Source organism: Kogia breviceps, chromosome 11, assembly GCF_026419965.1.
Source record: "Kogia breviceps isolate mKogBre1 chromosome 11, mKogBre1 haplotype 1, whole genome shotgun sequence".
Lineage (NCBI taxonomy): Eukaryota > Metazoa > Chordata > Mammalia > Artiodactyla > Physeteridae > Kogia > Kogia breviceps.
The window spans coordinates 51,108,764-51,180,852 of record NC_081320.1 but is presented as its reverse complement, the minus strand read 5'-3'; the positions used below and the strand labels follow the sequence as shown (position 1 = coordinate 51,180,852).

The 72,089-nt window shown below is 40.3% G+C and overlaps 1 protein-coding gene and 1 pseudogene across 1 annotated transcript; both read right to left on the bottom strand.

Annotated features, from left to right (window-relative positions):
• Nucleotides 1-31,868: 31,868 nt before the first annotated feature.
• TMEM17 (transmembrane protein 17) lies at nucleotides 31,869-38,447 on the bottom strand. The gene is made up of 4 exons (XM_059079237.2): nucleotides 38,101-38,447; nucleotides 34,155-34,258; nucleotides 33,883-33,996; nucleotides 31,869-32,944 (listed from the first exon to the last, which is right to left on the bottom strand). Exons 1-4 carry the CDS (start codon nucleotides 38,198-38,200, stop codon nucleotides 32,666-32,668), a joined length of 597 nt encoding a protein of 198 aa, XP_058935220.1. The 5' UTR covers nucleotides 38,201-38,447; the 3' UTR covers nucleotides 31,869-32,665.
• Nucleotides 38,448-43,359: 4,912 nt separating this feature from the next.
• Nucleotides 43,360-44,005, bottom strand: LOC131765256 (hypoxanthine-guanine phosphoribosyltransferase pseudogene; annotated as a pseudogene).
• Between the last annotated feature and the right edge of the window lie 28,084 nt (nucleotides 44,006-72,089).

The following is a 72,089-nucleotide window of genomic DNA, read 5'->3' as shown; positions in this document are numbered from 1 at the left end:
TGTAGTTTTTTTTTTTTTTTTTTTTTTTTTTTTTTTTTTTTTTTTTTTTTTTTTTTTTTTTGCCGTATGCGGGCCTCTCACTGTTGTGGCCTCTCCCATTGCGGAGCACAGGCTCCGGACGCGCAGGCCCAGCGGCCATGGCTCACGGGCTCAGTCGCTCCGCGGCATGTGGGATCTTCCCGGACCAGGGCACGAACCCGTGTCTCCTGCATCGGCAGGCGGATTCTCAACCGCTGCGCCACCAGGGAAGCCCCCTCACTGTAGTTTTGATTTGCATTTCTCTAATAATTAACAATACTGAGCATCTTTTCATGTGCCTGTTGGCCATTTGTATTTCTTATTTGGAAAATGTCTGTTCTTCTGCCCATTTTTCGATTGAGATTTTTTTGTTGTTGTTGAATTGTATGAGCTTTTTGGAAATTAAGCCCTTGATCATGTCGTTTGCAAATATTTTCTCCCATTCTGTAGGTTATCTTTTCATTTTGTTTATAGTTTCCTTAGTTAATTCTTTTTATCTACCCCCCCCCCCCGTTTTTTGTTTTTTGAATTAAAAATCCAGAGGGGGACTTCCCTGGCAGTCCAGTGGTTAAGACTCCCTGCTTTGACTGCAGGGGGTGCGGGTTCAATCCCTGGTCGGGGAACTAAGATCTTGCATGCCACGCGGCCAAAAATAAATAAATTAAAAATAAAAATTTTATTTTTTTAATTGAAAAAACTAAAATTAAAAATAAAAAATCTATTGATTTGCCCTGAAGAATGGGAACATTCAGTGGTGTTAACAAGTTAGGATTTCTTCTCCTCGCTTTCAGAATTCTTTTTAAGAAATTTTATTTCAAGAAAACAGAAATGAAAATAAGGGTGAGAGTTACTCATTCTGCCTGTTGCCTGATGCCAGGTGATGGCAGGCAAATAGCATCTGGAGAACATCCGGCTGTTTTGCTGAGTATAGTCTGTGAGGTCAGGGAAGGAGGCAGCACATTCCTGGCTCCTGAGCAGGAAAGTGTGCAAGGAGGCCCAGGTGGCTTTTCTGTTGGCTGGAGCTTTGTGGTGTTTGGGAAGAGGTTGTGTCTGGTGCCCCAGAAGCAGGCAGTCTCCTGGCCATCACCTCCCGGCCAGCCTGGGTTCTGCTGACTGGCTGCCAGTTTGTCTTAAGTTGTCCTGTCTCTCTCCCTTCCCCTGCCCTTGAGGAAGCCCATCCCCACCCTAGCCCTAGGACCTCCACCTTCGTATCCTGACGTCTTCCTGGCCTTGAATACTCCTCCAGAGGGTGTCCTCTCCTTTCCCTGGCCCCTGAAAGCAAGGTCACCTCTGAGGCCAGAGAGCTGCTCCTTCCTTCAGGTCTTCAAGCTCTGGGAAGATAGCCCGACAGTTGGCTGGTTTCCCTTTGGCATGGTTAGGCCTCATTAGTCAGCTTCCCCCAGGGCGCTGACCACCTCTGCCTGTCTGTGCGTCTCTGTGTGTGTTGGGGGGGCACCTTTTCTCTCTCTGTTCTGGGCACTTCCCTCCCTGCTCCTCCACCCCCAGGATTTAATTCCAAGGCCCTGAGGCTTCTCTCCCAACTCACCAGATACTGCAGCTGGCTCTGGAGAGAGATTTAAATGGACATTTAAATTGCTGCAAAGACAACAAGCAAATCCTCAATAAGATTCTGACTTGAATCCTGAGATCTAAATGTTCCCATGCAGAGTCCTCACTTCCTGTTTCCTAAATTCCCAGGCCTGGTACATCTGTCCTTACAGAACAAACACCCACAGGTAGACTTTGGACTGTGGCGTTTCAGGTGAGGCTGTGTCTATGGATGAACACTTTCATGGGCACAGCAGCTTTTGGCTGGCTGACAACCAGGCCTGACCTTCTTGGCCAGAGGCCTAGGCACCCAGGGTCCTTGGTGACTTCCCTATAGCCAGCTCACCGTTGCCGGCTGGTTCCACTTGAGCTCCCAGCACAGTTCTACCGGCTCCCCCCTCACACTGCATCCTCCTGACAAGACCATAGTCATTCGTAAGAAGCTGCCTGAGAAGTTTCCTCCGGAGGAAAAGTCGGCTTTCTTTATTATCTCCTGTTCCCCACAAACGGTTCATGGGAAAAAAAGAAATCAGGGTAACTTGATTTTCTTTGAGGAAGAAGATTGCAACCAAGACCCCTATTTAAGTACGGGTCTCCCATCCTAAGGGCTTCTCACCTGGGCCTGTCCTGAGAATAGGGCCTTTGGAGCAAGCAAAGACTGTTTGCCACAGGGAGGAGCATGTCCCCTTCTGGAGGCTGAAAGCTGCTGCTTCTCAACAGGAGGCCACACTGAGGTGAGTGTGAGGGCAGAGCACTGGGGAAGAAACTCAGCCTCTCAAGATGCAGGGATGGCCTGGGGTCCCAAGCGGAGCTACCCCCTGACCTTGGGCCAGCCCAAGAGCAATCAGCAAGTTATCAGCTTTTACTGGGGACTTAATGTCTGCAAAGGAGTGGCTGGAAAGCTGTGGGTAGAGGAGCTGAAGTGTCTGCTCCCCGCCCAGGAAGCTTAGAGATGAGTTGGGGAAATAAGACCAACGTACTGAGCACTGAAGGGCTACCAACTGACTGAGTGACCATGGACAATGCTCTTAACCTCTCAGGGGCTCAGTTACCTCATCTGTAAGTTGGGGATGATATTAACGAAAGCCAAGGCTGGACCAACCAGGTGATGTTCAAAGGAGTTCAAAAGAGGCTTCAGTGGTCAGAGAAGCCTTCCTAGATTGGAAGCTCCTTACAGGTAGGGCCTGTGTTTCATCTTTGTATCCTCATCCCTAGTCCACTCTCTGGGATTCAGCAGGTTCTCAATAAATGCATTCTGAAGGAATAGATACAAGAGAGGAAGGAGCTAGAGCTGAGTGTTGAAAGATAGTAGGATGGACAGGTGCCTAAGAGAATAGAGGGCCTTTTAGGCAAGGGACAGGCTGAGCCCGGCTGCCCAGGCAGGAATATGGTGTGCATGGCAGGTGGGGGCCCGTCTTGCTGTTTGCCGACAATTTCTGCACAGCAAAGCATTTAACGTCTGGACTCTTCTACAAGGGCTGCTAACTGCAGTAAGGCTGTGGTGTTTCAGCCCATCTGGCAGAGGGTCTCTTGGCTCCATTAACATGTCTTTATCCCTACTGGAGCAGAGCAAGAACTCAGACACAGAGTGGAGGACCCTGGCTGGAAGGGAGGACTGGCCTGCAGCCCCAGCAGTGGCAATGCTAAAGCAGAACTTGGGGTTTCATCCTCCGCAGCAGGTAGCTGAGAGTGTGGGTTGGAAAACAGATATTTCGTTCAGAGAAGTAGGAGGAATTTAGAGTTATTTATGGAAAATAGATAGGTTAGCTCACTTATTTCTCAGCCAGTCTTGCAACACAGACCTAATGCTGATCTAAAAGCATTTTCCAGCAAAGGCTTTAAAATGCCAGAAGGACCCTAGAGATGCCACAAACAGCTCCCTTTCCAGTAAAATAAGGGTGGCCGTGGAGAACCACAGCAGAGCCAGGGAACTTTCCCTATAGCCTGGAATTATAGCTCCTTCATTGCCTGTGTCTATTTTATTACTGCCGGCTTTAGGCTCAGCATTATTTCGGTACACTGCTGAGGAAATCAAGCCAAGGGAGAGGGGATATCTGTTTATTGGCTCTGGCTGGCGTCTCCCCTGTCTGCCTCCCAATAAAGCTATTCAAGCTTACTCCAAACCTCAGGAAGTGGACAGAGGCTAGGGCTGTATGTCCTGTGGGTTATCACTCTACAGTCCCAACTTACCAAATCCAAGGCAGGTGTATTTGCCAATCCGCCTGTTCCAGACCCAGATGGCCAAAGTCAAGGGGGTCCCTCCAGTGTTACTTCTGGTATTATGGACATTAGGCAGTGGGGTGTGGAAGATTGCTTTTGGGTTCTCCCAGGTGCTAATGTGTCCCTCAGCCAGTGCCTAGAACTATGTTAGGCATAGTTGGGAGATAAAGAAAATGCACACGATGGAATTGCTTCCCTCAAGAAAGCACACAGTGGTTTAGGAGATAAAGACTAACACATTCTAAACAATTACATAGACTATATCAGGGTGGTATAGTTAAAGACAACCTTTTAGAACTTGGCCCTGGCTGGCCTCTTGGGGAGGCAAAGTACAACACAGAAGGAAACCCAGGAGCAGCTAGGGTAAAAAGTTCCTAGAGAGGTCAGAACTGCCTCTAACAATAAGAGCCAAACCCAGAGATGGGAAAAGTTCAGGGCACAGGACTCATACAAATCAGGTGGCCTCTCTCCCTTCTATTCAAAGAATGTTAAATAATAATAACCAGCATTTCTTATGTCTCAGACACTGTTCTGCTTTAACAAAAGTAGGTCACTTGATCCTCCTAATAATGCAGTGAAGTGGGTACTGTTATTATCCCTATTTTATAGATGAGGAAACTTAAGGCACCAGGAGGAGCTAGCCACACAGCCAGAACGTGGGTAGCTGACTTCAGAGTCTGGCTCTTGATCATGTGCTCCGCTGCTCCCTGTGGGGCTGAGCTGAGGATCTGGCCAAGATTTGGGAGTTGAGAACATAGTGGGACAGCAGCAGAGGTGGTAGATAGCCTGTGGCCCTGGACATTCTGGAGGGATGACCAACACAGAGAACTCACACCCAGGGCCTCACGGCAGCAAAGCCAACACGATGCTCCCCCGCCCTCACCCCCAACTTCTTTCTTACTGATTATACATCATGGCGAACAGGTTGGCACCCCATTGCCACCCAGGTTTTCACATAGTTCCAGGAATACCAGGACTGATGGTCGGGGGTGGGGAGTAGTGGAGGCAGGGCAGAGAATATGTCAGCAAAGAAAATGTTGGTAGAACGAATTACCTGGTTACTTCCAGGAGGGATTACAAAGGGACGCTGGGCAGTGTGATATGACTCTGCTTCCTTTGGAAACTTCCAGAAGAGAGAGAGGCAGGTAGGACTTCCTGGAGGAGCATAGGCTTGAGTTGACCGTTGCAGAAGGAGTAGAAGTAAGGGGGCAGCGTAGGAGCCTCCCAGACAAGTGATGGGCAGGATCCTGGCAGGTCCCCAGGACTGTGCAGGGACCTGGGGTGGCCACACTGAGGATAGGAGGGGGCAGTGTGGGGGGATGGGGAGGCCTTCGCTGTTAGCTTTGGGAGGGCTTGCCTGTCAGGCTTTGAGAGTCCTCCAAGAGCCCAAGTAGAGAGCTGCAGTGCTCTCCACAAATCCTCATTCACTCTCTCCATGTAAAACTGAAGCAGAGAGAGAGAGAGAGAAAATTTTGATTTTCCTTCCATAAGAGACAAAATTTCCAAAATAGCTACTTTTTGCAATCCCGCTCCTTTGATAGGAATTGTGTGCACAGGGATATTTAAATGAGCTCTATATCTGTGGTGAGAATAGCTCCATTCCTCTGTGATGCTTGCAGCCATGGTGTTCTTTATCCACGGGCTTGCAAATGCTCTCCCGAAGCTCAGCCTACAACCTGCTTGCCCACCCACTCTGAAGCTGCTTCCCTCTCTAGAACAAACAACACTATGTCTCTCTCCAGGCTGTGAAAGCATGGTAGCATTTCTACATAAAATATCAGCCGCTAGGGACCTTAGTTGAATTAAACAGGAGGCAGCAAATTTGGGAACTGGATCCTGAGCACCTACTGCATGGCAGATACTGGGAAATACAGGCATGAATAACTCCACTCCTTTCTTCAAGAGGCTCAGGGGCCCAGGGAACCCACATGGTAAAAGACAGCCCATGGCACCCTCAGAGCTAGTGGGGGGGGACTGACTTTTCCAGTTTTAGCACCCAAAGTCCCATATCCCAGGAAAACCCATGCCCCAACCCCACTCGAATAGGGCTGTGGTTCACTCTAGTGGGGGGTCTGTGACTGTTGGAATTCACTTCCTCCTCAACTCATTCCTTACCTCCATCCTCACCTCTACAAACAGCCTTTTGAGATAAGCTAGCATTGCACTTAACATAATAATAATAATTGATAATGAAAACAACAATAATTTATCCTTTACTACTAGTTCTTGAAGGCGATCAGGATATGGCATCCCCAAAGATGCCATTTTGAAATAAGGATTATTTTAAGTTGAAGGCAATTGAGAATCAACAGTTGCAGGAAGAGTTCTCTGCCCTCCCCATATCTACCTAAAAGTGGGGCATAAATTTCTCTTTTGAAGAGATACCCGTTCCCATACCAGGAAAAGGAGAGCAACTCTTATCACCAAGAGTCCCCAGTGAGATGAGTCTGCATAAGCAAACCTTACTAAAATTACCCTTATCTTCCATTGGTTTTCCACATATATTTCCTTGTCACTTCCCCATAATTTATTGTCCCTTGAAGCCCAAACCCTCTTTCCTTTGTTAGGAAGGGCATATAAGCTCCCAAATCTAACCATTTCTTTAAGTGTCACTTCTTTTATGTGAGCTCCCATGCATGCAAAATATTAAGAAGTTTGTATGCCTTTTCTCCCGTTAATCTGTATTTGTCAGTTAAATTTGCAGCCCCTCAATACAGAACCTAGGAGGGTAGAGGAGATGTTTTTCCTCCCTGACATTCTCAATCTTGGCTGCTCATTAGAATCCCTTGAGGAGCTTTTAAAACAGATCAGCACCCAGGTCTCTCCCCAGAATAATAAATCAGACTCTCCCCAGGTGCTTTCAATGTATAGCTAGGGTGAGGAACGCTGTCCAGGATTTAGGATGCCAGAGGCAAGCAGTGGGCAGGGGCCACCAGATCCTGATGTATTTCTTGGACTGGTTTCAGCTTCAGACCCAGATCAGGGGTTATCGTGGATGATGGGGACAGACTCTGCAGGTCCTAATGCAGATGCTCACTCCACAGGGACTTTACAGTTTCTGTCGTGGGCCAGTTTGGTGGGAAATGGAACAGGAGGAGAGGCATGCCGACACGGTGGGGCTCACTGCGTCTTCTTGGAGAGACAGCTAAGCACACCAGGTCCTCTTTGGAAGGCCTGGGAACCCAAGATGGTCCTCCCCCTGACCCACAGCCTCCTGCTTTGATTCAAGAAGTCGTTCTGAGGCTGTTTTCCAGGCTGCTACTCCCTGGCGTTCTGGTTTCCCCATTTGTCACCTACGTGAGAGAAATTAACAGTTTTGCCAGACCCCATGTAAACAGGAAGGCAAGCTGTTAACAAGAGCCTCCTGCCCACTGCCAAGCCCAGCGCGCACGTTCCCGTCCTCAGGGCCTGTCCGTTGTGAGGAGGAGAAAGGCGAAGAACGGCCCCTGTCCGGGCGCTCTGTAGGCTCTCTTGTGGCCACTTGAATGCCAGTGTCGGGGTTCGCTGACAGCTGGGTCTGCAGCTGGCTGGTTTTGTCTGCTTTTTGAGGGACAGCCAGGGACCGCCGCTGATTAAACTGGGAACAAAGCAAGACTGCAGGCCTGGCTGCGTACACCAGCGCCACCGAACAGCAGAGAACAATTACTTGCCGTGTCGGGGAACGTGTGGATGGGGGCAGGGAGGTAGCTGGGAAATATAAGAATGTGCAGGAAAATGTCAAGAGGGGCTCGTGTTCATTCGGAGCCGAGAGAGAGCCAGCTGTCCACGTGTTCTCAGGACCTACCACAGCGTGGGAGCCCTAGTCCCTGCCTGCACGTCCCCCCACCTTCCCAACTGGGGTGGTCTGACATGCTGGGGTGCAGCAAACAGGGACACTCTGCTAAGCAGGATAAGGAGCCTCTTGGCCCTTGGGATGGCAGTTTTAGCTATTTACGTGAGTCTGTGGTACAAAAATGCCTGTTTCTATGTGTGTCGTGACAGGAAAAAGGTCTCCCTGCAGGTTGGCTGTAGCGATTATGCAAGCCAGCCTCTGTGTTTGTGCCCTAGAAGTTTGCAGTCTAACTTTTATCCCAGAACCAAAGGAGGAGGACATTGGGAGGGAGCAGGAGTCCCCCATTCTGTCACCACCAGTGAAAAAGATTGCTGCTGGCTCCTCAGGGAAACTGAGTCAAGAGGACAGCAGAGAGATGGGACTACAGTGTGTGTGTGTGTGTGTGTGTGTGTATGTGTGTGTGTATGTGTGTGAGAGAGAGAGAGAGAGAAAGAGAGAGAGAGAGAGAGAGAGAGAGAGAGAGAGAGAGAGAGAGAGAGAGAGAGAGAGAGAGAGAGAGATTTAAGCCAGAGAAGCTAAATGCATTCATACAATAAAAGAGATGGAAAAGAAGAGCAAGAATGGCATGCAAAGCGGTCTGGAGTAGCTGTGACATGGTTTGGGGCCCCGACAGGGGGAATTTAGAAAGTGCTGACTCCTCTTTGATGTATCTTTATAAATACTAAAGGTTCAAATTCCTTTTTTTGCATGATGCCATTATTGTTTGCTGGACTTCCTGCCAAGTCGGAGCCTCCTGTGGCCTTGGGGTTTGTTGAGATTACACAGAAATGTTACGTTTCCTCTCCTGGGTCCCCCCCTCTAGAAGGCTGAGCCCAAGATAAGAGATTGTGTGTGCAGGTAGTTTATATGGGACGTGATCCCAGGGAGCAGAAGCGAGGCACTGGGGAAGGGGGAAAAAAAGCCAGTATAGGTGTGTTATCAAGGTCATCGCTCTGTAAGTGCAGCTTAATCCCAGCTGGGATTATCGCTCAGGCCCGTTGTCTGAGGGTTCTTTTGGAGGCATTAGCTCCCCTGCGTGTCAGGGCTGTGCCTATATGGCTTCAAGGCGGCTCCCACTAGTGTCTGCAGTGTCACAGAAATCCTCAAGTCGAGGAAGCAAGAGACACGGGCCTGCTCTTGAGACAAGATGCTCTCAGGGTGAGGCCAACACAGACTGTGGTTAGAATCAGAGATGAGGTCAAGGATTGGGGTCAGGAAGCCAGAGGCATCTGACCTACCATCACAGGAGACATGGGCCACGCCCCTGACATAACCCATGAAACGACTGAGATGCAAAGCAGGAAGTATATGTGGCTTTAAGCCACGCTGTGGCAGAGGGAAGCTCAGGGCCCTTCTACATTCCTTAATGTGCCCTCTCCCACCTTGATGGGCCCCCTGACTGACAGCCCCGCACACCACCAGGGCAACGCAAGGCATTTGTGCTGTGGCAGCTCTTGGAACTCCCTCTCATTAACCCCTGTCTCAGAGCTCCCTTGCCCTACTGCCTGGACCCTATACCCTCACCCTGCAAAGCCCCATCAGCTGCCATTAAACCTCCCCACTCCTGGCTGGAAACATCTCTACTTACTGTTACAAGGCAAAAAGATGATTAAGCTCTCTCATATGGTGTGACTTGGGTCCACAATAAATGACACTAGTGGTAAATTTCAGGTGGGCGCATCTAAACAAGAGAGATTTGAAGACAGAGTTGGGAGGAAGGTCGAGAAGCCAATGAGCTTCCCTATCCTGAGAGACGCCTTGATGGAGATCCAAAGTGAAATCACTTTTTCCTAAATCCACCTCAGGGGTTCATGTGACGGGATGGGAATACTTCCTTTCTTAGCCAGTGTTGCCTGTTATGAGTTCCCTACAGAGCAGAGAAGGGAGCAGCATGTACTGCTTTGTTGCTTCCTGTATAGAGAGAGCAGGGATGAGGAAGTCCAGAGAACACTGTCCTGGGCAGCTGCCACTGGGGACCCAGCCAAGTCTCTAAGTGCAGAAAGGTACATGGCAAGAAATTCCCATGGTGCATATACACGGGTGTCATGGATACCCACATTTATTGGTCTTAAGCTTAAATGTAACTGTAGACAGAAGAGAATTCCTGCTTGATTTAAGTAATCGAACTCATTCCCTTGGCCCTACATTCCATTGCCTCTTGCATGGCCTTTGCTACTGACCTCAGGCAAGTACAAGCCAATGCAGGATCAATAACAAAGGGTGCTGGTCCCTTTTATTTCATTTACTGTGCATCTGGCAGGGGGTGGGGGGGTGTCAGAATGTGGTTGGTGCTATGGTATTTATTTTTTTTCTAGCTCTCTCTCTTTTTTTAAATTAGTGTTTTGAAGTTTACCTTAACGGTTAGCTCTAGTTTTATCCTAATTTGTGCTTCTTTTGAAACAATTTCCAAAGATTCTTCTTTCCTTTAAGCCCCAAACGGTCATTATGGGGAGGTTATAAAAAATAGGTTCTGGTATCATCAATCATGGTCCAATGAGAGAGGCAGAACCACTTAGAGATGTGTGTGTGTGTGTGTGTGTGTGTGTGTGTGTGTGTGTGTGTGTGTGTGTGTGTGAGAGAGAGAGAGAGAGAGAGAGAGAGAGAGAGAGAGAGAGAGAGAGAGAGAGAGAATTTGACCTTATACAGTTATGCAGGCTGATTAAAGAGTTTCTGTAAGGCTATTTTCTTTCATGTTTAATGCTTGAGTGTGGTCTTCAGAGAAGATAGTTGGGAAGGGAAGGTGGGTGTGAAGTAGAAAACAATGACAAGCTGAAACCCACAAACATGAGGTGGAGCCCAAGAAGGATTGAAACCCATGTCAGTCCTCACTGCCTCTGACTTGACGGTATGAGTATCTGTAGGAGAAGACGGTGCCCTTTGTCTCAGAACCAAACGCACACCTGGCCCAAGAGTCAAAGAAGCTGACGAAAGTTCCAGGGGAAGGTGGAACTGTTGTAGGCTTGACAAAGTGAGCCAGCAGATTAAGTGACAGTGTGTGTGAGCTACAAAATGGCTGCTACCTCATTTCTACCTTGTGAATCTCTCTTGCAGCTCAATCTAACCAGAGACACACAGGAAAGGGAATTCTGGAAGATGTAGTTCAGACTGGCCAAGCTGACAGATTTTCTATCCCCTTTTCACAGATGAGGAAACCAAGTCTGAGAAGTTGCAGTGAGCACATTTTTATGGACCATACAGGACACAAGACTCTTCTTTCCTGTGAGGAACTCATCCTGTGCAGTTTGGGTTTGGGTTTACAATCCACCCTTAGGCAAAGGGACAAGCATATGACCCAGACCTGACCAATCAGAGAGCCCCATCCTCTTGGGCAGTGACAATGCCATAAATGGGCATTGGCCCAGAATGGACCAATCAGAACCTTTCCTTGGAATTTTCTATAAGGGAAGATGTGATCTTTTTCTCTTGGGGGCTTGTTAGATTAAGTGTGGGGCTTGGCTTCTGGTAGTCATCTTACCATATAGAACAAGCTTATCTGAGGATGGAGAGAAAGATATTATTTGGGTCTCTACATTCAACTGTCTAAAGTTTGCTGTACCCTTGAACCATGAGTTGAGCTTTTCTAATTCACTTTGGAGACAAAGGGAGTCTGTAGGGTGAAACAAAGGCAGTCAGACTTTGAGGTCAAGATCTAAGGCTGTGATTTGGGATTGCAGTCCCCATATATACAAGGGATCAAAACAAAACAAAAGCCTCCTGGGGTCATGCAGCCACCCACCTCTATGCCTGTCACTTGAGTGTTCTATGTCCTGGACTTGAACTGATCAAATTAGTGATTAAGACAAAGTTCATTCTAGTCAATCCAGATGTCATATTGCTACTCTATTTTAAAATCTTTCCCTGGATACAAATTTGACAGTGTTCCTTCCTATTCACTTCCAGGGTCCAGTCACCTCACAATTAGAGGTTCTTTATGACTAATTTACAAGCTTCCTGTTGGAGCTCTTCAAACAAGTGGAAAACATCTGGCCTTTGCTCAGCAGTTAACATAGTTTTAAAGCCCAAAGTCAATCTTCACCTTTTTCCTTTCAAAGTTTAAGAAACTTAATTTAGTCTTAATGCCTCTTTCAATGACCTTGGTGGTACTTGTCCAGACTATTTCTAGGCTCCTCTATCTCTAGGGTAGCAGCATCCAAATAGGACTTTCTGCATTAATGGGAATGTTTTAGATCTGTGTTGTCCAATAAGTAGCCGCTGGCCATGTGTGGCTATTGAGCACTTGAAATGTGGCTAGGCTGACTGAAGAACTGAATTTCAAATTTTATTATTATTATTCAAATTTTATTTTATTATTTATTATATTATTTTATATTATTTATATTTATTATTTAGTTTTAATTTATTTGAATTTAAATAGCCGCATTTAGCTAACTCACCCCATTGTATATAGCACATACATGTTCTGATCTTGTTTCTGGCCTCCCGAGTATAATCCTTGTCCTCGAAAGACCTGCTGACTTTTGTTCAGTTTGTGGTCCACTAGGACCCTCTACTCTGTGTGACCTTTTAGTTTCCAGCTTCCATTTGAGTGCTTTGATATTTTTTTCATGTCACCAAGTCTGTATTTATCTCTACTGAAATCTCTTTCACCTGTTTCTCATATTGTTTGGAATAGTTTGGCTTTGACCAAAAAGGATGGTCATACTGTAAAGTCAGCTGGTGGATAATTATATAAGAATTCCTCAGATGAGCAGAATGAGGGATAGGAGAAGAGCAGTCATGACTTTCCTACCTGATCCGTAATTTCTATTATAGGGGCTTCCTATTGCTGCAGAGTGGGGAAAAGACAATATTGACTTCCATGCTTCCCTGCTTCTTCCCCTGAAAACCTTGCCTGATCTTTTTGCTTTTTATCTGTGTTATTTTACTCTAATGTTTGCAAATATTACATCAGACTGGTCTTTCTGATTCTCAGAGGGGGGAGGTTACAAAACTTCAAGAAAAATATTCATGAAATGGAAGGGTCTCTCAGCTCCAAGGGTCTGATAGTGAATATGTTTGCCACCACTTTCTTCTCTTCATTGCCCTATTATTGTTCCACTGACCTGCGCTTTTGACCTTGCATTATGCAAGAGAAGAGTGGTACAAGGATTTTACATAGGATATGTGTTCTAAGATCCAAGAGATCAGGGAGTGTTTCTTTAATTTGATTAATCCAGTGTGTCCTTTTAGCAATTCTAATGCACAATTCTAATTTTACAGTTAGTAAAGTGTTAAAACCTACTGAAAGCTGATTTTAGGAGATGGCAACAGATGACCAGCTATGTACTGTCATTTTCTGGCACTGCTGAATTACATTTGTCTCTGGGTTCAGCATCTGCCCCAATCAAACAATGATTCTCCTGAGCCGGCCCAGGAACCCCAGGCCCTCCACCCCCTGTACAGAGCCAGTGCCGCTCTGTTCCATTTTAAGTAGACTTGCACAGAATTAACCTTACACGGTTAATGTTTAATTTTAAAAGCTGCTTTTTTTTTTTCTTTTTTTTTTTTGTATTTCTATTTTGGTGAGCAGACCAGATGCTTTGCCAGATTTACTCTCAGCTAATTGTGCAGTTCCATGTCCTGAAATGTGCCCTTGTTTGCTTAAAACCTGCTGATTTGCAAAAGAAATGGTTCCAGGAATGTGGATCAGAGTGGACGCTCCTGTGGAAGCTGAACTGACCAGGAAAGAGCCTCAGAAGCCTGGCTGGGGTACTGGGTGTGTGTTAATCTGCAGGAATAGAGGACTCTTCGGGGCAGGATTGTCATTTTAATGATAAGGCTGCTGGTGGTGGGGTGGGGTGCGGCTGGAGACATGGACAGAAATCAGTTTGGCTCTGATCCGCCTTTGGAACCCCCTCAAGCTTTTCATCTTGAGCAGACTTTGGGGCAAGATTGGAATAAAATATTAATGCAAAGCTGGAGGAAAATAATTTTCAAATCTGGCATTTGCTCTGCCTCTGTCCCTGGAGGCCCTCTGATGAGATGTATGTGAAGCAGGTGTGGTCTTCCAACAAGAATAGAGTAAGCTAGTATTTTGTTGAGGATTTTTGCATCTGTGTTCATCAGTGATATTGGCCTGTAGTTTTCTTTTTTTATGACATCTTTGTCTGGTTTTGGTATCAGGGTGATGGTGGCCTCGTAGAATGAGTTTGGGCATGTTCCTCCCTCTGCTATATTTTGGAAGAGTTTGAGAAGGATAGGTGTTAGCTCTTCTCTGAATGTTTGGTACAATTTGCCTGTGAAGCCATCTGGTCCTGGGCTTTTGTTTGTTGCAAGATTTTTAATCACAGTTTCAATTTCAGTGCTTGAGATTGGTCTGTTCATATTTTCTATTTCTTCCTAGTTCAGTCTTGGAAGGTTGTACTTTTCTAAGAATTTGTCCATTTCTTCCAGGCTGTCCATTTTATTGGCATATAGTTGCTTCTAGTAGTCTCTAATGATCCTTTGTATTTCTGCAGTGTCACTTGTTACTTCTCCTATTTCATGTCTAATTCTGCTGATTTGAGTCTTCTCCCTTTTTTTCTTGATGAGTCTGGCTAATGGTTTATCAATTTTGTTAATCTTCTCAAAGAACCAGCTTTTAGTTTTATTGATCTTTGCTATTGTTTCCTTCATTTCTTGTTCATTTATTTCTGCTCTGATCTTTATGATTTCTTTCCTTCTGCTATCTTAGGGTTTTTTTTGTTGTTGTTGTTGTGCTGTTTTCTCTGATTGCTTTAGATGTAAGGTTAGGTTGTTTATTTGAGATTTTTCTTGTTTCTTGAGGTAGAGGTGGATGGACCTAGACTCTGTCATACAGAGTGAAGTAAGTCAGAAAGAGAAAAACAAATACCGTATGCTAACACATATGTATGGAATCTAAAAAAAAAAAAAAAAAAAAAGATTCTGATGAACCTGGGGCAGGCCAGGAATAAAGATGCAGATGTAGAGAATGGACTTGAGGACATGGTGGGAGGGGGGAAAGGACAGGGAAGCTGGGATGATGTGAGAGAGCAGCATTGACATATATATACTACCAAATGTAAAATAGCTAGCTAGTGGGAAGCAGCCACATAGCACAGGGAGATCAGCTTGGTGCTTTGTGACCACCTAGAGGGGTGGGTTAGGGAGGGTGGGAGGGAGACGCAAGAGGGAGGAGATATTGGGATATATGTATACGTATGGCTGATTCACTTTGTTATACAGCAGAAACTAACATAACATTGTAAAGCAATTATACTCCACTAAAGATGTAAGAAAAAAAAAAAGAATAGAGTAAGGATGAAGCTGCTTAGTTACTCTGCCCCATTCCTAAATCTGGAACCTGATGGCAGAGGTGTCCCTGGGGATTTGGCCCCAGGGAGGATCACAGCGCTCCAACTCCTGCTGCCTGGGAAATGAGCTGAGAGCAGTCTGGAAGGGATTGAAAAGCATAGTGGGGGAACCGAAAGAGAGAGACAAAGTGGATGCAGCTCCAGTGGAGGGACAACAAGCAAGAGGAGATCACCTGCCACACCTTGGTGACAGCAGGGTTGGTAGGAGGGGTGCAGATGGGAAAGGGTGTTCCCACCTAACAGTGGGGAAGGATATCAAACTCTTGTCATTTTTAGCACATGCCCCTACTCAGGGTATCCTGGGGACAGCTCCAGTCAGGGCTTTACCACTCCTGGTTGGCTGTGTGCTCCTGCCAGCCCTGAGATCTTACTAGTGTTTGGGTGACCTACCAGGCAGACACTGAGGAACAACTCACTGTATTTCACTCAGCTCTTATAATCCACTGATAATTTATTTCAGTCCTTGGAAGTTCAAATATTTTAATAATTGCATTAGTTTCCTATGGCTACGTAACAAATTACCACAAATTGAGTGCCTTAAAACAACACAGATGGATCTCACTGGGCTGACACCGAGGTGTGAGCAGGGCTGTGTTCCCTTCTGGAGGCTCTAGGAGAGAATCCGTTTTCTTACCTTTTGCATCTTCTAGAAGCTGCCCGCATTCCTTGGCATATGCCTCCTTCCATCTTCAAAGTCAGCAATGGCCAGGAGAGTCTTTCACACATCCCATCCCTTTGACACTCACTCTTCTGCTTTCCTCTTCCACATTTAAGAACCCTTGTGATCACATTGGACCCACCTGAATAAACCAGGATCTTTTCCCTTCTTCAAAACCAGTTGCCTAGCAACCCAAATTCCATCTGCAAACTTAATTCCCTTTTGCCATGTAACCTAACATGTTCACATGTTCTAGAGATTAGGATGTGGACATCTTTGGGGGACCGTTGTTCTGTTCACCTTAATCATAAACGTTTACCTTTCTCCAAGCCTTTTTTTTTTTTTTTTGTGGTACGCGGGCCTCTCACTGTTTTGGCCTCTCCCGTTGTGGAGCACAGGCTCTGGACGCGCAGGCTCAGTGGCCATGGCTCACGGGCCTAGCCACTCTGCGGCATGTGGGATCTTCTCGGACTGGGGCACGAACCTGTGTCCCCTGCATCGGCAGGAGGACTCTCAACCACTGCGCCACCAGGGAAGCCCTCTCCAAGCCGTTTATAGACCTCATTTGACTCTAAAATGCCTCTGAGATAGGTGAGTGGGTGGGATTAATGTTTTTAATAATAAGAAAACTGAAGTTAAAAAAAAGTAAGCAAACAGAACTTGCACAGATCTCTCCCTGAGTTTACTTTGAAATAGAGAATAGTTAAGATACAGGTCATGGTATTCAGTGCACGTCCAGGCTATAACTCTAGGTAACAATGCATATAAAAGAGAAGGAGTGTAGGGAAAATATGACCTTGTAGGACTGATCTCCATTGGCCTTGGCCTGCAGCAGCTTAAAGCAGGATTTCGGCTCCCTGGCCAGAGATTGAAGTCAGGCTGTGGCAGTGAGAGTGCTGAATCCTACCCACTAGACCACCAGGGACCAGTGGCCAGTGACAAGGCCCTGGCCCATCAGCTGTGTAGAAATGAATTTCCACAGAGAGATGGAAAGTAGTGAAACAAGTAAAGTGTTTATTAGGAGGAAAAGTGTACATGTGGATAGAATCACGGGAGGGCTCAGAGAGAGAGTCATGCCCTCATGTCAGTTTGAATCACTTTAATGGGGCATTTCTTCCGGGTTTCCTTTGGCCAATCATCTTGCTTTGCTTGGTTCTGAGTCTGTATTTGGTTTATCTCAGGGTCCTCCCATGTGTGTGTGCGGATGTCTCAGCTAAGATGGATTCTAGCGAAGAGACCTATGGGTAGGTTGACATCACTTACTGTGAGGTGACGCTCCCTCCCTTTTTGACCTTCAAGGAACCTTTCTCTGTGTGTGTGTAGCTGGGAAGGTCTCCTTGACTTTGAGAATGAGGAATATGTGGTCTCTCTCTTTTATCTGGGCAGGGCTTAGCTTCTCCTCCCTCCTGCTATTTTGGAATCTCTGTTCACAGGGGATGAACTCCAGCTGCTCAGCCTGGGTCCCATCTATCTCCTGCCTCAGGACCAGTGGTCAGACCTGGATCCAAGTTGTGTGCTCACATGAAATTGATCTGAGTATGTCATTTCCTCTTCCAGAGTCTGTGATTCCCTGTTTTTGCCTTCCCAAGTAGCTTTGAAAGTAACCAAAATGATAGCTTAGGGACTTCCCTAGTGGCCCAGTGGTTAAGACTCAGCACTCCCAGTGTAGGGGGCCCGGGTTCGATCCCTGTTCAGGGAACTAGAGCCCGCATGCCACAACTAAGAACCCACGTGCTGCAACTAAAAGATCCTGCAGGCCACAACTAAAGATCTGGCATGTGGCAACAAAGATCCCACATGCCGCAACTAAGACCCAGCACAGTCAAATAGGTAAGTAAATAAATAAATATATATTTTAAAAAAGATGATAGTTTAAACACAGATACTTGCTGTGGAAAGGTATGACCCAAATGCAAAGCTATTTGTATTTATTAAGGTGAATGCCATAGAAAGATGCCACGTGGACAATAAAAGCCACGGCCTTGGTGCTGACCTTGCTGAATTTTACATGAAGGAGGAATAGACTATTTTTATCAATCAATCAAGATATGGACAAACTTTTTCAAAAAAAATAACGAATGAACTTTTTGAAAAAGAATTAGAAAACCTGTGATATTTAGGGCAATCCTAAAAGCAACTAGCAAGGAGCAACTCTGACTGCCATTCCAAGATTGCCATGCAAACACATAGGACTCATTTATGCAGTTCTCCTAAAAGCTAAATTTCCTTTGTAGTTTGACTGAGAAGGTCAGGAATTGAATCCAGAATCTAGGGAAATCAATGAAGAAAGAAACAGAATGTCCCTAACCTACTAAGAGGCTGGATTTAAAAGGCTTATACTGAGCTCCTGCTTGCTGACACTCCTCTGTTTCATTCTATTCTTTTTTGGGTGGAATTAAAGACTTCCCCATCCTTAGCACAATTTCTCTGCTCAGGGACCAGATTTAAAAACAACAAAACCGGGCTTCCCTGGTGGTGCAGTGGTTGAGAATCCGCCTGCCGATGTAGGGGACACAGGTTCGTGCCCCGGTCCGGGAGGATCCCACTTGCTGCGGAGCAGCTGGGCCCATGAGCCATGGCCTCTAAGGCTGCGCGTCCGGAGCCTGTGCTCTGCAACGGGAGAGACCACAACAGTGAGAGGCCCACGTACCGCAAAAAAAACCCCAACAACAAAACCACACAAACATACACTATTGTGTGTGGGTATTTGGCTATGTTTTTGTCAATAATACAGGGGCTTATACTGTTAAGCCAGGAATTAAACTTGAAAACAACATGCCTTCTACAAATGGACGCCTTTACCAGGTGCTCAAGGTTGGCAGCGTACACCACATGGACACCCCGAAGCTTTGGAAAGGGTAACCATATTCTGGAGTGGCCCAGCATCTCAGAAAGCAATTATAGTAAAACACTCCTAGGGTGGGTTTACCCCAAGGGTAAGTGGTGACTGATTCTTCTTCTACTAGCTCTGGAGCTTGGCTGTCTCAGATAGTTAAAATGAAAAGGGAAGGAATGTTTTCATTGGAGAGTCCCAACAGTTTCCAGCGTATTTTCCATTTGCCTGTCTTTACTCTTGACCCTGAATGAAGTAGAAGGTGGAGTTTTCTCTACTGAAATCATGAAAATCTGGCATGTGTGCACTCTTATCTGCTCTTGATATCACTCATGCTATTAACTGCAGCTGTGTTTGCTACAAGCGAATTGCCTTTGTCTTTGGTGAGGATCATGTTGCCTTGCAATTGCCCTGTGATCGATTGGCGTGGGCATTTTTGTGAGGGGCTTGGTTATTCTTGTATTTTTGTTGTGTCTTTTTCACTCTTCAGTCCATGTGCTGATTTGGGCTTGTTTGCAAAGGGGAGAAGTGTTTGGCTCATTCCATTTCATACAGTAAAGGCGGCAGCTTACTGGGGGATGTTTTTATAACCTAGAAGACTGAAGTTTTCAAAAGAAATTTGGCAAGCCATAGGTGTGTTATTAAGATTTTGTGTGATAGGGAGCCACACAATAACACCCCTAGTGCACATGGGCATCACCCTTAACTCTATTTTTTTTTTTTTAAGTTTAAAAAGCAAAGCAAAACAAGATAAAAACCTTCCATTAAAATGTTATTAGGTAAGTTTGGACATTTAAGCTCCACGGTCTTACATCTATGAAATCCAGAATCAGTTCCTTTTTGTTTCTGTAGGATCAAAAATGGATTTCAGAAAATATTTAACTCGATATTAAAAAAAACTTACTATAAATGCTGAGGTATAAATATTGAGAAAGATCTGGCAACTCATATTTTAAAGAATACAGTTTAGAAACATCTGAGTTATAGATTCATAGGACTCAAGAAGTTATGCATTTGTGGAAAGGTTTTCTTATTTTTAAATTTTAATACCAGGCCCTTTACTAAAAGAAACAGAAAAGCATGGTCTCTTAACTGGCACAGAAGCCCCCATAATTTAAATTGCCTCTCAGAATCCTTTTCTGACCACCCCATATGACTGATCGTTTTTCTCCTTTGTCAGCTTCTGTGTGAGCTCTCAGTTTGTATTTCATTAATTTGCATTTGCAGGAATTTTGCTTAATAACATGTGGCTTTGGGTTTTGTTTCAAGAGGAGAAGGAAGTGAGTGTGCATGCCAAACTGCTTTATTTTCTTGTTTTATTATTTTTATTATTAAATATTCTCTAATTATCTATAAAATTGAATGTTAGAAATTACTTGAGTTAGCATTTATAAAATATTTTGAAAATAATATATTCCCATGCAGATGCAAAATATTATCCCTGAAAATGCTATTTAGCTTTGGTAAACACCCTGAATTTCCCAATCACCCTTTCTGCCCTGATTCCCCCCCGCCCCCGGGTATGCGGGCCTCTCACTGTTGCGGCTTCTCCCGTTGCGGAGCACAGGCTCCAGATGCGCAGGCTCAGCGGCCTTGGCCCACGGGCCTAGCTGCTCTGCGGCACATGGGATCTTCCCGGACCGGGGCACTAACCCGCGTCCCCTGCATCGGCAGGCGGACTCCCAACCACTGCGCCACCAGGGAAGCCCTACCCTGATTCTTTTAATTGGTAACTGGTGGATGTTCCTGTCCTAATAAATATATTTTATTTTATTTTTAACATCTTTATGGGAGTGTACTTGCTTTACAGCTGTGTGTTCGTTTCCGCTGTATCACAAAGTGAATAAGCTCTACGTGTCAAACTGCTTTAAAAGCACTGCTGCTTCCTACCTCCAACAGTGGGTTTGTGCTCTGCACGCCTTGGCTATTTGAAATGGGACAGAACCCCATCCAGTAGGGCCCAGAGTCCCCCCACAAGCACCCCTTTATTACTCTCTCTGACACCTCAAGTTTGGAAAGGTGCTACTAGACTGTAAGTCTCTTGAACAGTATCTTGACTCATCCTAGAATCCCATGTGCCCACCAAACAATAGGACTTCCATTAATCTGTAGAGCTGAACTGTGTGGTAAAGCTTTGGATGGACCTCAATTTGAATCCCAGTTCTGCCAGTTACAGGCTATGTGATCTTGATAAACTTACTAGAGCTCTTTGTTGCTCTGTTTTTCTCACTGGCAAAATGGAAAATGGTATTATTATAATGATTACAGATGTCCCTGGCTTATGATAGTTTTACTTGCAACTTTCAGACTTTATGATGGTGCAAACGTCATACGGATTCAGTAGAAACCATACCTCAGATTTTGAATTTGGACCTTTTCCTGGGCTAACAATATGCTGCGTTATGCTCTCTTGTGATGCTGGGCAGGGGCAGCCGTGACTCAGTCAGCCACGTGATCGCAAGGGAAAACAGCGAATACACATACAACCACCCTGCTTTTCACTTTCAGTATAGTATACAATAAATTACATGAGATAGTCAACACTTTATTTTAAAGAGGCTTTGTGTTAGATGATTTTGCCCAACTGCAGGCTAATAGAAGTGTTCTGAGCACGTTTAACATAGGCTAGGCTGAGCTATGATGTTCGTAGGTTAGGTGCATTAAATGCATACTCAATTTATGATATTTTCAACTTATCATGGGTTTATCGGGACATAACCCCATTGTAAGTAGAGGAAGATCTGTATTATACTAATGTAAAATAATAATAATACAATTATTAGAATTCCTTGGAGGAGTAAATAATACAGGAAAAACATTTAGCTTTTTGCAAGGAACTACATCAGAAAATAGCAGTCCTTTTAATTAGTTTATCAAAAGGGTTCCCATTTAAAAAATTAATCAAATACATATCTCTTTAACTGCCAGCCAGCTTGGATGAACCTGAAATGATCAAGGCCAATGCTCTGAGTTAGTATAATTCCAACCAAAAGCAAAACCCCCCAGATTTCTAGTTTGCTAAAAATTGCTCAGCCTTTCCATAGGTAAACATACTATTCTATTAAAAAAAATGATAATAGCTTGTGTACTCCATTTTTACTATTTGTCTTGACCCCTGAAGGTCTGGGGTCCAAAGAGGAGGAATAGCATCATCTTTCCTGCTTTGGCTTCCAAATTGGACAAATCTAAATCAACTCAAAAAAATATTTTTGTAGCATATATTTGGTGACAAGTAACACTGCTTAGTGAAGAAGCATGGTCTTTAGAGCCCAGCAGGCTTAGGTTTATTTATTTTAATTAATTAATTAATTTATTTATTTAGGGCTGCGTTGGGTCTTCATTGCCGTGCACAGGCTTTCTCTAGTTGTGGCAAGCAGGGGCTACTCTTTGTTGCAGCGCGTGGGATTCTCGTTGCGATATTTTCTCTTGTTGCAGAGCACGAGCTCTAGGAACGTGGGCTTCAGTAATTGTGGCACACAGGCTCAGTAGTTGTGGCTCATGGGCTTTGTTGCTCTGTGGCATGTGATATCTTCCCGGACCAGGGCTCGAACCTGTGTCCCCTGCATTGGCAGGCAGATTCTTTTTTTTTTTTTTTTTAATTTTAACATCTTTATTGGTGTATAATTGCTTTACAATGGTGTGTTAGTTTCTAGTTTATAACAAAGTGAATCAGCTATACATATACATGTATCCCCATATCTCCTTCCTCTTGCATCTCCCTCCCACCCTCCCTATCCCACCCCTCTAGGTGGTCACAGAGCACCAAGCTGATCTCCCTGTGCTATGCGGCTGCTTCCCACTAGCTATCTATTTTACATTTGGTAGTGTATATATGTCCATGCCACTCTCTCACTTTGTCACAGCTTACCCTTCCCCCTCCCCATATCCTCAAGTCCATTCTCTAGTAGGTCTGTGTCTTTATTCCTGTCTTGCCCCTAGGTTCTTCATGACCTTTTTTTTTTCTTAGATTCCATATATATATATGTTAGCATACGGTATTTATTTTTCTTTTTCTTAGTTCACTCTGTATGACAGTCTCTAGGTCCATCCACCTCACTACAAATAACTCAGTTTCATTTCATTTTTATGGCTGAGTAATATTCCTTTGTATATATGTGCCACATCTTTACCCATTTGTCTGTCAGTGGACACTTAGGTTGCTTTCATGTCCTGGCTATTGTAAATAGACCTGGCAGGCAGATTCTTAACCACTGCACCACCAGGGAAGTCCCAGGCTTAGGTTTAAATCTTGTCTTCTGTTTACTTGTGTGACTCTGAATAAGTTCTTTAACCTCTCCTGAGTCCCAATTTTAGCTTCTGTAAAATGGGAATAATTCCTGCCTTACAGAGTTGTCATGCAAATCAAATGAGATGAAGTCCTAGCACAGCATCTGGTACGTGGCAGACCTTCAATTAAATGGTGGTGTCTATTACTTGTATTAGTTTTGGGAGTCTCATCAAAAATTTGAAAGCTTACACTTAATTAAGAGTGGTTATTGGTTTTAAAACTAAGATTATTATTTTTTTTATGCCAAAAAGATTTAGGTATGAGTAAATATGGCATTTCTACCCTCTAGGGTAGCAATTATCTATTATCTATTACCTATTAGAGAAATTACTGTATATTAAGAACAGGAGGCAGGAGCTCTGAGTTCTAACATGGCTTGTTTGTTTATTCATCTGTACATTCAGTTAACGTTCTTAAATGCCTACGATGTGCTGAGCATGGTCTTAGGTACTGGGGATACAGTGAATAAGACCTAGTCCCTGTCCTCAAGATGCTCGTTAACTGTAGTGGAGACAGATATTCAAACTTGCTTTCTACCTCATCAGGACCTCTGCCCCATCCTTTTCTGTGGATTATCCTTCATGGTTTCACTTAGTAGAAATCTCAGTGTTCATTCCTCTTGCCACTAAAAACACCTGAAAATCTTCTTACTTTTGTTTTTCCACTGCATTTGCTCCATATACTCCTAACTCTGGATCAACTTAACCATCTACCTTCTGCCCAAGAGTACCCAGAAAGCTCTAGAAAATGACACAATTGCGTAGGTTGGAATAGCTGCACCCATCCATCGTTTCCACGCCCAGGTGAGCTCCCAATACCACTTAATAACTCTTTGCCCTGCCCTGGTCAATCCTTCTACCATTTTCTACATCCCATGATCTGGTCTCTTTAGCCTCATCTTTCTGCTTTCTTCCTCTCAGCTCATGCTTGAACATTACATACACTGAATGGGATTCCCTACACACAACATGAAATGAAATTTTTGCCTTCCCTGACTTTGCTCATGGCTTCCCCCAGGCCTGGGAAGAGGGAGTCCTGATCAGCCTTGATTCAAGTAGTCAGTTCTTTGGCAGACACATCTGTAGAGCAGAGATGAGTGCCTCAAGTTATCATAGCTAGATGACACAAACATCAATTTCCTTGATCTCATGATTACCAAGCAAGTTTAATGATTATAATTTGGCTTTTTAAATAGATTTCCTATAGGAATAAAATATACTGGCAGTTGTATTTTGCATTATAAATGAATAAATTCGTACCCTGGTTTGTACATCAGTCTTTTATAAGTTTAGTTACTGTGGTCGCTCCTTTTGAGTCTGTTTAATTTGGGATATACTAACAAAATCGAGTTTCTGGTTGGAAAAGCCAAGGATCAAACTTCTAAACCCACATGGGCAACACCAAAGTAATCAGCTGGCCGCCTGAGACAATGTATCTATATCACCTCCCTACATCAGCAATGACTTCTAAAGACCTTTACAACTCTAAGATCATACTGCCTCAAGAGAAAGCTGTAACAAAAATCTTAGATGTGCCCTATTGTAGTGGAAATGTCCCCAATGGATATAGACAAGCTTGTTAAAAACATCCTGTAATAATATCTGATTTCCTTCTTTTAAAGCTTTGCTTTCCAAACAGTCTCTGCAGTTATAACTTGATCCCCCAAATGGACCTGGACCCTCAGGGAGGGCAAGCGTTATACCTGCTACCTGTGTTCAGTGTGCAGGGAACTCAGAGCTGATATAGCTCCTATTATACATTATCAGTTTGTGTCTTATCAGTTTAGATTGAGGTAATCAAAACCCCTGCCTGATCAAGCCTGAGGGTCAAGTTGCTGGGCCTATAAAGCAATAAAGTGAGTTTAAAGACCTAGAAGGAATTAAAGTGCCCAGGAAATTCAGAATATAAAATTATAAGAATATTTTCCATATGTGAATGCTTATTCTACTATGTTTATCTCATTAAATTCTTGCAAAAGTCCTATACGCACTCATTTTAAAGATGAATAAACTAAGGATTAGGTTAAGTTAAATAACTCAACCAAACTGATAAATGGAGCAAGGATTTGAGCATAAATCTACTTCCAAAACCCGGGGTTTTAACCACCGTGCAACACTGATTCCCCTTACCTAAGTCCGTTCATTCATTTGTTCACTGTCATGGAGGAGGAAATTTTCTTTCTGGCTGGTCTAAGAATTAAATTGACATGAGACAGATTAACAGGAGAAATCCAAACAAAAGTTAACATGTACATAACTGAGTAATCACCAAAATGGCTGAAACCCTCACCTTAAATACCATTTTCAGTTAAAGACAAAAGAGAATGCTGGGGGTTAAGGATCTGGGAATTCATAGGGGAGGAAGGCAATTAACATGAAGATGGAAGGCCAATGTTTGTTAAATAAATGTTTGCTGGGCCATGCAGAGACAAGGGGACACAGAGTGGACTCTGATCTCTAAGAGATTCCCTCACCACACCTGGCCCGTATCTGCTGTAGGTATCTGTGGCGATAGCTCCATTCTGGAAACAGGCCCTCAATCTAAATTCTTTTTAGCAGTTGGGGGAAGGTCAAAGTTTCTTCCTGAGGCTTTTGGGCCTTGTTTGTTTTCAGTTTGAAATCATCTACACGCCAGAGACATTTTGGGGCAGCAAATTTTGCTCCCCGACCTCACCAAATGTTTATTGAACACTTAACAATGTGGTAAGTGCTGGAAATACAAGGATGAATAAGACATTTACCATGAAGACTTTACAATTAAGTAGTAGGAATCTAATATATAAAAATACATATAATTAATCATTTTAGATACAGTCATAAAAGATGAGCAGCAGAGATACAAAGAAAAGTGTGCAAGTGTTACCTGGAAGTAGGTAGGAGACAATGGAACATTTCCATGGAGGACATGACAGTTGAGCCAAGCATTATAAGACAAGCAGGATTTCACCACATGGATAAAGTTACTTCAGGCTGAGAGCTGAATGGAGGGAAAAGGTCCGGAGGCAAAATCCAGAATGGTGCACTGGAGGAGCTGCACGTGTAGGATCGGAGGGGTGGCAAGATGAGCCAGACAGGTGGGAAGAGGCCTGGTGCAGGAAGTGGAGAGTCTGGTGGAATTTTAAGGAGAGTAGTGGCACGATTATATTTATTTTTAGATTTCTCAATAACTGTAGGGAAGGTACAACAAAGACGAGACATTTACTAGTGCAACATGGAAGAGAACAGTGAGATTGTTCCTTTCCATGATCTGGTCATTATACTTCTATTAAGATATGCTTGTCCTCGCTTAAGACCACCCAGATATTTTCCTTTGAAAAATAGCACATAATGAGCTCCTTAATTATTAGTGAACTGATTTTTTGAGAGGTGTAGGTTGGAAGATGTGTGTGTGTATGTGTGTGTAAAATGTATTTGTGCCAGCACTTCAGCCTCTTATGAGATTCTTTTGAAATGTGATCATTATCTATCGAATTAGCTCTCTCTCTCAGCTTTGTATCATTTTCAAATATGGCAGCATTGTCTTCTGTTTCAATATAGATACACCATTCATTGCCTACAGTATAAAGTTCAAACTCTTTATTATATTAAACACTGATAACATCCTGATGCCAGTCTTTCCAGCTCATCTCAGGCCCTTCTCAACATACCTTATATTTTAATCATATCAAACTACTTTTGGTTCTGTTCAGGCCTTATATTTTCAAATGTCTGTGCCTTTGTCTTTGCTGTTCCATCTGTCTGAAAGACTATCTTGCCTCCTAGTCAGGATTCCTCACTTTTCTTCATATTTTACATAGCTCTGTTACAATATTTTCATAAGCCATGATGATCTCCTTAAATTTGTCTCCTCTGCGAGCCCTTGGCTGGAAGGGCGGGGACTCAATCCTATTTATCTTTTTGTCCTGGAGTACCAAAGCATAGTGGATGGCATACTGTTGGAGCTAAGTAAATTAAGTTTACTTTGCAAAACAAAATTATAGCATACTAAAAATAAAAAGCATGAATGTATCCTTTGCTGCTCTGCTTTGTAAATTACCAAATAATCAACAGTGAACTGCTCTCCGGCCTTTCTTAGCAAGGGCTTATTGGGCATCAGGAGCTCTAGTTTTTAGGATAGCAAAAAATTTAACTCTTATCAGCTTTTATTCTTTTTAGGAAAGCTATTGAAGCAAAGTCCTAAACTTCCACTCTCTTTAGTGATCATTTTAGTTCTTCTAGGTACTAATGAATCAAGCATTTATAAAATAATTATTAAATGTACATATCAAACATTTTTTGAATTTGCATTTTGAATTTGAATATCAAACATTTTTCTCTTTTGAGCTATAATATTGAGCAGTGTCTCCAATGTGTTTTCGATTAGGATATAAATAACTCGAGATCAGGAACTAAAACCCTTTAGAGATGAATCGGTAATACCACTTTCCTATCAGCCAAATATAGTGCTATTAGAGTTCTGAAAAATTAAAAGAGAAGGCCATTCTTGGTTGATTATTGTTTTTAAAAGTCTACATTTTTAATGTAGCCAAGTGCTAAACACTTAGGCCTGTGGAACAATAAAGGACGAATAAGTAGCTGTGATATATACACTGTGATTGTACAGATCTCACTGGCTTAGAAAGCCCTTTCCAGACAGGGGTGTGGCTGTGGAATTAGTTTAGATTGAGCATGTTGATAAGCTAAATTTCCAAGTGTCTTAATTTTTCATAGAATATATGTTTTATTTTCTGGTCTGTGCCTTTTTAAGAGTTTTATTCTTTCTTGAGTTTGGTTGAAATGATTACACATCGATGCTTAACCTCATTTTCAGAAAGATGTACATCTATGTAAGTAAGTACCAGGATAAATTTAAACGTTGTGGTTAAACCTGATTTTAAACACATTTTTCTAGGGTCTGAATGTTTTTAAATGCTTAATGCTTAAACACTCTGGCGGGAGTGGGCATGCAGTGGACAGGAGATTTTTAGGATGATTCTTAGAATGATTTTTAGAATGATTAGCTGTTTAGTTTTATTTTTTTGTTGACTGAAAGCCCTCAAATTAACAGTCTTTTAAAACTAGAATAAGATGTATACCCATAACAAATTAGTGTTAATTACACTTAAAAAATACAGCATTAAAGTTTGCTGACAAACCTTTTCTAGGACCAAAAATCTAACGTTTTACATTGTAACAAATTTACAGGATAAACCATTCCACTTGCCTCATTGTTTTCTGCCTCCATGCCTATTTTGCTATGCAAAAGCTTTATGTCAATTTACTTTTTGAGCCGTTTAAGACCAAACCAAATTATTTCTTCAGAACATTTTAAACAATCCCTTAAAGACCTCTTTTTCTTGGCTATGTTTCCAATCTTGGCTTATCACTGTAATATTTCATGCTCCATGCTTCTGAAAAAATTCAATATTCAAGAACAAAGTAATCCAGAGCTTTACTTCATTTCAGTCTTTTTATGTCCTAGGGCTGTCCCAACTCAATGACCCAGTTTTTATTGTGTCACATCTGTCTGTTGCTGACTGCGACCAGCTTGCCTAAGCCTTTTCCTGTCCCTTATCAGTTTTCCCTTAATTCAAAAAAAAAATTTTTTTTTTAATTCTTTGCACTTCTCCTTTCACAGCTTTTAGTTTTTTTCCTCCTTATGAGACTCTGTTCCTGTGGTAGCTACTCAGAAACACAAAGATGAGTGGGTGACTAAGGTCTCTTAAGTCTTTCCTTGTCAAAATTTTCATTGCAATATCTTTAGAATTACAGAAAGTGGATATTATAATTTGGCAATATGCATCGAGTCCTCAAAAATGTTCATACCCTATGATCCAGCAGTTTCACTTCTGAGACTCTAGCTTACTAATTAAAAAGAATCATCTAAGATATGGAAAAAATCTGTATACATGAGATGTTCATTACAATGTTATGTATTGTTGGGGGGTTCTTTTGCTTGGTCTAATAATTAAATTGATGCAAACAGATTAATAGGAAGAAAAAAACCCAATTTAATTCATATTCCATAAAAATGGAATCCTCGAGGTGAAAAAGCAGGCTGTTTACATATTATTTTTAGACAAAGAAACAATTATTTGTGAAGATTTAACAAAGGGGCTTGTGCTTGGGGTAGCAGACTAATGAAGAGGTAACAAAGTTTGTATACAGAGTTTTCTTAGCCTTGAATTTCCTAACTCTGGTGATAAGGATGCTTTCTATCCTCCTGGTATAAGGAGGATACTTTCACATGGGAGATTATTTCCTGCTTTCATGGGGAAAGAGGGGGTTAGAGTGTTTTTCTATATCATTTTTTCTCCACTGGCTTAAATTCAAACGAATCAATATGTCATTGTAGCATATCTTGGGGCAGCCCGCTCTGAGGCCCAACAGTATATATGCAAAAGAAGAAAACAACCCAAATATCCAACAATAGGAGAGAAGTTTAACAAATTACTGTCTATCTACTTGATGCAATATCGTGCAATCATTTAAGATAATGTGGTCATGTTGACTATATAGAAAGATAGGTAAACATTTATAATGTTTTCAGAAAAGCAGGGTGCAAAGTCATATGTGCTGGTGGTCACATCTATGTTTTAAAAAGCATTTACAACAGGAAAACTGCAAGGAAAGAGGACATTTGCTAATATTTGTTATTTTAAGGTATGGAATTATAGATGATTTTTCTTTCCTTTACTCTCAAAATCTTGATTCAAATTCTTTTAAAATTTAAGTTTTTGAAAACTATAGTCTTCACAGATGCAAATTAAGAACTATTCAGATATGTCATATTAAATAAAATTTATAAAAGACTATTTCAGATAGAGCTCTATTTAAGTCTAATAATAATCTAACAATGGCCAGGGGATGGGGGTGGAGAAGATAGTGAGTACATCATTTTGTTTACCATTGTGTGTAATCCCCAAAAAGCTACATTAGAAAAAAAATTTTAATACCTATTTTAAAATATAAAATAAAATTATTAAAAAAAATCTTAATAGGTTCTACTCAAGTTCATTTTATTGCCACTGACTTTATCCAGGCCAGTTTGTTCTCTCCAAAGTTGCTTCATCAAGTTCTACCTCTAGCCCAACCCTCACAGTAAGTACATTTCCCACACTGTTTTCAGATAAATCTTTCTGAAACCTAAATGTATGTGATATTTCACTGTTTAAACTATTCAGGGATTCAGAATATTAGAGTCTTTAGCTTACTAGCTCCTCCCAAGCTTCTCTATCTTATTCTGTGTCCTTTCTTCTCATGCACCCTTCCCACCAGTTTTATCAAACTACATATAATACCTGAAACAGCACTCAGAGTCACTATTGCTTCTGTCTCTTAATACTGAAACTAACACTTAATACCAGCTCAGTCTTCAAATCCCAAAGTGTTACTTTCTTTGGGAAGCCTTCCCAGATTCCTCATCTTTTATGTATTATCTGTAATCCTACAGTGCGATCCCTGATTTGTCCATCTGCTTTTTCCACCAGACAGTAAACATCTTGTTATTGTGTGCATGGGCAAGCGCAAGTGAGCGTGTATGAGCAGGTGTGTTTAACAGCACTCCCTGCCCCTCCCGCCCCATGTCCCCTCCCTGTGCTCTGACAATGAGAGGAATAGTGATTGCTAAATGGTGTTGATGAAGGGCTAGTGTGCTAATCCTGGACACCAAGTGCTAGGAAAAAAGAGAGGAGATGCACTGGAAGCCAAGGACTGTTCGCTGTCAGGTACTTATTAGGTAGAAACTCATTCAATGCACCTCCCTGATGAAGTTAGACTTTACTTCCAACCTTGTACCCATGAGAACAGGGAGCACATTTATTTGTCTATGAACTCTCTACTCTTCCTTGTACATACTAGACATTCAAACATATGTTGATTAAAATCCAATTTTTAAAAATCATTCCGATTTACAGAAATTCACATCCACCTTGTCTATAATTAGGAAAAAACCCCGGAAAAAAAAATATGTGAAAGACAAAGTGTTTGTGAAGTGTTTGTGAAGCTCAACGTCCTAACTAGAAAACTTCAGAACAGTGCTGTGAACCCTGAAGAGGAAGATGTAATTGGAATTAAAGATGGGCAAACTTATTCAAATAAAATAAAAATAAGGTCTGCCTAAACTCCAAATGTGCTGACATGGAAATATCTATCTCGATTTTCGTGTGCTTACATAGGGAACCAGCTATACTCCAAAAAAAAATATTGGTTCAGCCTAACACAAAATCATGGTTTTATTGTTCAGACAAAAAACAAATAACTTGGTCATGTTCTCAATGGATTTTCTTAGTTTCTTTTTTCCCATCCTTATTATATCTGTATTTTAAGCAATATGTCTATTAGAGCAAAATTTTTTTTTAATTTTAATAAATTGAATACATTTTCCCCCAATTTTTATAGTTGTTAAAATTTTTGATTATCACTCTTAACATTTTAGTGATTACTCTTTTAACCCTAAATTAAAGTCTAAATGTTTCAGAGGCTCTGATATTTAAAATAAAACTCTGGAAACAATTGTGAAATAGAAAATTCTTTCTTGATCATCCCCTTAATTTATCTGCTATGTAGATTTAGTGTTCTTATTTTATATTTTCTTATAAACTCACCTATCTATTCCTATCTGGAAACAGACGCAACAAATATGTTTTAGTAAACTATCCAAAAAGAATTCTATTTTGAATTTCAAATTATTGGAATATACCTAGTGACAGCTTTGGTACAGGGGAAAGGCTAATCAGCCAGTGCATGGGGGTAGAAAAATTTGACTGAACTTTATATATAATAATAGAAAGAGCATAAGTAGACTGGTCAGGTGTGATTAAGAGTGGGAAATAAAAAAAGTTTCAAAAATTAAGTAATATAAGAATGTATAAGGCACAGCATGGAAATCCTAAAATAAGCATGAATTACAGAACAAGAAGATTAGAAAGAATGATTTTTAAGGTAGCTACAACTATCTCTCAGTAAATACATTACTTATAAAGGCACATTTCTCTATAGGAAAGAAAACATTATATCCCTTAAGACAATCCAATAGTCACTTAAAAATAATGTTCAGATACACCCAAGCAAACTCTGTAATAAAAATAACAGACCGACAGCCCAAAAGAACTGTACAAGACAGGAATGATTCCTACAGATACTTTAACATAAATATTTTATACCTTATTGTAAAGACATTTTACATACCACCACCATAAATACCAAACACAGTTTTATTTATCTACTTACTTATTTTTTTGGAAGATTTTTTTGATGTGGACCATTTTTAAAGTCTTTATTGAATTTGTTACAATATTGCTTCTGTTTCATGTTTTAGTTTTTTGGCCGTGAGGCATGTGGGATCTTAGCTCCCCAACCAGGGATCAAACCTGCATCCCCTGCACTGGAAGGCGAAGTCTTAACCACCAAACTGCCAGGGAAGTCCCTGAACACAGTTTTATGAAAGTAACAATTTTAGAATAAAAACATTTCCTAAATAGCATGATAATCCACCTGTTTTCTTCTTAACCTCAGTATAACAGCTAAGACCCTAGCAGACATGAAAATTTGGTGTCTTAGTTTACAAATGTAGTCTAATACATCAGAATACTGACAAGCATTTCCACGTGCTTCAGACATACTGCCAACACACAGATAGACAACAAGATTAAAAGAAATATACACATTTCTAGTTATAGGTACTAACTAGAAATATTACAATAAAGATGTAATTCCACCAATACAGGTTTTTACACACCTGAAAAAGTCAACAACAACAAAAATATTCAGATATTTGACATCAGGTAGACAACACGTAGGTTTTAGGGTTGATTTACTGTTTTCATGTGATGTACAAATAGTCTTATCATTGCCCCCAACCTTGGAATTTCAGACACAGAGAGCATACAGTTCAAAACATTTGCTTTATCCTTTTTCTCGTGCTAGCCCTCAGGTGTTTTCCTAATTCCTGCAGTTTTCTAGAATGATCTTTCAGATTTTCACTCAACAGCACTGGGTCAAATCTCTTCTATACAGGATCTCACTCTTCTCATGTCTCCTCTGCTCATAGAGAGCTGGTCAAAGTCTTGGAGGTGGAAACGAGTTGCCAACTGATTTACCATTTTCCTTAGGGTAAGAAATGCTGAAACAACTTGGAAAGTAAGGAATATAGTGAAGATGATATGTACTGCTTTTTCCAAGGGCAGATTCGTTAGGCCTTCATTAAAGAGCAAGAACAGAATTAAAGGCAACTGCAATAGAAGGCTCAAAAGCCAAAAGCCAGCCAACTCAGGAACCTGCAATGACACACATGATGAGTATCAGATCAGTGAAGTACAGTCTTCTGTTTGTATCAATAAGCAAGTGATACTACTTGATGGCACTACTGTGAACATACATTTTGAGCTCAGTAAATCAAAAGAAGTACAACATGGTCCTTGTCCTCAGAAAACTTAGTCTAGACCGGAAGAGAAAACTTACTTATGTGACAGTCCTATAGTGAATAATGAAATGCACCACTTAGCATTATAGACTAAATGCTACAAGAAATAAGACAAGAGGGTAAGTAGGGTAGGTAAAAGACAGAATTCAAGGAGGTAGGCTTTTCAAGTTGGGAAGAAGGAGGAAGAGGCAAGAACTTAAGTAAGCAAAGATGTGGAATGAGTATGACTGGGAAACAACACATCACCTGGAATGGATGCCTGGATTAGGAAAAAGCAAGAAATACAGTGGGACAGGCTGGGACAGGCCCTTATGAAGGGCCTGAAAGAACACAGAAATCTTTAGGATTATCCCTAAATTCTGGTAACTGTAAATGCTTAGGCAGCATGATGATTCAGAAAACATGAGCCTTGCAGAGGAAATGAGTTTATCATTTTCCCCCATTCTCTTATTCAGGATCTAAATAATCATGTTTAATTGACCAAGTATTTTTCAAGACTGGTGAGAAGAGGGAAAACTATCACTTCTTAAGTGTTTACTATGTTCAGGTACTTAATATAAATTACTTAAGCCTAACAAACCTGTGAAGTAAATATTTCCCCAATTTTATATGTGATGAAACCAAGGCTCAAGAGATTTAGCAAACAGACCACAGTGACAGATGTGGTGAAGTTGGAGGTAGGCCTTAACTACAGGCCTTTGCTCCTTCTACCACATCTCACTGCCTTTTCCTTGTTAGGAAAATCTTACTGCATTTATGTGTAGCACTGAGAGAAAGGAAAGAAGAGCCTACCTTCTCCTGCAGGTTCCCCATGTAGCCTAGATACAACCTGATAGCTTCAATTAAGGTTATTAGGATGATAACGGTGACCACAATGAATTTGTAGTAATCAGGCAAGATTGAATACTAAAAAAACAAAAATAAACATGTTCATAAAATCTCACATATAGTAAGACTGACCTGAGATTTAAAAAAAATATGAAGAACTTTAATTTTATTGACAATGTAACAATGCCAAGGACGACAGAAGAGACCTCAGCAGAAGTAGTAAAGTGTAGATTTACCTTCATCTGAAGCATCATAATGCTGCTCACCCACCAAAATGGGAAAAAATAAGTGTTAAAATAAAGTGACATCTGCAGTGCCAAACTGGAAACCATTTCATTATCTACGGAAGAGAGAAAGAGAAAAGGAACAAACTCTTAACCCTAGTCTCTGCCCTATACGTCCTTTAGTTCCTTAGAATTAATAACCATAGTATCAGCTTAATGAAACTCTGAATTTTAAGCCTATTTATAATCACTGACAGTGAAAGGAAATAGTCATCATAATACTATTTAGTTCCCATGTTGGCTACTTGGAGATATGTTTCATACTTTTCAATTACTTTATCATCTTCCCATTACAGTCTGCTGACTTTTTTGCATACTACTGGTATAAATTAAATGTGGAATATCAATATGAATCCTATTGAACAGATAACGGTAATAATCATTACCTCCTTTGTAGAGTTCTGTATAAAGAGCCTATGAAATGAACACATAAAATACATAACAACTAATCTCTCAAATATAAACTAATCTCATGCAAAATCTAATCTCCCCAAATTATAATTAAACAGAAACCCCTTTTCAGCATATCCTAATCCCACCTGTTCATTCATATCCAATTCAATGCCACTTTTCCCATAAATCCTTTCTTGATCCCATTCCCCCACTCCAGCAGAAATCTCTTTCCCCTCTAGGTACTTATCACTCTAAACTGTGTGTAAGAAATGTTAGCAAAGAGCCACACTCCCCTCACTTGAGACACAATCTGGTTACTGAAGAGACAATGAGCTCTGGAGTCCAGGTAAACTCGGAGCTCCCCAAACTCCCTCAGAACTCTAGATGCCAGACTTGGAATAAATTATTTAACCTCTTTGAGCTTTAATTTATTCACCTGTAGAACAGTAACATTAAAATTACCTCACAGGTTGCTTGTGAGGATTAAAGATAATATAAATTACTTCACCCTAGCACTATGCCTGGCACTTAGTAGGCAATCAATAAATGAGTCCTTTTTCCTTCTCTTTTACTTATACACAGGCTCATTGTAAGCACAGACCACATTCTACCCAAATTTGAGGCCCTCATAGAACCTAGCATCTTGCTTTACACATGGAAAATACCAAATATGCATAAGCAGAAAGAATGAATTAATTCATTAATGAATGAATGAAAACATACTATTATAAGCGCATTACCAGTGTAGCCATTCATGATACATGAGTTTCATTTATCTAAGGCTAATTACATAGTACCTTTTGCTTTCATATAAAGGAGAAGGGTCCTAAATTAAGAATTTGATTTTTAAAATTGGGCCCTACAAATGCATCCTAAATTTGACTAAATTCCAACAATTTAAGAGCAGATATATATTTTGAAATCCACTGCTCTAAATGAAAGAATTTACAAAGGCTCTAAAATAAATATTTTTTTAAATTAATTTATTTATTTATGTATTTTTGGCTGTGTTGGGTCTTCGTTGCTGTGCGTGGGCTTTCTCTAGTTGTGGCTAGTGGGGGCTACTCTTGGTTACGGTGTGCAGGCTTCTGATTGCGGTGGCTTCTCTTGTTGCAGAGCTCTCGCTCTAGGCGCGTGGGCTTCAGTAGCTGTGGCACACTGGCTCAGTAGTTGTGGCTCGTGGGCTCTAGAGCACAGGCTCAGTAGTTGTGGCACACGGGTTTAGCTGCTCTGTGGCATGTGGGATCTTCCCGGACCAAGGCTCGAACCTGTGTCCCCTGAATTGGCAGGCAGATTCTTAATCACTGCACCACCAGGGAAGCCCCTAAAATAAATTTCTTAAAAACAGATTTTTATGTCTTTTTCTCCACATCTGAGTATTTTATAGCTATCATTTAACAGTTTTAAAATATAAGATAGTCATGGTCTCTCACAGCAAGGTTTTTCCTTTAGCTCCAAGAATATTATTCCCTGATTATTATGTCTACTTTTGCTTGCACCCATTTATTAAATTACCACTGATAAAGGAATGCATTCTTACAGTCTGTTAAATCTGAAGGTAACTCACTTGCCTAGGATTTTCTCATAACAGTAGTATAACTCTTGGTTAGCTGCGGTCATAATACACGCTTGCAATTACAGTACAAATAATCAAACCTAATTCAGATCCATAAGGAAGAAAATTTGGAAAAATAGTGGTAAATTAGTTAAGCTGAAAATTTTAATACCTTTAGAGCAAACACTGTAGTCAAATTTTGCAAAGAAGTTTTTATGTTAAGAATTTTGTACATGAGCATCTTAGGAGTTATGCTATGTCTAGGGCTTCCCTGGTGGCGCAGTGGTTGAGAATCCCCCTGCCGATGCAGGGGACAGGGGTTCGTGACCCGGTCCGGGAATATCCCACATGCCGTGGAGTGGCTGGGCCCGTGAGCCATGGCCGCTGAGCCTGTGCGTCCGGAGCCTGTGCTCCGCAACGGGAGAGGACATAACAGTGAGAGGCCGGCGTACCGCAAAAAAAAAAAAAAAAGAGTTATGCTATGTCTATATTTCAGCAGATCAAACTTACCATCATGCAGTTGAAAATCAAGTTAATATGTAAATTAACCTTGAAAGCATAAGACATGAATTTACTAAATTCTGCAAGAGTACAAGTTGACTTCTGTAAACGGAATTTAAATTAAAACATTATGTAATATAAATCAGGGGTGGGCAAACTACCAGCCAGCTGCCTGTTTTTGTATAGCAAGTGAGCTAAAAATGTTTTTTCACATTTTTAAATGGTTGAGGAAAAAATATCAAAGAATAATAATATTTTGTGACACTGAAAATCATGAAATTCAAACTTTAATGTCCATAAATAAAGTTTTATTGGAACACTGCCATGTCTATTTAATTACCATTACCTATGACTGCCACAGAGACCTATGGCCTGCAAGGTCTAAAATATTTACTATCTGGCCCTTTACAGAAAACCCCTGATACTTTACATCATCAGATTTTAGTGCCTTGGCTTTAGAATCAAAAACGTAATAACCTAATTTTTCACATTATGTTTTTCTCTGTACATCCTAAATCAAGACCAGACCTAAATTGAGAGGACAGGCAAGTAATAAGGGTGAAAAATTGAAATGATGGCAAATGACTTTTCTTTGCCCCCTTTAAAAAATCCCTAAACCAAGCAAGGAAAAGATTTCTATTTCCCAGCACAGTTCAGTGATAAAAGCTGCGTGGGTTTGGTTGACAGTATGTTGTCTATCATGATTTAAAAGAGGGAAACTGTTCTGCAGAAAACTGCATTGTCACTTGTCATGTTGAGTGTAGCATCGTGGTATTTTGTTACTTGATTTAGGGCAAGAGGTATAAATAGGGGATGGGAAGGAGAAGGCAGGGAGAGTGCCAGTTTTGTTGAAGGCGTTGCTAGAGTGGCAGGTGCCACTCTGGATTGGATAGCATTTAAAATAAAACTTCTTTCCATGTCTTCTGCCAGAAAATGGACTTGTGGTGGAAAGTACTTGTTCTGCTAGGAAAGGAGAAAAGGAAAAGATATTTTACTGGGGTAGGGGATAGTAAGTGGAAAGAGGAGATTGCTTGGGCTGTTTCCACTCCACCCTGGCCAGAAAAGCCAGGGCGAATGCCATAAAGGAAAAGCAAAGTCGGCCTTCTCAGCCTTCTCGGAGGGCAAGGGACCGGACGCGGGCTGCGAAGGCGGCTTTTATATTCTTTTTTTGAGGAAGGCCGGCGCCACCTCAGCCACCCCGCTTGCAATTAGCTGGCCAGGCCGCAGCACTATCAACCCGGAACCCGCTGGGTTACTGGGCCGGGGTATCTGGTCCCCATCTCGGCCCCATCCCTCGGCCTGGCCCCTCCTCCAAGGAGTTTCCCGCACTGCGGTGAACCAGATGAAGGCGAAACCGCCATCTTAGGTCTGGGCAAAATCTGGCCGCTCCAAAACTCGCGCCAGGTCTTCCGAGGGCCACACGCCCTGCGCTGGGCCTCCGCCACTCACCCGGACCCTCGTTATACTCCGGCCCGGTCCGGCTGGAGTCGCTGAACACGGTCCGGCTGAAGTTTCCCAGCCTCTGGCGGACCGGATCTGGCAGCTCCATGCTCTGGCCTTGGTACTGCTCACTGCTGCGTCTTCGGGCGCTGTGGTGCTCTGAGGTTCCCACGGCAACCGGGCGGCGAGGGTGCTGGGGGCCCGGGCGCACGCGCGGCCGCACTGCACGGCCGAGGCGTGGGGCTCCCTGGAAGGGAGAGGAGTGCGGGGGAACGCGTTCCTGCGGAGCGCCTAGCCTGGTGCAAAACCGCGGATTCCTTAGTCCTGTTTTAAGCTACACCACTTTAACAACGAATAAAAAAAATAATAAATGACCTGGGGTTGGACTGTGATACAAGGAGCTCTAATAACCTTGCCAGTGGAATGCAACCTTTCTGGAAGGAAATGTAGAATGAAGGCAGAGCTTAGAGAACGTTCATGACCCAGTAGCTTATACGTGTTTGTGTGTGTGTGTATGTATACACACACACACACATACTCTCTTCTAGAATATATGTTATTATATACTAGGAGTATTTCATATATATACATGCCACACCCACATAACTCTTACAGGAATTTATGATTATATATTAGGAATATTTTATATATACACACCATATATTGCATAAATATATTTGATGGAATACATTGCAGCAGTTTAAAAACATGCCTGCAACGAATTTTTTTTTTTTTTTTTTTTTTTTGTCTGCGTTGTGTCTTCGTTGCTGCACGCAGTCTTTTCATTGCGGTGGCTTCTCTTGTTGCAGAGCACGGGGTCTAGGCACGTGGGCTTCAGCAGTTGTGGCTCGCAGGCTTTAGAGCACAGGCTCAGTAGTTGTGGCACACAGGCTTAGTTGCTGCGAGGCATGTGGGATCTTCCCGGACCAGGGATAGAACCCATGTCCCCTGCATTGGCAGGCATATTCTTAACCACTGCGCCAGCAGGGAAGCCCCGAATATTTGATAATATGGATTAACTTTAAGTAAAAATAAAAAACCAGAAGTAAAACTAAATAGGAATGAACCTAATTTAGTAAAATGTGTGTGTAAATATGTGGGAAGCAGAGAAGGGAGCACTGCGGCTTCAAAAAAAGACTAGAAGGAAATAATCCGAAATGTTAATAGTAATTTCTAGGTAGTAGATTGTGGATGATTTAAAAATTTTTAAACATTATGTATTTTCCAGCTTTCTCTCAAATAAGACATATTTAAAAAACAACTATTTAGGTATAATACATATACAGAAAAGGGAACAAACTGAATATACAGGTATAACCAAAACCCAGATCAAGAAACAGAACCTTACCAGCACCCACAGAAGCTCTCCATGCCTATTCCCTTACAGTGACTAACCCTCCACTTCTCACTGACTTTTCCTGACTTCTATAGCATAGAATAGTTTTGCCTATTTTTATTCTTTATATAAAAGTAATCATCCAATAAGTGCTTAAAAAAACACTAGCTCTTTGCCCTCAAAATTATTCTTATGAAATTCCTTCATATTGTTAAGTGTAGATTCTTTTTCCTTGTGCTGTGGCCATACCACAATAAGTTTATCCATTCTACAACTGATGAGCATCTGTGTATTTTCTAGTTTGGAGCTACTATCAATAGTGCTGCTTTTGGTGAAAATATGCTTTGTGGTGAACATATGCAAGCATTTGTGTTGAACTTGTTCCTAGGAATGAAGTTGTTGGCTTATGAGGTACAACCCAGCTTTAATAGATACTGCCACTTTTCCAAAGTGGCTGTACCAATTTCTACTGCCTCCAGTGATGTATGAGCATTTCTGTTGCTCCAAATCCGTCACCAGCACTTGTCATTTTCCATGCTTTCCTTTTAGCCATTCTGATGGGTATGTGGTGAACAGTATTATTTTTACAATAAAAAGAAAAACCACACATATTTATATAAATGTCAAGAAGAAGGTATGGGAGGAAATCGCTATATGGGTAGAATTTCAAAATAATTCAACAAATGTTAATTGCATTCCTACTCATTTGGGGGCATTGTCTTGGGCTAATTAGGGATATAGTCCCTCCCCATCAAGAAGATCAGCCAAGCGAGAGACGCGGAAACAAATAAGTACACTATATTTTAGTAAAGGAACATAGATGAGGAAGCAATTAATTCTGGTTGGGGATGTCAGGAAAAAGCTGGCTAACTTCTCTTCAAGGTGGAGCTCAGCCCTCAGCACCTCCAAAATGGCTTCTAGGACCTCCCTGAAGCTGGTTTAAGTGCCCTCCTCTGTGTTTCTCAAAGCATATTCTTCTGTGTTACTTTGGTCACAGTGGCGGTCACGGTGTACTACATTCTATTTATGTCTGTTTCTCTTGCTAGTTCACAAGCTCTTTGAGGTCAGGGATGGGCTTTCATCTTTATATCCTGAACACTAGCACAATGCCTGACCTAGAATAGGAACTAGATAACCATTGAATGAATAAAGGGAATAAAAAGTCTAAAGACCATTCCCCTATCTTCCCATTTCTAGTTCAGAGACTTAGCCAGCCTTCACTCTGTAGAATGGAGAATTGATGTATTAAAACACAGTTAACTATAGCAACCAAAACAATTTTAAACTTAGCATCAAAGAGTCAATTTTGATCTATTAAATTAACCAAGATTTTTATAAAGAGCACAGTGGAGCAGGAAGCCTCATGTTCTGCTGAATGGATAATTTGAACAATCTCACTGAGGAAAGCAATTAACACTGTGTACAAATTGCCTTAAAAATATTCCTGCCGGGCTTCCCTGGTGGCGCAGTGGTTGAGAGTCCGCCTGCCGATGCAGGGGTCACGGGTTCGTGCCCCGGTCTGGGAGGATCCCACATGCGGCAGAGCGGCTGGGCCCGTGAGCCATGGCTGCTGAGCCTGCGCGTCCTGAGCCTGTGCTCCACAATGGGAGAGACCACAGCAGTGAGAGGCCCGCGTACCGGGGAAAAAAAAAAAAAAATTCCTGCCTTTAACACACTAATCCAGATTTGGGGGAAATAATCATAAAAACAAAGTTTCTAACATTATTGATTTTAGTTAAAAAAAAAAAAAAAAGGTGGGGGGAGCGTTTGAAATGCCCAACCACAGGACCTAGTTAAGCAGATTATGATATTCATGGTGAGGTGTTGAACTGTAGTGGAAAGGATGCCTTTGGAAGCAGAGAGAGCAGTGTTCAAATCCCGTCAAATTCTCACTTCATCTGAGAGCTATGCGGTTGCTTTCAAACCTTTGTTTTGTAAAGTGGGGCTAGTGCTAATTTACTGTTATGGTTGATGTAAAGATTATATCATTAAATAAGGCTTTCTATAAGTGATAGTTATCATTGACACATCTATTAAAATGATACTTGTGAAGAAAGAATACCTACAATGGAGTGAAATCATGCTAGCATTTAAGTTTCTGAATTCAACTGTATCTGTGAGGCAATACCTCTATTGCTTTCCCAGTGGATGCAATTAACCATAAAATGGTCCATGAGTATTAACCAAATTTGTCAAAAGCCTGAGTGAATTCTTTTTTTTTTTTTGCGTGCATGAATTCTTTTAAAGACTTTTTCCTAGCATTGAAAAAAAAAAAGTAACATATCTTTTTCAGACTGCAATTATTTCATCAAAATTTTGGAGGAAAAATTGATCGAATTATGGGTATTTTAACTTTTATTTATTATTCAAATTTCCTACAATAACCATGCATTTCATAGTTTGAAATAAATCTTATTAAAAATAGAGAGGAAGAGGCAATGATGGTACAAAAATAGAGAAGGTTTTTTTTTTTTTTTTTTTTTTTTGCGGTACGTGGGGCCTTCCACTGTCGTGGCCTCTCCCGTTGCACAGCACAGGCTCCGGATGCGCAGGCTCAGCAGCCATGGCTGACGGGCCCAGCCGCTCCATGGCATGTGGGATCTTCCCGGACCGGGGCACGAACGTGTCCCCTGCATCAGCAGGCGGACTCTCAACCACTGCGCCACCAGGGAAGCCCCTAGAGAAGGGTTTTGAGAGGAAAAACTTGTAGTTTGGAAAGAATCCTGCCATTATTGTGGTCCAAAGGGCTCGAAAAACTTTCCAAATATTACTTTGTTAGTTTATTCTCACAATATTTATAAAAAACAATCACATTGGTGAAATACTGCAGAACAAAGAAGGGAATCTACTTCTGTGGAATCAAGAGACTAGTATAATTTGGGTTTCCCATATTCTAAACCTATTACTAAGGATCTAAAGAGAAGTATGGAGTCTCCATTCTCAAAATCATGGGAATCATTTCCAGCAAGATTAATAAATAACCCTGTAGAAGCAGCCACATAGCACAGGGAGATCAGCTCGGTGCTTTGTGACCACCTAGAGGGGTGGGATAGGGAGAGTGGGAGGGACACACAAGAGGGAGGAGATATGGTGATATATATATATATATATATATATATATATATATATATATAGCTGATTCACTTTGTTTTATAGCAGAAACTAACACCATTGTAAGGCAATTATACGCCAATAAAGATGTTTAAAAAAAGTTAATAAATAACCCTATAAAGTTAAACTGTTTACTTCTTTTTTTTTCTCTTTTAAAGAGACAGCCTTTATTTTAAGGATTTTTATATTGGAGAATTCAAAAAGTGGTAGGTTTTTGGAACTTACTGATCTGTATTTAAAAGATACAGATCAATCTGTTGACAAAGATTCACCAAAATAATTTGAGCAAGTGGGAAATTACAGTTAATACTACTGAAACCTACTAAAATAATTCCAGGACATATGGTTTATCCTACATAACGATACTTCTAAGTGTTGTGACTGATATGAAACTGACTGTTTCTTACTTTTTGAACACACAGTGGTATAATTAACAATATTCAATCACTTCTGTTCTTTCCTGAATATATAAAAAGTAAAATACCAGTTAAAAAACTAATATATTCTTCTCTTTAAATGTTTTTTACATATACAATGTCAATATTTTCATTCCATAGTGGTGTGGCTTAAGAGGTTTTTCATTCACGAGTCAAACAACAATCCACCCAAAAAGAAATGATAGTCTATAGGCTCATAGTGCAAATAAAGAGTTTGGGAGTGCAGCAACTGACATTTCTAAAATACAAAACAGATAAAATTCTAAGAAGTTACATGCAATAAGCTCAACTAAGCATCTGGCCACAGAACTAGAACATTTGATAATTTTACTGGTGATTTGAGTGGGACTCCAGATGTTTCCAAACTCAACTTGAACTCTCATCTTAGGCTTTGTATTTTGCTTTTCCAGCTTCACTAATGACACAAACATGATTCAAATCCCCGAAGTATTCATTATAGTCAAGGGCATATCCTACAACAAACTTGGCTAGAATTTCAAATCCAATAAAGTCTGGTCTGTATCCAGCACTTCAAGGGGTCCTTATCACCAGCAAGCTTGCAACCTTGATCAATGCTGCTTGACCAAGGAAAGCAAGGTTTTCATTGTTTTGCCAGTGTCAATTATACCTTCCACAATCAACACATTCTTTCCAGTGAAAGTTGAGAGATCATCTTCACCAATTACTTTTATGTCGCCTATTGACTGGTCATTACAGTAGCTCTTCAGTCTGATAAAATCTACGTTCATAGGAATGGATCTATCACTATTTCTCTTCAGTACTTTGATGTAATCCAGCAGGTCAGCAAAGAATTTGTAGCCCCCGTTGAGCACACAGAGGGCCACAGTGTGATGGCCTCCCATCTCCTCTTCACATCTTGAGCAAGACGTTCAGTCCTGTGCATAATTAGTCCATGAGGAATAAACAACTTTTCCAAATCCTCAGCATAATGATTAGGTATACAAAATAAATCTAGGTCATAAGCTGGTTAATTATTGCTAATCACGATGCTGGGGCTGCAGATCGACATAACAGAGCCGGCTGACAGGCCGGCTGAGGGCAGTTTGGGCTAAACTGTTTACTTCTTATACCAAACTTGATGGTCAGAGTAATAGCTACTTCTCCAATAATTGTTTAATGTATTTCATTGGGATTTAATTACATCTATGGTTTACTTTCCTAAATATTTATTTTCACAAAAATTTTGAGCCTTGTGCAATGATTTGTTTCTCTTTGACGGGAGGCAAAGTTGTTTGGTAATAACGTTACCCTATGTGACAAGAAACTGATTTGGTGAGTTATTAAATAATTTAAAATTACCTCTTACTATAATAAAGGTATAAATTCTTTCCACTTGATACTAATAAAGAGTTTAGAAATAATATTTTAAAGTGAACATGTTAATCAATTTATTGCCTTAAAATGAACTGTGAGAATTCCCTGGTACTTCGGTGGTTAGGACTGCGCTCTTACTGAGGAGGGGCTGGGTTCAATTCCTGATCAGGGAATTAAGATCCCACAAGCTGTGCCACATGGCCAAACAAACAAACAAAAACTGTGAGATATTTATAAGAATTTAGGTAAATTTAAAGGTTAGTTATATATGGGCACAATATCTTTATATATGATTCCACATCAGCATACACATTTTTTTTTTTTTTTTTGGCGGTACGCGGGCCTCTCACTGTTGTGGCCTCTCGCGTTGCGAAGCACAGGCTCCGGACGCGCAGGCTCCGCAGCATGTAGGATCTTCCCAGACCGGGACACGAACCCATGTCCCCTGCATCGGCAGGCGGATTCTCAACCACTGCACCACCAGGGAAGCCCTGGCATCCACATTTAAAAAATCTTATTCTATACAGACAACTTATATGACTCAATATCAAAAAATCAAATAATCCAATCAAAAAATGGGCAAAAGACCTTAATAGACATTTCTCAAAAGAAGACATACAGATGGCTAACAGGCATATGAAAAGCTGCTCAACATCACTAATTATTAGAGAAATGCAAATCAAAACCACAATGAGGTAACACCTCACACCAGTCAGAATGGCCATCATCAAAAAGTCTATAAACAATAAATGCTGGAGAAAGTGTGGAGGAAAGGAAACCTTCCTACATTGATGGTGGGAATGTAAATTGGTGCAGCCACTATGGAAAACAGCATGGGGGTTCCTCAAAAAAAACTAAAAATAGATTTGCCATATGATCCAGCAATCCCACATCTGGACATATATCTGGAAAAGATGAAAACTCTAATTCAAAAAGACATGCACCCCAATGTTCATAGCAGCACTATTTATAATAGCGAAGACATGGAAACAAACTAAGTGTCCATCAACAGACGAATGGATAAAGAAGATGTGGGATACACTCAGCCATAAAAAAGAATGAAATTTGCAGCAACATGAATGGTCCTAGAGAATATCATACTAAGTGAAGTAAATCCGACAAATATTATATGATGTCACATATATGGAATCTAAAAAATAATTCAAATGAATCTATATATAGAACAGAAACAGACTCACATAGAAAACAAATTTATGGTTACCAAAGAGGAAAGGGAGGGAGGGATAAATTAGGAGTATGCGATTAACAGATACAGACTATTATACATAAAATAGATAAGCAAAAAATCTTTACTGTATAATGCAGAGAACTATATTCAATATCTTCTAATAACCTATAATGGAAAATAATCTAAAAAAATAATTGAATCCCTTTGCTGTATACCTGAAACTAACACAATATTGTAAATCAACTATACTTCAGTTTAAAAAAATCTTATTCTAAATTACCTGAAGTGTAATCTTGTAATCCTCAAATTGTTAATGAATAACAAAAAGCTTTTGGAATTCCCAAGTATAATATATTCTATTCACAACACTTTTCAAAGGTTTATAAGAAAGAACAAGGCTATGAATTACATAGAAAGTCAAACCTCATGAAAGGAATTTTTCTTACTATATTAAGTGATATTTTAAGGCTGACTTTAATATTTTGTCTTCAAAGACATACCCATTGAGCATTCTTACTAGAAAGTTCTTTCCCTTTAAAAATACTGTGTATATTATAGGTTTTTGGTTCTGTGACATTTCTTTGTGTTAGATTACCGCACTCTTCATATGCTATAGCAGGCAGCTGCTCCATGCGTCAAACTATGTGGGAAATGAGAATGACAAACCCAGGGAAGATCAGTAAAGCAAAACCTTTAAGGAAACCTCAGATCTGTCTAGTGAATTATGATACAGATTAGGAGCAAGTGGCCATTTTACTGAATAAGTAATAAGTTCCATTTTTAGTGTGATAGTATTATTCTGCTAGTAATACTTTTTATAATTTTTTTTTTTTTTGGCTGCATTGGGTCTTCGTTGCTGTGCGCGGGGGCTATTCTTCATTGCGGTGTGTGGGCTTCTCATTGCGGTGGCTTCTCTTGTTGCAGAGCACGGGCTCTAGGTGCATGGGCTTCAGTAGTTGTGGCATGCAGGCTCAGTAATTGTGGTGCACGGACTTAGTTGCTCCGCGGCATGTGGGATCTTCCCGGACCAGGGCTCGAACCCGTGTCTCCTGAATTGGCAGGCGGATTTTCAACCACTGCGCCAACAGGGAAGCCCAATACTTTTTATATTGCACTGTAAAATGTGCACTGTGTCCCCCTTTCTAAAAGGAAATTAATCCTTACCTTTTAGTGACTGTAATAAAATATTTCTCCCCCTCCACTAAATTTTTTTTTAAAAACAAAAACAAAACCAAAAACTCTTTATTAAAACAACAACAACCAGAAATTGTGATTGACCAGAAAGGTAAAGATACACGACCATATTTAAATAATTCTACCTAATCACATCTACAATGTTTGATGGTTCCAGAGGGCAAAATGACATGCCAGGAATATCATTACATCTTCCTCCAATGTACAGATATTAGAAAAGAAAACAGATGAAGTCTATCATTTTCTTGATTTTTTTAAACTTATTTTTATAAATAATACCTCACCAGTAAGTTAATCTTTTTTTTCACATTTTTTATTCAAAAATAAAAAAAGAGAAAGTCACAAAAATTATAATCATCCTCATCAGTTCACTCAGTCCCATGTAATTAATTTTTTTTATCTTGATCTTTTGTTAGCACTTTTATGAATTCATCAGTTTTCCATTAGAGTTCTGAAAATGCTTATTCATTCAGTTCAGCAGTACAGTCAGTTACCAGAAACCTGTACTTGTCAGACTCTTTTCCATGAATTCCTTGAAGGTGAAACCGTTTTTTTTTTTTTTTTTTTTTTTTTTTTTTTTTTTTTTTTTTTTTTTTTTGCGGTATGCGGGCCTCTCACTGTTGTGGCCTGGAGCACAGGCTCCGGACACGCAGGCCTAGCGGCCATGGCTCACGGGCTTAGTTGCTCCGCGGCATGTGGGATCTTCCCGGACCAGGGCACGAACCCGTGTCTCCTGCATCGGCAGGCGGATTCTCAACCACTGCGCCACCAGGGAAGCCCGGTGAAACCGTTTTATAGGAACATTTTTGCAAAAGCATCAGAGTACACCCAGAACTGTCTGTAAATAACAAAACACTTAAAAATGACCACGGTTAAAGATTTGATGAAAGTTCATAATAATTCAATTGACAAGGAAATTTAGTTATTTCTGAGATATACCTAAATTTCCTTGTCAATTGAATTATGACTTATAACATTATACCAGAACATATAAGATTTTTAGGAATTTCATGTAATGTCTGAAACATTTATATTAATATAATTCCATACAAATAACCCAAAGAAAGTTTAGTATTAGTTTCTTTAAAATTTTTTTAAATTTAATTTAATTAATTTTTTTATACAGCAGGTTCTTATTAGTCATCAATTTTATACACATCAGTGTATACATGTCAATCCCAATTGCCCAATTCAGCACACCACCATCCCCACCCCCCCGTGGCTTTCCCCCCTTGGTGTCCATACATTTGTTCTCTCCATCTGTGTCTCAACTTCTGCCCTGCAAACTGGTTCATCTGTACCATTTTTCTAGGTTCCACATACATGCGTTAATATACGATATTTGTTTTTCTCTTTCTGACTTACTTCATTCCGTATGACAGTCTCTAGATCCATCCACGTCTCAACAAACGGCTCAATTTCGTTCTTTTTTATGGCTGAGTACTGTTCCATTGTATATATGTACCACAACTTCTTTATCCATTAGTCTGTCAGTGGGCATTTAGGTTGCTTCCATGACCTGGCTATTGTAAATAGTGCTGCAGTGAACATTGGGGTGCATGTGTCTTTTTGAATTATGGTTTTCTCTGGGTATATGCCCAGTAGTGGTATTGCTGGCTCATATGGTAATTCTATTTTTAGTTTTTTAAGGAACCTCCATACTGTTCTCCATAGTGGCTGTATCAGTTTACATTCCCACCAACAGTGCAAGAGGGTTCCCTTTTCTCCACACCCTCTCCAGCATTTGTTTGTAGATTTTCTGATGTAGCCCTTTCTAACTGGCGTGAGGTGATACCTCATTGTAGTTTTGATTTGCATTTCTCTAATAATTAGGGATGTTGAGCAGCTTTTCATGTGCTTCTTGGCCATCTGTATGTCTTCTTTGGAGAAATGTCTATTTAGGTCTTCTGTCCATTTTTGGATTGTGTTGTTTGTTTCTTTAATATTGAGCTGCATGAGCTGTTTATATATTTTGGAGTTTAATTCTTTGTCCGTTGATTCATCTGCAAATATTTTCTCCCATTCTGAGGTTTGTCTTTTCATCTTCTTTATGGTTTCCTTTGCTGTGCAAAAAGCTTTTTTCATTAGGTCCCATTTGTTTATTTTTGTTTTTATTTCCATTACTCTAGCATGTGGATCAAAAAAGATCTTGCTGTGATTTATGTCAAAGAGTGTTCTTCCTATGTTTTCCTCCAAGAGTTTTATAGTATCCGGTCTTACATTTAGGTCTCTGATCCATTTTGGGTTTATTTTTGTGTATGGTGTTGGGGAGTGTTCTAATTTCATTCTTTTACATGTAGCTGTCCAGTTTTCCCAAAACCACATATTGAAGATACTGTTTTTTCTCCATTGTATATCCTTGCCTCCTTTGTCATAGATTAGTTGACCATAGGTGCGTGGGTTTATCTCTGGGCTTTCTATCCTGTTCCATTGATCTATGTTTCTGTTTTTGTGCTAGTACCATATTGTCTTGATTACTGTAGCTTTGTAGTATAGTCTGAAGTCAGGGACTCTGATTCCTCCAGCTCCGTTTTTTTCCCTCAAGACTGTTTTGGCTATTCGGGGTCTTTTGTGTCTCCATACAAACTTTAAGATTTTTTGTTCTAGTTCCGTAAAAAATGCCATTGGTAATTTGATAGGTATTGCATTGAATCTGTAGATTGCTTTGGGTAGTATAGTCATTTTCACTATATTGATTCTTCCAATCCAAGAACATGATATATCTCTTCATCTGTTGGTATCATCTTTAATTTCTTTCATCAGTGTCTTATAGTTTTCTGCATACAGTCTTTTGTCTCGCTAGGTAGGTTTATTCCTAGGTATTTTATTCTTTTTGCTGCAGTGATAAATGGGAGTGTTTCCTTAATTTCTCTTTCAGATATTTCATCATTAGTGTATAGGAATGCAAGATATTTCTGTACATTAATCTTGTGTCCTGCAACTTTACCAAATTCATTGATTAGCTCTAGTAGTTTTCTGGTGGCATTTTTAGGATTCTCTATGTATAGTATCATGTTATCTGCAAACAGTGACAGTTTTACTTCTTCTTTTCCAATTTGTATTCCTTTTATTTCTTTTTCTTCTCTGACTGCAATGGCTAGGACTTCCAAAGCTATGTTGAATAAGAGTGGTGAGAGTGGACATCCTTGTCTTCTTCCTGATCTTAGAGGAAATGCTTTCAGTTTTTCACCATTGAGACTGATGTTTGCTGTGGGTTTTTCATATATGGCCTTTATTATACTGAGGTAGATTCCCTCTATGCCCACTTTCTGGAGAGTTTTTATCATAAATGGGTGTTGAATTTTGTCAAAAGCTTTTTCTGCATCTAGTGAGATGATCATATGGTTTTTATTCTTCAATTTGCTAATATGGTGTATCACCTTGCTTGATTTGTGTATATTGAAGAATCCTTGCATCCCTGGGATAAATCCCACTTGATCATGCTGTATGATCCTTTTAATGTGTTGTTGGATTCTGTTTGCTAGTGTTTTGTTGAGGATTTTTGCATCTATATTCATCAGTGATATTGGTCTGTAATTTTCTTTTTTTGTAGTATTTTTTCTGGTTTTGGTATCAGGGTGATAGTGGCCTCATAGAATGAGTATTGGAGTGTTCCTTCCTCTGCAATGTTTTGGAAGAGTTTGAGAAGGATGGGTGTTAGCCCTTCTCTAAATGTTTGATAGAATTCACCTGTGAAGCCATCTTGTCCTGGACTTTTGTTTGTTGGAAGATTTTAAATCACAGTTTGAATTTCATTACTTGTGATTGGTCTGTTCATATTTTCTCTTTCTTCCTGGTTCAGTCTTGGAAGGTTATACCTTTCTAAGAATTTGTCCATTTCTTCCAGATTGTCCATTTTGTTGGCATAGAGTTGCTTGGAGTAGTCTCTTAGGATGCTTTGTATTTCTGTGGTGTTTGCTGTAACTTCTCCTTTTTCATTTTAATTTTATTGATTTGAGTCCTCTCCCTCTTTTTCTTGATGAGTCTGGCTAATGGTTTATCAATTTTGTTGATCTCAAAGAACCAGCTTTTAGTTTTATTGATCTTTGCTGTTGTTTTCTTTGTTTCTATTTCATTTATTTCTGCTCTGATCTTTAGGTTTCTTTCCTTCTGCTAACTCTGAGTTTTGTTTGTTCTTTTTTCTCTAGTTCCTTTAGGTGTAAGGTTAGATTGTTTATATGAGATATTTCTTGTTTCTTGAGGTAGGCTTGTATAGCTATAAACTTCCCTCTTGGAACTGCTTTTGCTGCAGCCCATAGGTTTTGGATCATCGTGTTTTCATTGTCATTTGTCTCTAGGTATTTTTTGATTTCCTCTTTGATTCCTTCAGTGATCTCTTGGTTATTTAGTAATGTATTGTTTAGCCTCCATGTGTTTGTTTTTTTTTAATGTTTTTTTCCCTGTAATTCATTTCTACTCTCATAGCATTGTGGTCAGAAAAGATGCTTGATATGATTTCAATTTTCTTAAATTTATGGAGGCTTGATTTGTGACCCAAGATGTGATTTATCCTGGAGAATGTTTCGTGTGCACTTGAGAAGTGTAATCTGCTGTTTTTGGATGGAAAGTCCTATAAATATCAATTAAATCTATCTGGTCTTTTGTGTCATTTAAAGCTTCTGTTTCCTTATTTATTTTCAGTTTGGATGATCTGTCCATTGGTGTAAGTGAGGTGTAAAGTCCCCCACTATCATTGTGTTACTGTCGATTTCCTTTTTATAGCTGGTAGCAGTTGCCTTATATATTGAGGTGCTCCTATGTTGGGTGCATATATAGTTATAATTGTTATATATTCTTCTTGGATTGATCCCTTGGTCATTATGTAGTGTCCTTCCTTGTCTTTTGTAACATTCTTTATTTTAAAATCTATTTTATCAGATATGAATGTTGCTACTCCAGCTTTCTTCTGATTTCCATTTGTATGGAATATCTTTTTCCATCCCCTCACTTTCAGTCTGTATGTGTCCCTAGGTCTGGAGTGGGTCTCTTGTAGACAGCATATATACAGGTCTTGTTTTTGTATCCATTCAGCAAGCTTGTGTCTTTTGGTTGGAGCATTTAATCCATTCACGTTCAAGGTAATTATTGACATGTATGTTCCTATGACCATTTTCTTAACTGTTTTGGGTTCATTTTTGTAGTCCTTTTCTTCTCTTGTGTTTCCCAGTTAGAGAAGTTCCTTTAGCACTTGTTGTAGAGCTGGTTTGGTGGTGCTGAATTCTCTTAGCTTTTGCTTCTCTGTAAAGCTTTTGATTTCTCCATCAAATCTTAATGAGATCCTTGCTGGGTAGAGTAATCTTGGTTGTAGGTTCTTCCCTTTCATCACTTTAAGTATATCATGCCACTCCTTTCAGGATTGTAGAGTTTCTGCTGAGAAATCAGCTGTTAACCTTATGGGAGTTCCCTTGTATGTTATTTGTCATTTTTCCCTTGTTGCTTTCAGTAATTTTTCTTTGTCTATAATTTTTTCCAATTTGATTACTGTGTGTCTTGGCAAGTTTCTCCTTGGGTTTATCCTGTATGGGACTCTCTGCACTTCCTGGACTTGGGTGGCTATTTCCTTTCCTATGTTAGGGAAGTTTTCGACTATAATCTCTGCAAATATTTTCTTGGGTCCTTTCTCCCTCTGTTCTCCTTCTGGGACCCCTGTAATGAGAATGTTGTTGCATTTAATGTTGTCCCAGATTTCTCTTAGGCTGTCTTCATTTCTTTTCATTCTTTTTTCTTCTGTTCCACAGCAGTGAATTCCACCATTGTGTCTTTCAGGTCACTTATCTGTTCTTCTGCCTCAGTTATTCTGCTATTGATTACTTCTAGTGTAGTTTTCATTTAAGTTATTGTATTGTTCATCTCTGTTTGTTTGTTCTTTAATTCTTCTAGGTCTTTGTTAAACATTTCTTGCATCTTCTCGATCTTTGCCTCCATTCTTTTTCCAAGGTCCTGGATCATCTTCACTATCATTATTTTGAATTCTTTTTCTGGAAGGTTGCCTATCTCCACTTCATTTAGTTGTTTTTCTGGGGTTTTATCTTTTTCCTTCATCTGGTACATAGCCCTCTGCCTTTTCATCTTGTCTATCTTTTGTGAATGTGGTTTTTGATCCATAGGCTGCAGGATTGTAGTTCTTCTTGCTTCTGCTGTCTGCCCTCTGGTGGATGAGGCTATCTAAGAGGCTTGTGTAAGTTTCCTGATGGGAGGGACTGGTGGTGGATAGAGCTCACTGTTGCTCTGGTGGGCAGAGCTCAGTAAAACTTTAATGGCTTGACTGCTGATGGGTGGGGCTGGGTTCCCTCCCTGTTGGTTGTTTGGCCTGAGGCAAACCAACACTGGAGCCTACCTGGGCTCTTTGGTAAGGCTAATGACAGACTCTGGGAGGGCTTACACCAAGGAGTACTTCCCAGAACTTCTGCTGCCAGTGTCCTTGTCCCCATGGTGAGCCACAGCCACCCCCCACCTCTGCAGGGGACCCTCCAACACTAGCAGGTAGGTCTGATTCAGTCTCCCCTGGGGTCACTGATCCTTCCCCTGGGTCCCAATGTGCCCACTACTTTGTGTGCACCCTCCAAGAGTAGAGTCTCTGTTTCCCTCAGTACTTTTGAAGTCCTGCAGTCAAATCCCTCTAGCCTTCAAAGTCTGGTTCTCTAGGAATTCCTCCTCCCATTGCCGGACCCCCAGGTTGGGAAGCCTGACGTGGGGCTCAGAACCTTTACTCCTGTGGGTGGACTTCTGTGGTGTAAGTGTTCTGTAGTCTGTGAGTCACCCACCCAGCAGTTATGGGATTTGATTTTACTGTGATTGCACCCCTCCTACCGTCTCATTGTGGCTTCTCCTTTGTCTTTGGATGTGGGGTATCTTTTTTGGTGAGTTCCAATGTCTTCCTGTTGATGACTGTCCAGCAGCTAGTTGTGATTCTGGTGTTCTCACAAGAGGGAGTGAAAGCACATCCTTCTACTCCTCCATCTTGGTTCCTCCCCTCCACTAAATATTGATATATCTTACCCCCCTTGCTTGTTTTATTTTTATTTATTTATTTATTTTTGGCTGTGCTGGGTCTTCATTGCTGTACACGGGCTTTCTCTAGTTGCAGCAAGTAGGGACTACTCTTCATTGCTATGCATGAGCTTCTCGTTGCGGTGGCTTCTCATTGTGGAACATGGGCTCTAGGCATGTGGACTTCAGTAGTTGCAGCACATGGGGCCCAGAGCACGTGGGCTTCAGTAGTTGTGCACAGGCTCAGTAGTTGTGGCTCATGGGCTCTACAGCACAGGCTCAGTAGTTGTGGGGTGCAGACTCAGTAGTTGTGGCTCGTGGGCTCTAGGGCACAGGCTCAGTAGTCGTGGAGTGCAGGCTTAGTGCCCCACGGCATGTGGAATCTTCCCAGACCAGGGATCGAGCCCATATCCCCTGCATTGGCAGGTGCATTCTTAACCACTGGACCACAATGGAAGTCCCTCTCTTGCCTGTTTTAAACTGTGGTTTTGTGCTTGTAACAAATAGTATACTTTGTCTTCAATAACCTACTATACATTGCTTAGTCATGTTCAGTTTTGATCCCCAATCACATCAAAATTGTAAGGGCAGAAATCTTATAAATGGACAGTTTAGTATTAAAATGATGTGTGTACACATAGGTAAAAGAGTTCAAATAAATTCGAAAGATTTATTGTATTTGTAGATAAATAACACACTCTCCAAATTTTCTTGAAGGTAAATTTGCTTTGCAAATAGAAAATCATTGCAATTTTTCCCTATATCTCATTCCTTTTCCTATTATATTTTTAATTAATACAGAATTGTTCTTTTTTTTTTTTTTTTCCAACACATGCTGTGAAGATTAACAGAACTTCCAGGTGGTTGGAGACAAGTGTAATAGGATGTCAACAGGGATGTTCCCTGGGCTCTGGCTAAGTTCCAATGCTGTGCACATAAGGAGATGAGCTCACATATTCTAAGTTCAGGGATCTCCTGTGGTTAGGCCAGCCCACCTATGGTTAGGACAAGAAATGTCAATACAGGGAAACAACCCAAACACCAAACATCCCCCACACCACCCCATCCCTACTCCCTGAAGTGTAAGGAAAGGTTGAGTAGAGAGGAAGTTAGCTTTTTGTGAAGTAGAATATTCATAAGGTTACTCTACTCCCTCTCTTCACCCCATTCTCATTGTAATAAAGGAGATGCAGGCACTTCTTCCTCTCAAAGTCTAGAGAAGAGCACTCAAGAGAATTGCTTATAAAGTTTAGAGATACCCAACCTTCCCTCTCTCCTAGGTTGGAGACTGGTGATTGTCTCAGCTCTGATCTCTCTTGGACCGGCAGAGTGCTCAGTGTTCTAGGACAAGGAGAGGGGGCAGTAGAAAGATGATCTAGATGAAGGAAGGGGCACCACAGTCGCCCACATTGCCCCCTCCAAGAGAGGCTGCTCATTGGACCCCTGGTGGAGGAGGTCAAGTAGATGCAAGTTATACCTCAAGGAACTGGGCAGCAGGGAGGCACCCCAAGGACCTTCAACAATGAAGGAGCCAGAACTTGGATTCTCTCCAGTTTAGAGAGAGTTGAAAATCTGACAGGGTTAACTAGAGAAGCAGCAGCATCCGAAAGAGAGGGAATTACCATCTTCCTACTGGGGAGCCACATAAGATAGCCACTTCCTCATTTCTCCTCTTGCCCTGACATTAGAAGTGGAGCACTGGAAAGAAGGAGAGGGGAGGATATACAGAACAGAGCGCTCCTGCCCTCAACCCTCTCTGCCCCCCGCTCCCACCCCCCCAACACACACATATTCCAAACCACTAGCAACAGACTTGTCTGCCTTTCTCTGGAGGGAAGGGAGGAAAAATAGTTTTAATTCAGTTTGAAGCTTAGTAGAAAATGAACAGAATTGTACCTTACCTGTCAGAATGAGATGATCCTAATAGCTTGAAGAGGTGGATAAATAGAATTGAGCCAAGGTGTGATGAAGAGAGTTGACACCCAGCAAGAAAATGGCAGGGGCAGAGCACGATTTGTAGGGGGAAATTATTGGAAAAATAAAGCCATTTCATATTTATAACCCAATGAATTGCGAGTCCTCAAGGAAGTGGTTACAAAGTCAGAGTTCTAATTTTTACAAGGGAGTGGGATGATCGATTCTGAGCAACACAGACTGGTGAGAGTGATATAAATCCAGGTAAATTGCAGTGGTTTTATTCTTTTCTCTTAATTGAAGTGTAACATGCGTACAAAAAAGTATACAAATTATAAGTGTAGAGCTCCATGAATTTTGACAAAGTGTACCCATCTGTGTAACCGGCACCAGATCAGGAAATAGAATGCTACCAACAGCCAGAAACACCCCCACGTGTCCCCTTTCAGTCATTATCCTCCTCCTCCTCCTCCTCAAGTCACTGCTATCTTGATTTCTATATGTGTAAGTTAATTTTGCCTGATTTTATTTTTACATAAATGAAGTCCTATATTATGTACCTTTTGTGTTTACTTCTTTCATTCAACATCACATTTGTGAGATTCATCCACGTTGTTGTGTGTAGAAGTAAATGGAAATCGTCCGTTTTCATTGCTGTGTATTATTTTGCTGTTTGAATACACTGTGAATTTTATTCATCCAGATGGTAATGTACTTTGGGGTTTTTTTCCCCAGTTTGGGGCTATTACAAAGAGTGCTCCTGGACTTACTTGCTAATATTTTATCTAGGACTTTCACATCTATGTTCCTGAGAGAGATTAACCTGTAATTTTTCTTTCTTGTGACGTTCTTGCCAGCTTTTGGTATTACAGTTATACTGACCTCATACAATAGTTGGAAATGTTCCTTCTTTTTCTGTTTTCTGGAAGATTTTGTGTAAGATTCATGTTTTTCCTATTGCGTTTTGAAAAATTCACCAAAGAAGCCATCTGTGACTAAAGTTTCCTTTGTGGGAAGGTTTAAAATTATAAATTTAATTTAAAAAATTTTGGGGGGCTTCCCTGGTTGCACAGTGGTTAAGAATCCGCCTGCCAATGCAGGGGACACGGGTTCGATTCCTGACCCGGGAAGATCCCACATGCCACGGAGTAACTAAGCCCATGTGCCACAGCTACTGAGCCTATGCTCTAGAGCCCGTCCTCTGCAACAAGAGAAGCCATGACAGTAAGAAGCCTGCATACCGCAATGAAGAGTAGCCCTGCTTGCCTCAACTAGAGAAAGCCCACGCACAGCAACGAAGACCCAACACAGCCAAAGATAAAAACAAATAAATAAAAACAATTTATTTTAAAAAATTAAAAAAAAATTTTAATTGAAATATAGTTGATTTACAAGGGGTTAATTTCTACTGTACCGCAAAGTGATTAAGTTATATATATGTATATATGTGTATGTAATGGAAAAGAATACAAAGAATGTATATATATGTATATACCTATATACATACATACACATATATATATTCTTTGTATTCTTTTCCATTATGGTTTATCATAGAATATTGAATATAATTCCCTGTGCTATACAGCAGGTCCTTGTTGTTTATACATTCTATAATATAATAGTTTGTATCTGCTAACCCCAAATTCCCACTCCATCCCTTTCCCACCATGAATTTAATTTTTTAATAGATAGAACTGGGCTTCCCTGGTGGCGCAGTGGTTGAGAGTCTGCCTGCTGATGCAGGGGACACGGGTTCGTGTCCCGGTCCGGGAAGATCCCACATGCCGCGGAGCGGCTGGGCCCGTGAGCCATGGCCGCTGAGCCTGCGCGTCCAGAGCCTGTGCTCCGCAACGGGAGAGACCACAACAGTGAGAGGCCTGCGTACCGAAAAAAAAAAAAAAAGATAGAACTACTTATATTTCCTATTTCCTTTTTGTCCACTCTGTTAAGTTGTATATTTCTAGCAATCTGTCCATTTCATTGGCATGCAGTTGTTTATAATTTCCTCTTATTATTATATTCTTTTTAAAAATTGAGTTGTAATTGACATGCAACATTTTATTAGTTTCAGGTATGTAACAATGATTTAATATTGGAGTATATTGCAAAATGATCGCCACAATAAGTCCAATTAACATCCATCACCACACAGTTACAAAATTTTTTTCTTGTGATGAGAACTTTTAAGATTTACTCTTTTAGCAGCTTTCAAAAATCCAATACAGTATCATTAACTATAGTCACCATGCTGTACATTATATTCCCATGACTTATTCATTTTACAACTGAAAATTTGTACCTTTTGATTCCCTTCCCCTTTTTCATCCTTCCCCCACCCCTTGCCTCAGGTAACCACCAATCTGTTCTTTATATCCATAGGCTTATTTTTTTTGTTTGCTTGATTTCTTGAATTCCACATATAAATAAGGTCATATTTATTTATCTTTTTCTGTCTGACTTATTTCACTTAGTATAATGCTGTCAAGGTCCATCCCTGTTTTCACAAATGGCAAGATTTCATTCTTTTTCAATGTCTGAGTAATATTCCATTGTGTGTATATATCACATCTTCTTATTCATTCATCCATCAGTGGACACTTAGATGTTTCCACATATTGGCTATTGTAAATAATGGTGCAATAAACATGGGGATGCATATATCTTTTTGAATTAGTGTTTTTATTTTCTTGGACAAATACATAGAAGTGGAATTGCTGGATCAGATGATAGTTCTATTTTTAATTTTTTGAGGAACCTCCATACTGGTTTCCATAGTGGCTGCACCAATGTTCATTCCCACCAGCAGTGCACAAGTGTTCCCTTTTCTCCACATCCTTACCAACACCTGTTATTTCCTGTCTTTTTGATAATAGCTATTCTGACAGGTGAGAGCTGTATATTCTTAATGCTGACAGGATCTATACTGATGTCTCTCCTTTTCTTCTTGGTATTGGTTATTTGTACCTTCTTTATTTTTTCTTGATCAGTGTTTACAGGGGTTTGCAATTGTTTTAGTCTTTTCAAAGAACCAATATTTGGCATTTGGTTTTCTCCATATTTGTCTTCTGTTTCTTAATTTCTTTTCTAATCTTTATCATTTCCTTCTACTTTCTGTGGCTTTCACTTCTTTGAATATGATTTTTTAGATAGATATGTAGATCATTGGTTTTCAGGTTTTCTTATTTGTAATATGTACATTAGAAGTTATAAAATTTCCCTTAAGTTTGGCTTTTACTAAACTACAAATTTTGTTATGTAGTATTTTTCTTACCATTTTGTTGAAAATATGTTCTAATTTCCATTGAGATCTCTTCTTTGATCCATTGGATATTTAGAAGTATATTGTTTTTATTTCCAAACACTAGGGAACTTCTAGTTATCTTTTTGTAATTGATTTCTGGCTTTATTCCATCATAGTCAAAGAATTTAGTATTATTCTGATCCTTTAATATTTGTTGAGACTTGCTTTATTGCCCAGCATATGGTCAATTTTAATAAATGTCTAGGTACACTTGACAAGACAATGTTTCCTTCAGTTGTTGGATGCAATGTTTGGATGGTTAGTTTATGTCTCAGCCTGACTGCACATCACTTAGGTGATACCCAGATAGCTGGTAACACATTAATTCTAGGTATGTCTGTGAGGGTGTTCCTGGAAGAGATTTGTATTTGATTCAGTAGGCTGAGAGAAGAAACCTCCCTCACTGATCCACTGGGGCCTGAATGGAACAAGAAGGGGAAGGAAGGGTGAATTCACTGTCTCTGTTCTTGGGCTGGAACATCCATCATTTTGTCCTCAGACATCAGAGCTCCTGGTTTTCAAGACTTCAGGCTGAGACTGAATAGTACCACTGGCTTTCCTGATTCTGCAGCTTACAGATAGCAGGCTGTGGGACTTCTCTACCTCCATAACTCTGAGTGAGACAATTCCTATTAAAAAAACATACAAACATACATACATATATATGTGTACACATGCACACAACAGTTTTGAAGGATATTTCACTGAGTGTAGAATTGTAGGTTGGCAGAATCTTTAAAGATGACAGACATACCATTGCCACTTTTTCCATTATTTCTGATGATAAGGCAACCATTAGTCTTATTCTTGTTCTTTTGTAGATATTGTATCTTTTTCTCTGGCTACTTTGAAGATTTTACTTTGTCTTTGATTTTCAGTGTTTGACTATGATGTGTTTAGATATGAATTTCTAATTTTTAAAAATTCATATCAAGGTTTATAGCTGTTCTTGAGGCTGATATATTTCAGAATTTTAGAAAATTATTGGGTATTATTTATTCAAATATTGCTTCTTCCCATTTTCTCTATTTTTTTTTTCTCCCCATGCTTTGGTCTATGAGTATATATAAAAGTAAAATTTGTGATTATTAGACAGTATGTTTATTATGAGTATACCATGTCATTCTAACCTCATTTTCTTCTTTGCCAGAATTAGCAAATTAGTATATCAGACACATCAGCCACAGTGCCTACCATAACAGTTTTTAACTTCTAGATGAAAATGACTTACCGATAGCCTCCTGCTGTGGGAAGCAGAGTTGGGCTACTCTTTGCACAGTGGTAGCTAATCAGATTAGCTCTCTCCATGACTTGGAGTGGGACAATGTAGAAAAAACTGGTTAGTCAATTTCAAAAGAAGAGCAAAGCAGATCTTGAAACAGAAGCCAGTACTTGAGGGAGGTACCATGTAGGTCATAAAAGAGAGAATAAAAAGAACATATTTTCTCCAGAACTGCCTTGATTCTTGGGATTTATTTAGTTTTAGGTACTGGATGTGTAATCTTACAAAAACCCTAATTTCTTTCTTTTTTTTTTGCATTACTCATTTTTTATTTTTATTTTTTTTACACCTTTATTGGAGTATAATTGCTTTACAGTGTTGTGTTAGTTTCTGCTGTACAACAAAGTGAATCAGCTATACGTATACATATATCCCCATATCTCCTCCCTCTTGCGTCTCCCTCCCAGCCTCCCTTTCCCACCCCTCTAGGTGGTAACAAAGCATTGAGCTGATCTACCTGTGCTATGCAGCAGCTTCCCACTAGCCATCCATTTTACATTAAAAAACCCTAATTTCTTAAGGGGACCTAAATGAGTCTGTCTTCATTGCAATCAAGAGACTAATGTACTAGGGAAATGCGGCTGAATGTGTATCTGAGCTTCAGCAAAGTACTTCATTAAGATATGTAGGGCTTCCCTGGTGGCGCACTGATTGAGAATCCGCCTGCCGATGCAGGGGACACGGGTTCGTGCCCCGGTCCGGAAAGATCCCACATGCCGTGGAGCGGCTGGGCCCGTGAGCCATGGCCGCTGATCCTGCGCGTCCGGAGCCTGTGCTCCACAATGGGAGAGGCCACAACAGTGAGAGGCCCGCATACCACAAAAAAAAAAAAAAAAAAAAAAAAAAAAAAAAAAAAAAAATGTAATACCTTGTCTTAAGACAAGATTGAGAAATTTTCACTATTAGAAACTTATTAAGTGATCATACCCAAAGGACACTAATTTAAAAATTGCTTCAGTCTGGAGGGAGGTTGTTTTTTGATCTAGTTTTTATTTTTGCTTTTGCTTTTGTTTTTACTATAAAGTTCTTCCCTTGACCTTGTTCTCGTCAACATTTTTATCACCCTTTTTGTTGAGGACATGCTTATCAAATTTACTGAGGAAAAACACATTGCTTAGCCGGATCCTTCAAACTGGAACAATGGCTAAGTCCAAAAAGATAATATTAAAATTTTTTTATTTCAAAAATAATACTTGGGAGCTCAAGGCTTTTTAGGGCATGAGCCATCTCGTCTCCTTGCATTGCCTTGCAATAAACCTTTCTCTGTTCCCCCCACCCCCCAAAAAATAATAATATATGTCAATTGCCAAATATTGAGAAAATTATTCTCTTTTTTAGTCCATTTTTTTGTGAAAAATATAATTAGGATAAAAATTTAATACAATTTTCTAAACATTTTAACACTTTGAAATCATAAACATTTCTATTTATAAATCATTAAATATTATTTTGCAATATTATTTTAATATACCATAATTTATTTAATCAATCTCCTCTCAAAAAATGCTGTAATACTGTTTTCTAAACTTTTTTCTTTTGCTTCAAAATCAAATGGTTTTCAAATCATTAAATAATATTTTCTCAATTGCATGACTGTACTATTATTTCCACAGTTAGAGTATGTTGCCCAGTTTTTGTCTTTAAGATTACCATGAATGTTCCTATGGCATTATTTTTAGAAAAATGTTACAGTTATTTCTTTCTGATAAACTCCTAGCAATGTATAAGAATCTTGGCTTGTTTCTCTGTTGCTTCACCATTGAATATTATGATTTTCAAAATTCCTGCCATTTTATAAGCACAAATTAGAGTCTTGCTTTATTTTGCTTTTCTTTGAATACTAGTGAAGCTGAACATTGTTTCATGCATATACTGACTATTTGCATTTCATGTTTTGGAGCAACTATGTTCATGTCTTTCGTTCATTTTTTAACTAGAGTGTGTATCTTAACGTTTCTTAAGGGCTTTTATATATTATGCACATTAGTCCTTTCTTGAAATACATATTGCAAATATTTCTTCCAAGTTTGTCATTTTTCTTTTGCTTATGAAGTTTATTTTTTTGACAAAAAGATTTTCACCTTTAAGAAGTTAAATCTATAATCATTTAATTTTTTTTTAATTTTTAATTTTTTTATTGTTGGCTGCATTGAGTCTTTGTTGCTGTGCTCAGGCTTTTCTCTACTTGAGGCGAGTGAGAGCCACTCTTCGCTGCAGTGCGCGGGCTTTTCATTGGGATGGCTTCTCTTGTTCTGGAGCACGGGCTCTAGGCACACAGGCTTCAGTAGTTGCAACATGCGGGCTCAGTCGTTGTGGCATGTGGGCCCTAGAGCACCCAGGCTTCAGTAGTTGTGGCACATGGGCTTAGTTGCTCTGCGACACGTGGGATCTTCCTGGACCAGGGATTGAACCCATATCCCCTGCACTGGCAGGTGGATTCTTAACCACTGCACCACAAGGGAAGTTCCCGTTTAATTGTTTTTAATTGTTCTTGCCTTTCATGTCCTACTCAGAAAGAGATCCTCATATTATATAAATGTTTACCTGTATTTTCTATCATATAATATTTAATATGAATACAGTGAAGACCAGCTGTTGGGTTCAGAATACCAATTTCATAACCTCTGGTTGGGGGAGCTTTGAGGTTGCCAGCATCAGTGTGCTTTGGCTGCCAAAAATCTCTTGGGATCTTGGACTTCATTAGTAAAAGCTTAAGGTCCAGAATTAGGAAAGCTATAGTCCTATAACACTGCCAAAACTTCAGAGTATGTTTGATTTAAATGTGGTTGACATTGTTTTATTGGCTAATATTTTAACAGTTGTTGGGGAATCTGTGTAATCAAAAACACTTCCTCATCCTCAAGGTAAGGCAAACAATTTTCACAGAAAACAAGGTAAAAAAGTACAGCTTCAATAGTTTGTTTTTCATTCAGACTGTCAGATATAGACATCACAGGCATTAACCTCTATTAAAACTCAGAAACCTCCATGCTTCTTTTAACTGCACCTCAATTTCCAAAACCTTAGTACAATTTCTGACAAAATTTGCTTGACATAGTGAGGCTTCCTTTTAAAATCAAGGAGACAGCGATACCTACTACTGCCCCTTCCACTCCCCACATTTTATTTATACTAAACCAGGCAAGAAAAAGAAAAGAGGAGAAGAAAGAAAGAAACAAAAGGTGTAAGGATTGGAAAAGGAGAAACAAAATTGTCATTATTTAGAATCAGAATTTCATATGCTTTTAACTTCTTAGTCATCACCTGGACTATTTCATTAGCTGTGTGTATCACATTTTAAGACTACTGTGTGGACATAAACCAAAAGAGATTTGTAGGGAAATAATCGTGGTGGTGACAAGGAGGGGACTTTGAAAACATGGCATATGAGGAAAAGATTTGAAAATATTTTACATGGGGAAAAGACTCACAGGAGGGGGAAAAAAAAGAGCCAAATTAGCTTGTTTTAAGCTACTTAAAGAAAAAATTGTTATGTGTAACAGTGATTTTTTTTTTTTTTTCCTGAAAGGCCCAAGGAAGTGTAGTCAGGATCATTAAGAGGCAAGAGGAGGAGAGACTTCAGTTCTGGCAGAACTTTTAAGAGTTAGTGATTCAAAATTCTTAGAAGGATGCCTTAGGAGGTGAAAAGTGCTTTGTCACTAGAGGTTTTCAACAAAGGCTGAGTGACCATGTGGCAGGAATGCTGTAATAATGAAAAAGCTCACATTTCTTGAGCACCCAATGTGTGCATGTACCGAGCCATGCACCATCTCATTTAATCACGGCAACCCAGTGAGGGACGTTCTATTGTATTCCCATTTAACAAATGCACCAGAAGCAGAAAGAATCTAACGGCCTGCCTGGTATCACATAGAAGGTAAGTATGAACTGCCCAGGCAGTTTGTTTCCAGAGCCTCAACTCTGAATCAGTGTACCACATTGTTTGCAAAGAGTGGTTGGCTTCCATAACCTTCAAGATTTCATCAAATCCTGAGATTGTATAATTGTGCAGAGAGGAAAGTCATGCCTTAAGGGATTTATATTAAAGATTAATTTTGTTGGCAGTGATGTTAGGTGGCTCCTGTTTTAGTATCTAATCTTTAAGTTATGAATAAAATCAAAGTCGCTGCAAATCCACCCATCATTTCTAAATTAGAAAGCTGTTGGATATTCATATATCTACCAAGGTACAAGTAAGTTGGTAGACAATGTCTGGGATCCCAGACAGATGCTCTTGGGCTCTGGCAATAAGACCAAGCCTATAAATATCAAATGTAGTATGTCTTACAAAACCAAATATCAGCAGTTTTGAAGTGTCATGGTGTTTTGTGTGTTTTGTGTTTGTTTTTTCTTCTAAGTAGATCCAGCAATTGATCTTGGGCTACTTTGATAGCACCTAAAACAAAATTGTTTTATTCAGCATTTTTGAGTGTTATATCGTGGAGTTATAGGTTATATCATACCGGTCACAGAATGCTGTTTAAAATTTGCAGCTAGGTACATTCTTCAATATCTATATATAACTTCTTAAAATATAGAAACCAGATCAAATCTATATAGAAATAATGTGTGTGCAAGAGATAAATACAGAGATTGGCCATTTGCCATTGTTAATAGGAAGAAAGGCATGCACACTGAGAGTTTTAACAAATTACAAATGCCAGGAAGAAAATAATATGGCTGTGTTTGAAAAGATCTTGCTATTTACTTGACAGGCTCTGCCAGGGCAAAGTTACAGCTGTGGCCCTGCTTTGCAGATCATTTAAACAGGCTTTTCTTTATGTCACTGACACTTTAGTCACATCCACAGAGCTTTGCCATCAGTAAATAATAATTATGTGGGAGAAGATAGCCTACAAGCAGCCCCAGTGTTACCACCACAAATAAATCAATAGAAACACATGTTAGTTAAAATGTTTTTTGTTTATTTTTCCAATTTATTAACACCATCAGGCTTGTTAGAAGAAAAATAGATTATCATTTTAAAAAATTGTAAACAGTGATGTGTGTGTTTGCATGTGTATACACACAAAAAAATCAGGATTGTCTTTTTAATGTGTTTTTTTCTGATCCTCTCAGTTTAAAATTTTTTCTGTATTCTTTATAGTTGAAGATTTCTCATACTATCATTTCCTATGTCTTATTATCTTTGTATTTATCTACCTAAGGAAACATGGGGCGGTGGAGAGTGTCAGATGGTCTGGTTTTGAGCAACCTAGCTCTAACAGTTGAATTCTCTGAGATTCAGTTTCTCCATCTACAGTAATACCTATCCAACCATTGTTGTGCAGATGAAAGGAAATCATGAACACAGAGGTGTTCTGTAAACTATGAAGCATCATACCAATGTCAGGTCCAAAGGTCCATTTCTCCCAGCTTAATCTTTGAAGGAGACTTAAAAGATCTATAAACTCTCTTTCAAGTAACTAACATTGGAAATAAGCATGGAAATGAATACTGGTAGAGTCAAGGGAAACATATTTCATGTAACTCTTTTCTATTTTTCCTTTTTTTAGCTTTCATGGAGAATTACAAGGGCTACTGATCATGTTTATTCTAGCGAAAATTCCTGTGGTTGTTATTGTAGCTGTTGTTCTAGGGATGTAAGAAATACTAGAAGCAAATTGTGGGTAGCTAAGAGAAAGGGACAACGTGTGGGTGTGGTCAGAACTTAATCAACATTATTGAATTAATACATATGAATGTAACCAACACCCCCATGTTGCGTTAAATTTTAGAAGTTTAAGGGGGAAATGGCTGGGCAATTGCTTTGAGGCTTCGTTTCTCAGAGCCAATAGGGTACTTCAGCACTACAGGAGTATGTGGGACAGCAAAACCCAGAGTGAATTTCTCACGCATTCTACTGCCTGAAGCCTTCCCGAAAGTCACACGAGGCATTAATGGGGGGATTCTGTGGAAAAACGATCTTCTGACGTTTTTCTAGAATGTGACTAGAATTTCAAATTGCTTTGTTTATAACAAGTTAGTTGGGTTTTTCTTTTTTCCTTTTGTCCTTAAATAAAAGAAACGCTGATCCTTTAAAAGCCTTGGGGAGGGGCAAACTTTTTTATTTAACAAGACTGTTAAGGTGGAAGAGGTGGAAGACTGTTTCAGATCTGAATGGTACAGTGGTGTTTTGTGCTTTCAACTGCATCTGTAAGAATTTTTCAAGCCTGGAAGCTCCAAGGTGAGAGATGTCATTCCCGAGTGGCAGACAGTGGGCCCTGCCAAAGGCCAGGGAGAAAGAGCAGGGGTGATGTACAGGGATGGAGGGGACCAGGGAGGAGGCTGGAGAAAGAATGGCTCCTTTCCTAGTCACGGGTGGATTGTTCACTGGGTGTTACTTTTCTATGGTGACCAAAATCCTTCTGAAACTCAGCAAGAAGAAGCCTGTGATTTTTAGGGAAAAGAAATGCTTCAAATTCTAGCTACACAGACCTGTATGAGCAACGCATTAGTGCTGTTTGGTTTGTGTGGTTTTTGTATATATTATACAGGTTTGGATTACAATAATTCCTCCCACTTGTATAAGGTTTTGCAGTTTTTGAAGCACTTTATGCTCTTAATCCCCACAATAAACACTGATAGAAGAGTACAGATGGTTCCTGACTCACAATTGCTTCACTTTAGACCCCTGCTGTTATGACCTTTATTATTGTAAATATGACTCTCCCAGTATTGGTCAAATCTCACGATGTGACTGCCTATGACTCTCATCATAAGCGATAGGAGAACTGAAGCTGCTTTTATGTGAATTGGTGCCAGAAGTAAAGAACAACTTTTGATTTGATGGATGCAGGTGTACATGAAGCAAATCCATAAGCATCTGAATTAGACAATGCTCTTGCAAAGGCATTGTCCATTTATGTTGAAAAAGAGCTACCCCAAGACATCAAAGGGAGAAGTTTTTATTGCAAGCAAAAGTTGGGTGGATCACTTGTAGAAGATAGTTGGCAAAACATTAACTATTCAGGGAAGAAGCCATAAGAACCAGTAGAATAGCATCAGATAATTTATCCACAGAGTCTGCTAAAGATAACAGCTACTATGTGCTCTGGGTGTTTAATGATGATGAAATCAGGCGCGGAAATGGGAAGATGATGAGGAGGTGCAGGAGGAGGAGAAAAGGAAGAGAACACAGCAATAAGGAAAACTTTAACATTCAAAGAAATTTCTGCCACTGAATCTGCAATGACAGTTTTTAGACAGATGGCCCTAATTTTCATCACAGTTTGAAGGTCTTTAGAGCACTGAAGCATTTTCTTGCTTCAGGGAGATTTATCAGAAAAATAAAATTTCTTTAGTTAGAACTTCTTTGGACAGGCATTTTTAAGAAGCCTCAACCAGGTGATAAAAAAGAATTCTCTAAGATCATCTGAAACTTTGACTTTTTCTTTACAAACTTAGAAAATCATTGTAAAATCATGTATTCGTCTTTCCATGATTGATTTTGGTATTTTAGAGTGTAAAATGTGTCTTCAGGAACACTATCTTCACAGATATTAAATGTTTAACTTATGGAAGCTCAATTTATGACCAATATCCAGGAATAAATCAAATCATAAATACCAATTATATGAGTCTCAGTTTATAAACGAGGAACAGACCACAAAGCAGCAAATGAGTTGCTGACTTCCCCTAAAAAAGGCAGATGAGGTCACATAATGCCACATCACTAGACTAAAGTTTAATGATGCTTCCGTTTCTCTCCGTTACTTGAGGAACACATATTTTTCACTGGCTGTCAAGCAAATACCCATGTAACATCTGAGGGATTACAATCTTAATATTATTGTAACATCAAGTAAACTAGTTGATGGACATATATATTTATTATCAAGTACTATCAATGGTTAAATTCAACTAAAATTTATCGGGTAAAGACAATTTAGTGCAAAAGAAATATACAGCCATGTTTTGGAATTAGCTACCTGTATCATCTTTGAAACAGGCAGGGAATCAGGTTGTTATTTCAATGGAAGACAAGTCCCTCCCTCAGACTGAATTGAACTACCTACCTGGAATTCATCCTTTTCTTTCTTTTTAGAAACTCATTATCTTCGTTGTTCCTCACTCTCCCCTACCTTCAACGTTTTTTCTATGCTAATCTTCTTATGAACTAAACAGTCTGAACAGGCTCAAGTATCTCCCATCTTAACACACACACACACACACACACACACACACACACACACACACCCCTACTTCATTCAACCAGATATCTTCTCATCTTTCTCCTCCCCTTAAAACCAAACTTCCTAAAAGAGTTTCCTATATTTACTCTGTTCATATTCTCACTTCTCCCCAAAACACTCAATTCTTTGTTTCCTAGCTTCAGCCTCATCATGCTTTTAGAGTTGTTTTCTCACCAAGTCACAAAAGAACTCTATTTGCTAAATCTAATGGCTACTTATCTATACTTTTGTTGACTTCTCAATAGCATTTAACACTACCAATCACTCCCTCTTTCTTGAAGCTTCCTTTTCCCTGGGCTTCCATGTCTGCTAACTCTCTTGGTTCTTTTCCTACCTCTCTGGTCATCTCTTTGTCAGTCTCCTGTCTCTTCTTCTGCCAGTGCCTAAAATGTTACTGTCCCTCAGGTTTCCCTCATAAGCTCCTTTCTTTTCTCACTGGATGATTTAATCTACTTCTTTGTTTTCAGCCTCTACTGGAAAGAAAGCACAACTTTATGCTTCTACCCAAATTTCTTCTTCTGAAGGTCTAAAGTGGGTCTTCACTTTGAAGTCCTCCAGAAATTTATCTCAGTTTGGACCTCCCTCCCTCAAATAGAGCCTAGGACAAGGGCTTAGATGCATGAAGTTTATTTGGAAAGACAATTCCAGGAAGCATGAGTGAGGGAGCAAGAATAGTAACACAGAGAAGGGGGAAAAGTCCATAAAGGATATATTGCTGAGCTGTAATCATTATGGGCATAGACTGACCATCACTGTCTATGAGACTCAGAATTTTCTCTCTGAATGAGGGAGGCTGGGATATTGTCCATCAGCTCCCAGCACCCATTAGATGAAGACTGCCCCCAGGAAATGGTAACTTGAGGCACTTCCAGGCTGCATCTTTGCCAGGTTGAATGAATTTCCCCAGCTCTGGAGAAAGCTGTGTGGCAGAAAAGCATAAGTAGGAAACTCAGAGTACAGAGACTTGTTCCCCACAGCTGCATGGAAATCAGAGATGAGCCAATGGGGTAGAAAGCAGGGCACAAAAAGCCTTGCTCCACAACATTCTAAAACTGAACTCACCCCCTGATGGCTGACCCTCTTTCGGTCTCCCTTTCTTAGGGACTGGCTCCATCATCCTCTCAGCAGCTCAAACCAGTCACCTGAGCAGCATCTTTGACTTTCTTCTTCATAATGTCCTGTATATTTTCCAAATCCATCTGACTGTGCTCACACACACTGCCCCTGCCGTAGCTTAGCTATTTGTGAGCTCTCACTTGGCTTTTTGCAGCAACCTCCTAATTGATATTTTTGCCGTATTTACATACGTTACCCTTGCTGCAACCAGAATAATCTTTTAAAACATTCATTAGATTATGTCACTCACATGCGTAAAACTCTTCAGTGGCTCTCATTTACTCTTAGGATAAAGACCCAAGTTCTGGACTTCCCTGGTGGTGCAGTGGTTAAGAATCTGCCTGCCAATGCAGCGGACATGGGTTTGAGCCCTCGTCTGGGAAGATCCCACATGCTGCGGAGCAACTAAGCCCGTGTGCTACAACTACTGAGCCTGCGCTCTACAGCCCGCGAGCCACAACTACTGAGCCCTCGTGCCACAACTACTGCAGCTCGCACACCTAGAGCCCGTGCTCTGCAACAAGAGAAGCCACCTTGGTGAGAAGCCCGCGCACCACAGTGAAGAGTAGCCCCCGCTCGCCGCAATTAGAGAAAAGCCCACGTGCAGCAACGAAGACCCAACGTAGCCAAAATTAAATAAATAAATAAATTTATATATACATTTTAAAAAAGACCCAAGTTCTGAATACGGCCTTCAGGGCCCTGTATGATTGTACTCCTGCTCATACACCATCTTCATCTGTTGACATTCCCCACCCCATTGTCTACGTTCCATCCTTGCTGACCCTTTTTCAGCTCTGTGGGCACAGTATGTTTTCTTTATGTCTAGGTTTTCAAACATGCTGTGTCTTACTTCATGCAGGCTGCTATAATAAAATTCCACAGACTGGTGGCTTATAAACAACAGAAATTTATCGCTCACAGTTTTGGAGGTTGGAAGTCCAAGGTCAGTGTTCCAGCATAGTTATGTGAGGGTTGCAGACTTCTCCTTGTATCCTCACATGGTGGAAGAGGCTAGGGAGCTCTGTGGGGTCTCGTTCATAAGGGCACCAATCCTGTTCACGAGATCTCAACCCTCATGACCTAATCATCTTCCAAAAGTCCCACCAACTGATACTGTCACCTTTGGGGGTTAAGATTTCAAAACATGAATTTAGGGGAAGGGAGGGATGCAAGCATTCAGACCATAGAATGCTACCTTCATCATGGACCGCTTTCTCTGTCTGATGCCCTTTCCCTCATCAATTCTTACACATGACTTAGTTTCAGATTAGTTGTCATCTCTTGATGGTCCTCCATATCTGGACTTGTTTCCCCTCCCGTGTATTCCTACATCATCATATGCTTTTGCTACCAGAGCGCTTGTATAATATCATAACTGCCTGTTTACTGGTCTATATCCCTCTACAGACTCTGAGCCCTGTAAAGGAAAGATCTATTTACACCTTGTTCACCATTTTATACACCCACTGTTTTCCACAGTGTCCTTGACATATTTGACTCTCAATAAGTATTGTTAAATAATTGAATCAATATCTAAAGTGTTAACAGAGCCTTAATCCTAACTTCGTGGTAGACTCCTGCAATACTTAGAAAAATAAGAATTCAACTGGTTCTTGAAGGATTGGAAAGACTTTTTTAGTTTGTTGAGAAGGAAAGATTTTCCAGGCTGTCAACCTAAATAAAAGAGGTAAACTGTGGCAAGCTTGAATCACCAAAAATTGAGTTTATTTGGGAATGGTAGAGGAATTGAAATTTGTAACATGCAAACTGTAGCAAGCTATAGGCAAGTCTATTGAGGGTTTAGGTCCTTATTTATGGTCAAGGAATTCAAAAGAGCAAGGAGTTTAGCTAAAGTCCAAGTAGCGGGCTTCCCTGGTGGTGCAGTGGTTGAAAGTCCGCCTGCCGATGCAGGGGACGTGGGTTCGTGCCCCGGTCCGGGAAGATCCCACATCCCGCGGAGCGGCTGGGCCCGTGAGCCATGGTCGCTGAGCCTGCGCGTCTGGAGCCTGTGCTCCGCAGCGGGAGAGGCCACAACAGTGAGAGGCCTGCATACCGCAAAAAAAATAAAAAATAAAAAAAAAAAAATAAAGTCCAAGTAGCAAGTTCTTTAGCTTGAGGATGGGGACAGGTTCTTGGGAGATGTTCATTGGTTGAGGGATAACTTTCAGGTTTCTGTGAATCAGGCATTTACTGGAAATCATTCTCTCAGTCCTTAAGTTTCATTTTCCTGAGAGCGCATGTGTGAGATTTTCCAGTTCCATTTTAGATTGAAATAATTCCACAAGACAGAAGGAACAGAATGTATAAAGGCCCTGAGGCAGGAGCAGAATGGCTTGTTCAGGAAACACAGTACAGTTTGGGTGGCTAGAACACAGTGGTACTTGGTAGGGCATGGCAACAATGAGGCTGGTCTCACACATTGTGGCCAGATTGCAGTGGGCCTTGAATGATTTGGATTTTAATGAGTAGACAAAGGTAGAACCATTAAGGAGATTTTAATAGGACAGCAACATAGTCATTTGAGTTTTAGAACGATAACTCAAGGCAACAGGGTAATTTCCTTACAAGAAGTAAGGAGTTCAGTTAGGTCAC

Excerpts from the sequence above, each read along its gene's own strand:
- TMEM17 (XM_059079237.2), bottom strand. The coding sequence starts at position 38,200 with ATGGAGCTGCCAGATCCGGTCCGCCAGAGGCTGGGAAACTTCAGCCGG. Across the intron at positions 34,259-38,100 it reads GGAGTATAACGAGGGTCCGG|ATAATGAAATGGTTTCCAGT; the intron begins GTGAGTGGCGGA and ends TCTCTTCCGTAG. Across the intron at positions 33,997-34,154 it reads TTATGATGCTTCAGATGAAG|TATTCAATCTTGCCTGATTA; the intron begins GTAAATCTACAC and ends TTGTTTTTTTAG.